This window comes from Monodelphis domestica, chromosome 6 (assembly GCF_027887165.1).
Source record: "Monodelphis domestica isolate mMonDom1 chromosome 6, mMonDom1.pri, whole genome shotgun sequence".
Taxonomy (NCBI): domain Eukaryota; kingdom Metazoa; phylum Chordata; class Mammalia; order Didelphimorphia; family Didelphidae; genus Monodelphis; species Monodelphis domestica.
In genome coordinates, this window is record NC_077232.1 from 24,741,315 (window position 1) to 24,813,403 (window position 72,089).

The 72,089-nt window shown below is 33.3% G+C and overlaps 4 protein-coding genes across 5 annotated transcripts; 3 read left to right on the forward strand and 1 right to left on the reverse strand.

Annotated features, from left to right (window-relative positions):
* The first annotated feature begins 841 nt into the window (after positions 1–841).
* Positions 842–2,311, forward strand: LOC100020689 (olfactory receptor 4P4-like). Its single transcript, XM_001373060.3, has one exon. It carries the CDS (start codon positions 859–861, stop codon positions 1,786–1,788), a length of 930 nt encoding a protein of 309 aa, XP_001373097.2. The 5' UTR covers positions 842–858; the 3' UTR covers positions 1,789–2,311.
* A 22,416-nt stretch (positions 2,312–24,727) lies between these two features.
* On the forward strand, positions 24,728–29,679 carry LOC100618735 (olfactory receptor 4P4-like). Of its 2 annotated transcripts, XM_016423629.1 has the most exons (3): positions 24,728–25,626; positions 29,165–29,196; positions 29,642–29,679. In XM_016423629.1, exons 1-3 carry the CDS (start codon positions 24,728–24,730, stop codon positions 29,677–29,679), a joined length of 969 nt encoding a protein of 322 aa, XP_016279115.1. The 2 variants fall into 2 exon arrangements, with proteins under 2 accessions (XP_016279115.1, XP_007497514.1); XM_007497452.1 differs by lacking the exons at positions 29,165–29,196; positions 29,642–29,679 and having other exon boundaries at positions 24,728–25,657.
* A 2,320-nt stretch (positions 29,680–31,999) lies between these two features.
* LOC100020653 (olfactory receptor 4P4-like) lies at positions 32,000–33,209 on the reverse strand. The gene has a single exon (XM_001373040.3). It carries the CDS (start codon positions 33,207–33,209, stop codon positions 32,271–32,273), a length of 939 nt encoding a protein of 312 aa, XP_001373077.3. The 3' UTR covers positions 32,000–32,270.
* A 34,540-nt stretch (positions 33,210–67,749) lies between these two features.
* Positions 67,750–68,679, forward strand: LOC100020628 (olfactory receptor 4P4-like). Its single transcript, XM_001373020.4, has one exon. It carries the CDS (start codon positions 67,750–67,752, stop codon positions 68,677–68,679), a length of 930 nt encoding a protein of 309 aa, XP_001373057.3.
* Positions 68,680–72,089: the final 3,410 nt, after the last annotated feature.

Genomic DNA, 72,089 nt, shown 5'->3' on the forward strand with positions numbered 1-72,089 from the left:
GGTGCTGTCATTTCTATTTTTACCAATATCTCCGAAATAGGTCCCTTTCTCTACTCACACTGCTGCTAACATTGGACAGTATCTGATCACAAAATATATGGATTACTGCAAAATTTCCTTTACTCAAGTCTATTCATTCTAAACCATCTTTGTCTCTGCAAAGTATGTTTTAAAAACAGGAATCTATCCCTTATTCATAGTATTCCATTGGTCTAATATCGCTTTCAGAATCAAATATAATATTCTCTGACCTTTAAAATTCTTCCCAAACAGCCTTTTTTCTACCTTTCTAATCTTCTTAAACTTAATCTTCTCCATGATATCTAAAGTATAGCTACACTGACGTGCAAGCTTTTCTTCACACCCAGCACATTATCTGTTGACTCCATTATTTCTACTTTTTGTCTCCTTGTCTTGGATGCACTCTCCCTTCATTGATACCTCTCAGTCTCCCTGACTTCACTTAAAATTTTGATCAATTCCCTGTTTTCCATTCCAAGGAACTTTTTCTGTAATTACTTTAAAAAATACTTTATGTTTTATATGTATATTGCCATCTGCAAGTTGTATTACTCATCACACTATGAATTCCTTGAATGTAGGGATCATATTATTTTCTTTTTATGTATTTCCATCACTTAGTATAGTACCTGGGACTAAGTAGTAACTCAATTATTATTGACTGATTAATACTCAATCTGATCCAAGAGCTTAATAAATATCATACTCTCTCACATTCAGTTGAAACTAATTTCAGATTATAACTAGTGGTATTAAATAAGTAACATGGAATTCTGTTTTTTTTCTGTTTTTAGGCATATTGTACTTTGCCTGCATATTCATCTCAGTGCTAAAGTCATGGAGCATAGAAACAATGTCACTGAATTTATCCTGCTGGGTCTGTTCAATAATCAAGAGGTAAAGGAAGCCTGTTTTGTTTTCTTTTTGCTTTGCTATCTTGTGATCTTGCTGGGAAATCTCTTCATCCTGACCACCATAAGATTTAGTCAACTCAGTGAACAGCCCATGTACTTTTTCCTAAGTTACTTATCTTTCATGGATGTCTGTTTCACCTCCACGGTTGCTCCAAAACTAATTGTGGATTTATTGGCTCAAAGAGCAACCATCTCCTATGACAACTGCATGACCCAGATGTTCTATACCCACTTCTTTGGAGCCACAGAGATCTTCATCCTGGTGGCAATGGCCTATGATCGCTATGTTGCCATCTGTAAGCCACTACATTACATGGTCATCATGAGAAGACGAGTATGCCATCTTTTTGTGCTGGTCTCCTGCATAGTGGCATTCATTCATTCAATCATGCAAATATTGATTGTTGTGCAGCTGCCCTTCTGTGGCCCTAATAAAGTAGACCATTATTTCTGTGATGTGTTTGCTCTGCTAAAACTGGCCTGTACAGACACTTTCTTGATTGTTATTGTAATAATTGGTACATCAGGAATGCTGGCTCTTTTGACCTTTGTGGTCTTGGTCATTTCTTATGTCATCATACTGACCACCTTGAGGACTCAGTCTTCAAAGGGTCGGCACAAGGCCTTCTCTACCTGTGCATCACACATTACTGTAGTCCTCATGTTCTTTGTGCCCCTCATCTTCACATATGTGCCTACTGGCAATTCTTTCAGTGATGATAAGGTATTTGCCCTCTTTTACACCATCATTGCCCCCATGTTTAACCCTCTCATCTATTCCCTGAGAAACACAGACATGAAGAATGCTATGAGGAAAGTGTGGCTTCAAAAACTGTTTTCCAAAGGGAAATGAACTCTGGATTGTATACTCATATGCTGATATAATCGTAAACATAGAGCTATCATTAAAGGAAACAGACTTTCTGGCCACTCAGTGGTCTGAAGCAGAGGTATTTATGAGGTATAATCAACATGAAAAATTGTCATAGGTATTAAACTCAAAGAGTTTTGCCCTTCTAGTGTTGAACACTCAGTTAGACACTGAGTCAGAAAGGCATTTATGTTGGAAGACGGATGTTCTGTGTGTTAATGTGAGACCAACAAATGATTGTTTTCAATGTTTGAATTACTTCTTTTTCCTGCTATCTTTTAGAGGCAATATATTTTCAGAATTAGAAGGATTATCACTGGCTAGTTCTTCCAACCTTCTAAATTAAAAAAGAAATTTCATGTTACTGTGTACTCCAAGCTAATTTATCAGTCATCTCTGAGGATTTCCGCGGGAGAAAGCAAATAGCTTTCAGAATTAGCCATTGTTACTTAATTCTAATAGTTGGAAAGTTTTTCTAGCATTAAAATGAAAATTGTCTCTTTTCAATTTCTATTCACTGCTCCAAATTCAAACATCTGGGCATAAGCAGAATAACGTATTACCTTACCTACAGGACATACTATTAGACCTTTGATGATAGCATTCTTACCACTTCCTCCATAGTCATAATAATTACATAGCATGAATTTAAACATCTAGCCTAGCTCAACAACCACTTTTGACTTTAACCACTACCTTTAACATGCCTTGATTCCACTTTTCCTCATTTTGAAAGTTATTTTGAATTTGATTTACATATATATATATATGTATATATATATATACACACACATATATTTACTTATATGTGCTCTCCCTCTTACCAATGATCACTAATCACTGCATTCCTCAGTATTTTCCCCTGAGTTATAATCCCTGTATTAACTACAACCTTTTCCCTTCTCAATCTTGAAATTTTCATGAAACATTTCAAATCTTTTTCTATACTCTATATTTTAATAACATTCCTTTTTGTCCTATAACAAATAATATAACAGGAAACTACAATTTTGTATCATTTCCAACATCTGCCCCCTTACATATTATTCTTTAGTAGGTATTTAAAATTCTAAATTATCCTGTGTCCACTAAAAAGATTTTTTCCAGATTACAAATTGATACAATTTTCAATGATAATTTCCTAACGTTTTCCAGTCTATGTTGTCTTCCTACCTCCCACTTTTCCCTCTTCTCCAAGATGGCAGGTAATATCATATAAGGTGTACATATATTAGAATACATATTTCTATGTTCATCATGTTGTAAAAGACACATATTGTTTACACTAGAGAGAAAAAATCATGGAAGAAATTGAATGAAGAATGGCAGGATTTAATCTCCATGACTTGGTCAACTTTTTCTATACCAGTGGATAGCTTTTTTCACCCTGAGTTCCTTGGAATTATCCTATATCCTTGCCCTGCTGAGAATAGTTGTCATTATAAGTGATTTTTGTACTTTGTTTCTGTTACTATTTTATGGAGTGTGAATCAATGAGAAATTAATGTATTATTCTAAATTATTTTTATTAATAGTAGTAGCAATATTAGTCACTTCAGGTCAATATTCCTAAAATTCTAAGTAAAGATCAAGTTTGAATAATTAGTTTATTATTAGATAGAGTTTCACTCTCCCTTCATCCTCTCCCCTCCCAATTTCACACCTAAAACTTTAATTAGTGCTCTTTGCACAGGTGGAGGGCATTGTATTAGTGTTCTATAAATTGGGACTTCATCTGTATATCTTTGGGGGCACTACCTTTGCATCTCTGACTTGTGTAATGTGTCCGTCTTTGCACAATACGCAATAAAGATGCATATGTCTGCATCTTATAATGAAATCTGTGATTATTTGTGTTATTAAAGGGGTTCATCTCACTACATGAGGAAACCCCAGAATCTCGTTCCAGATACTGTGAACAAAGTTCTGATTCTACTCACTTCACTTTGCATTACTTCATATAAGTCTTTACAGGATTTACTTTTGGTGATCATCTTGTTTGTCATTCATTATAACACAGCTTATTCCATTACAATCAGTCATAATTGCTACTCCTGCTTTTTTTTTAAATTTATCTGAGTTGTAGTGGACTCTGACCTAGTCCTTTACCTCAATTCTGTGTGCTTCTCCCCACTTTAAATATGATTTTTAATTGCCAGTATGTAGTGAGTTTCTGGCTTTTAATCCATTATGCTATAATCTTTTATTTTATGAGTGAGTTCAATCCATTCACATGTATAATTGTTATTACTATGTGTTCCCTTACAATTTATTTCCTCCTGTTAATCGTTCTCTCCCTTTCAGCCTTTCCCTGTTCACAAGTATTTTTGATGCTGCTTACCACAACCCCAAGTTCACCCTCCCTTTTGTCCATTTTCCCTTTTATTTTCCCCACTTCCCTTCTTACTTACTTATAGAATAAGATGTGTTTCTATAGCTAAAAGAATGAGGATGTTGCTCCTGCTTTGTGATAATTCTGATGAGAATAAGGTCAATCATTGTCCACCAACCCCTATTTCCCCCTCCACTTTAATGATTTTTATGTGCCTCCTCCTGTGAGATAATTTACTCCCAGTTTTCTCTCCATTCAATTTCCTCCAACATATTCCACTTTCTTATCCCTTGATTGCTTTCTTTCTTTTTTTGTATATGACCACAACATATTCAACTTACCTTCTTTTTTTATGTTATCTCCTACTCACATTCTAATAGTGACAAAGTTCTTAAGTATCTTCTATACATTCATGATTCCAAATAATTTAGGCACATTTAGTACTTCAATTTTCATAGATATCTTAATTATCACCTTTATATTACACATTCTGTAAAGATTAAAATTTAGGGGAGATGGGGAGACTGAGGCAGGTAGAAATTAGTTACTCTCTGCAAGGAGTACTATATTTTTTAGAGGTTTATTAAAGGTTAAAGATTAAGAATATACAAGTAAGAAACATGTGCCTAGGCCAGAGGCCTAGACAAAATAACCTCACATCATGGAAGAGACGCCTCTGCTCCAAAAACGGAAGTCCAAAAAGGCCGAGCCCTTCAAAAGCCTTTGCTTAAATATCTTCTCGATCTCGGCCCAGGTGAGATTACAAGGCATTCTGGGGAAGTGGAGCAAAGGCTCATGGGGATTGTAGTCCTGTATTCGAGTCTATTTTTTACAATTCTTATATATAGCCTCATTGCAACAAAGCAATCCTTATGAACTTGTTTAATACATAACCATCACAATCACTATAGCACTGACTTAAAAACATTTTATCAAGACTTCCAGTCAAGATGGCAACTTAGAAGCAGCAAAAGTTCAGACCTCTGAAAACCCTTCCTTACAGATCACAAACTGAATCTTCTAGGGCACTGATATTCAAACTTAACAACAGGACAGAGGCAGGGAACCCTCCTTCTAGACTCAAATCAAAAAGTACTCCACCCAATACCCAGAATCCTAGAACACTCAGGTCTAAGAGGAAGGCAGAAGGAAGGTCACATGAATTTTAATGACAGAATATGACTCATCCCTACAGACAACTACAATGAAAGTATGTTCATTTTCTCTAAATTTACTTGACACCAAATTAGTAATTCTAGTCAAATGCAGAAGATGTAAATATTAGAGATATTATTGATGAAGAGGTAAAAATATTAGCCATAAATGAAATAATCATGAAATTAGAATAAATAATTTTTCTAATCAAACATAATTAAAGTTAATATGAGCATACTTGGCAGAGATAAGACCACCTTATTTCCAAAGAAACTTACATTTCTTATTGAATGATAATAATAACATATATCATGAAATGAAATCATTATAAAAAGCAACCACATTTAGAACAAAATAGAAAATCAGATATTTGGTGGTTCATCCACTTATAAATCTTAAGTTATAAACAAATTGCACCTAAAATAATTCAATAATTGAAATAAAATGTAGTTTCCAAGGACAGAATCAATATCTTAAATAGTTTTAGAAAGAAAAAAAAATTAGGTTATCTGATAGAAGAGAGTAAGCCAGAAAGGCAATAGTTATCCAGACTGTATTATATAGCAGTTCTATATAGGAACCCCATCTACTCATGTACACTGTTATATCATTTTGCTGAGAGGGCAGTCTGAAGATTGAGGTAAATTGAGTCATATTCAGTTAGATAGAGATTGTTGTTGTTCAGTCATTTTTCAGTCACATCTGACTCTTCATGACACCATCTTGGGTTTCCTTGGGCAAGGTAATCAAATGCTTTTCCATATTCCTCTTCAGCTTATTTTATAGATGAGGAGATCGGGGCAAACTGTGTTACGTGTCATGGTTAGATGATTTAGGGTTGCAAAAATGTCGAAAGTGCGTAGGCCAGATTTGAACTAAGGAAGATGAGCCTGAGGCAAACAAGTTTAAGTGATACAGTTAAGTGACTGAGTCACAAAACTAGTAACTGTCTGAGGTAAAATTAGAACTCAAGAATATTAGTCTTCCTGACTCCATGGCACTACTACCTAGTACCAGAATGAGATGAAAATATGAGCTTGGTGTGGATTTATCATGAATTAATGTGTGTGGTAATTCAAAACATAATGCTTGGTGAATCTCAGGAGATAAGAAGTGCCTTGTTGCCATCTCTGCCACTCAAATAGAAAATTACTAGGACTAAGAAATATGGAAGGTGAACAACTTTTAATCATCAAGAATTGCTATAAGACAATGTAGTAAGTTTTACAGAACAGTATAATCATTTTTCCCCACAAAAGGAAGATTTAAAATGCTATACAGGTTTTCACAGTGCATGTAAGGATTAGATTACAGTAGAAACAATATATAAGCTTTTTGAATCAATACACATATTTAATTCAGTATCATCAATCTACCCCTGAATCTAAATTTTTTGATACTTAAAAACATATCATGATTCACAGAGTATATGGAGATTAAAGCATTACCCAAAGAGGACAACAATGAGTCTCTTTTCCTAGTACTTTTACCTTCAGAAAGTCAATTGTCATTTTGGGGACACAATAAAAAGGAAAAAAAATAGTAATAGAATACTAAGTTGCACAGTTTATGGGATTCTGGACAAGTGTAAGATTTAAAATTATTTTTGACTTAATATGAGAGTTATAAAAGTGAGATTGTGGTTGCCATTTATAAAAATATTAGCACGTAAATCAAAAATGACTGCTATCAGCTTTTATTTACAACAAGGTAGAGATATTGAAAGTAGGAAATTTAGGAAGGAGAAAGTCTTGTCTAGCCTATCAGCCTAAGTGCTGATCTGGTGAAGTCTGACTCAGTCCCCAGCAAGGGCTCCCTCAAGTCCTGATTTCCACTTGGAAGTCCTAGTAGCATCTTCAGCCAGAAATCCACCAATGCAATCCTTTTCCTTCAGTCTAAGTCACTCTCCAGCATAGAAAGCTACAAGGACAAGTCTAGGACAACATGACTGCTTCCAAGAGTCTTCCTTCAACCTCTCTCACCAGTACAGAATGAATCTGTTCACTTAAAAAAAATTGTACACAGGGGTCTTAATTTCCCAGCATTCTTTACTCTTTCTGAGGTTCTCTTGTCTTGCATCTGTGTGTTGTGTCCCAGTGTGGGTTTGTTTGTAATTTGCTGAAACCCAAGCTACAGAAGGGGGGCTTTGGGGCTTTGGCTTTGGTGCCAGTGTGTCAGGCTTCTAGGTCTCTGGTTCTTTGTTTTGCTCACTTGGCTGAAGGAACTCCTTTCTCTCTCACTTTGCTGTTATTAAATCCTATACATTTAAATATTTGGAGTATTCATTCATTTTTAGTCTTACATATTGAAAAAGAATCTCCCTTCAGCTCAGCTTACCAAAACAGAGTAAATGAATGAAGGCTTGGGCAGGCCTTTTTAAAACAGTTTTTTCAGTGTCACTAACTGTTGCTCCCCCACTTCACCGGAACCAATGACAGCCTCCTAATTTGTCTAGCACTTCACAGGAGAGGCCAATGGTCATGGAGGTGTGAGATTTCTCCAGTAAGTGGCTCATGAACTCTCTTACTTATTGGTTAGCTAGGTGCTAAACAGGACTACTTTAAGTTCTTGATTTGATTAAATTAAAGGTCACTGATGGATTTCATTAAAAATAAACTCAGAGAGTCTACTTCTCTCTTCACACAAGGTGTTTGGAATACCTAAGTTAAAATCTGGCCCCAAATATTTATTACTTGAATGACCCTCATGAATTCATTTTTCCTTATTCTGACATTCTTTATTTGTGAATTTGTGGTAGAAACAGCACCCAACTCTCATGGTTGTTGTAAAGATAAAAAGGAGATGATATTTGTAAAACACTGTTCAAACTTTAAAGTATTATATAAATACTTGCTATTGTTAGGAAATGACAAAAGTACCTAGTTACATCACGATGTCTACCCTATATCACAGCAAATAGATTTAAGGAAATAATTAATTTTCATTTTTGTCATTTGATGTAAAATTGAACAATTCGTTAGCCAGAATGACTTCAAATATATCACTGAAATTGCAAGTTTTTGAAAAAATATATATATATTATTAAGAAATTGTCATTTTGAAAATTAACAAAGCAAAACTAATGAACAAACTTTTCTTTGATTAAAGCTCCTCTCTTTATGAAGTCTTTTACATTTTAAATTATCTCCTCCTCATTGAGAGATACAAAAATCAAATTTCAGATATTGTATCATATTATTATTACTTTAGCAAAATTTAATTCACAAAATATTCTCAATTTAATAGTTAAATTTTACCCATGATTATATTGCTAATAATTTCATCATTGCATTGTGAGCTCTTTTTAAGTCTTTGAAGCTTATTATTCATAAAATTAATAAAATTATTATTAATAAATTAATAAGAAATAAATAAGAAAATCTGCATATTTTAAGAAATAAATTTTAATATGCATTAATATCTGTGGTTTATTATAGATTATATAAATATTTAACTATCAACTAATTTCCACCCCCAATGCAGGTGGGTAAACCTATACAAAGCATGGCAAACCAAAGAGTTCAGGACAAACCAAACCACAACCATTAGCACTTTAACCTCCTCCCTTCCAACTCTTATAGACCCGGGCCATGTAATGAGGAAAGGAAAAGAAGTGGATGCAAACAGGTAAGAGAAAGGACTTTGTACAAAGATCAGTTGCTGGATTTACTGCATGCTGCAGACCTATATAGGCTCTGTTGTAGAAGGCGGGGAACATAGAAAAGGGGACACAGAGATCAGCCAGGGGCTTTTTGGTTTCCTGTTTCTGGAAGAGTCTAAAGATACTACTTCCTGCTGCTTGCAATCTGTGTGAACCCAATGGGAGTTTGTTACCTATCCCTTGGAATCCCAAGCTAGCTATCTTGGTGTCCTGTTGAATACATCTTGTCTATTTTGTCATCTACTCATGTTCCTGTGTCCGGAGAGAGCATTCCTGACTGCTTGAAGATTTCTGCCAGCAAGCCAGTAAACTGACTGTGGGGGAAGGCCTGACTCCATTTTGGACCCAACTTGACTAGGATTGGACCCTCCCATAAAGGATTCAATTTATCTACTCTGACGAACTAAAAATATCTAACCAAATGTTATCTGGGAGGATTATTAAGTCATATAGTTAGATAGCTGGATAGTTCTAGTCAGATAGAGTAGTAAACTAGGCAGCTGGAAGAAATGAAGGCAAACCTTTTCAGGGGTCTTATAAAGGGGGAAGGTTTAGCTAGAATTTCTTAGATTAAGGATTCCTATTTCCTAAATCTCCAGTCCTGCTTCAGTGAACAAAAAATAAACCCTGTCTTTGGTTTTTTAAACCTGGTCTAAGAGTCAGATCAGTGTTCTGGGCCTGTGAAAGGCATGTAGGGTCTATCCTCACTGTGGGGTATCATGTAACCATCAACCATTGACATTTCACTTCTACAACCTACCATCAAAACTATCTACCATATTTTAGCGATGATCCTGCTCCCACTCCCATCATTGTTTTCACTAGTAGTTCTCAAACTAGGCCATATTATAATGACAACAAATAATATTTCTGCTTTACTCATAAGCTTTTTTAGAATAATCTATATTGTTTCCTCATTATACATAAAGAGAGCTCTTTGAAAATGGAATTATTATATTCAATTAAAGACAAAATAGCCAGTTTAGGGTGCCTAAGGAGTGGATTGTGTATTTTTCAGACTTGATTGTCTGATTTCAAATTCAGTCCTGTTGTTTCTGGGAACTTGGTAACAGATTACAAATCAATCCAGTCATTATCTATATTTTCATTTTATTACCACCCTGTGAAAATCAGTAAGTTGGCTATCTGAAAATATCTTCACTACTTTACAGCTCTGAATGTTTGTCATATCACAAATTCTTTCACCATCCATACATCTGACAGGTAAACTATTTTGTGCTACCCTATGTGAGATTAAAAATGAATAAATACTTCAAGTATTTGTTATATAGGATTTAATGAAAAATAATAAAGCTTTTAGTTTAGCCAAGTGAGCACAGCACAATTCTAAAGATCCACACCTGTAGCACTTTACCAAAGCACAAACTCAAAAGAGCCTCACAATGTGGGTCTCAGTCAAATTTATCTCCTAAGCCTCCCTAAGTAAAATGAGGACTTAACTTAAAAGGATGCTGGGTAAATGTAGTTCAAGGGTAGCAAATTTCTATTTGCACACCTATTTTTCTTATGATATTACCTTTTATTTTAAAACCATGCATGAGGGGGTGGGCAGAGTCAAGATAGTGGTTTAGAACCAGCAAAAGTTGATTACTATATGAATACCCTTCCACAACAATAAAAAACAGCACTTCAAGGGGAACAGAAAACCAAATCCAACAATACAGAGCTGCAGGATCTTCCAACTCAATTCAACTTACAAGGTATGCAGGGAAGATCTAATTCTCTGGTATGAGGAAAAGAAAGATGGAAGGTCCCAATGCCCCTCCCTCCTATACTGTGCTGAGACTTGGGCTGATGGTTGCAGCATGGGCTACAACCAGGCCAGAGTACCTCACTATCACAACCATGTGAAGCTCAGGACTCTTACCACAGCTGGCAAGGAAGCAACTGAATGAGAGGAGGAGAGGAGAGGGCAGGGAGATCACAGCCTTCAGCCTCCACACCTAAAATTTAGGCCTCTGGCACAGGAAGTTTTTGCCCCAGGGCACATTCAGCTCTGCAGATCTGCTCAACTGGCCTAAAACATAGAGTAACAGAGCAGAGCAGAAGCCTCTGGAATGCAGAAAAGTTCAAAATCACAGAGCCAGTGAACAAACAAAGAAGCAAGTATACAAGGGAAGAATATGAGTAAACAATAGAAGAAAAAAAAGAAACTACACTTGGAAACTACCATTTAGAAAAACAACAAAGAACAGAGGGAACAAAGGCTGACCATCGAATATTAAGCAAAACCTCAGAATCTCCAGTGAACTGGATTCAGGATTTGGAAGACCTCAAAAAGAATTTAAAAAATCAAAACCATGCATCCATTTTGATTTCATCTTGGTATATGGTGTGAGATTGGTCTATGCCTAATTTCTGCCATACTGTTTTTCATCTTTCTAAGCAGTCCAACGTGTCCAAAAGTGAGTTCTTCTAAAAATTTGGATCATATGGTTTTTCAAACACTGGTTTACTAGGGTCATTTACTATTGCTTCAGAACTAGATGGTTGTTATTATTGCTTCTTCAAAATGCAGTTTGAGATCCAGTATAGCTAAACCACCTTCCTTCATACCCTTTTTCAATATTTCCCTTGATATGTGTGGTCTTTTGTTCTTCCAGATGAATTTTATTATTATTTTTACTAGCTCTATGAAATATTTTTTAGTTTGATTCATATGGCACAGAGAAGGAAACTAATTCAAGTATATTTGTCATTTTATCATGCTTCAGTCATGAGAAACATTTATTTTTCCCTATTTTAGATTTGATTTAATTTATTTAAAAATGCTTTGTAATTATAGTCACTAGGTTTGACTTGGCAGTGATGACATCCTTTTTAGATAATCTCCTGGTGTACTTTTTCCTAGAGTGATGAATCTAAAAACATGAAAGATAATGATCGAATTAACAATGAATTAGTCACCTCTTTCCCAGGGCTTAAATTCTAGAGGGCAATCACATCTGAACAACTGAAGACCATTTCTACCACCTTAATATCTGCTATTGCACCTTTCTCAAGCCTCTGTGAAGCCTAATAACCTTCTTGTTATCTCTCCTATGTTCCTAAAATACTATGTAATCCCTCTTTTTTCTTTATTAAATTTGGTACCCAACTCCTGTTTGGTGCTGAAGTGGAATTCAGAATGCAATCTTTCTAACTGTGATTAAAGACCCTTTAATAGAAGTAATGTGGTAGCTGTCTTTTTTTAGATTGACAAATTCCAGTGGCAAAACAAAGGTCAGGGTGATGGATGAAAGTCTGGGATGTAGTTAGTGACCTTGTCACCTCCATATCTGACCATGTTCTATGCTATCAACTGTACCTGCTTCAACTGCCTTCATGTCTTTGGGAACAAAATATTCTCATTCACCTGTCACTGGGAGAAGCCACTCCTGGTGGTGATATAATCCTCCTAACCTATGGTAACTCTCAGTCTGTTCTAACCTATATTGCAAAAGGATTTTTTACTGTAGTATTGTTGCTGGCCATTATACATCTTCGTTGTGCCACATATGACAGTAGAGTGAGAGGATGACACAAAAATTGGATGTTTTTCTTCAGATTTTTTTAGGTTATTCATCACACATCTGGGATTTTCTTGGTAAAAAAAATCTGGAAGTTTGCCACTTCCTTTTCTAGCACATTTTACAAATTAGGAAATTGAGGCAAACAGGATTAATCAATTTGCCCAAAGTCATACAGCTTGAAAGTGTCTCCAGCCATATTTGGAAGGTGGATGAGCAACCTTGAAAAAAATTTAGCAAACTAACATCAGAGGTATTTATCCTCTTTGAATATCCCCAAGGACTGAGTCAGATTAGATGGAATTAGCGACCTAAACATTATGTGAGGAGACTTCTTCAAATGGAAATTCTAGGGAGGAACATGCCAGTCAGAGGAGGCTGCATGGGTGCTGTCTTTGCCAATTTGAGAAAGTACAAATGAAAAGGTGCCGTGTTTTGCAGGGATTTAATCAAATTATAGGCAGATGCTTTATTTAATCTGAATATACTATTTTAACTATTTTGCTAAAAATTTATTCAATAAAGTTTGCATCAATTATAGTTGAAGATGTGGTTTGTATGATGTTCAATGCCTAAGAAGAGGAATATTTGTTAGTAAATAAACATGCAGTCAATATGTTCCTGGCCCAGTGTAAAGACTCAGGTTACCCCATAGTCCCACCAAAGGTTGTGTTACTAGTCCAACTTCCAGGACAAATTCAAAAACCAACCTCTCTTCAAGCCCCTTAACAAATGGAGTATAAAAATTGCTGGAAGTGAGCTAGCCCACAATTTCACCGTAGGAAAAAAAAAAACAGTTATGCTGCCTGGGCTGTCAAGTTCTCCAAGCAGAAAAGAGAAGGAGCAGAGAATACTGAAAAGGAATGTATTCCAGCATTTATTAAGTTATATTTTTTAATTTTCAAAAATTATTCATTTAATATTAGAGTTAACCATTTACTCAGTTTGATAGAATTCAATTTTAAATCACTATGCAAGCATGAATTATATGCCACTGATCTTAAACAAGCCAGCCAGGAAATGCCTTGGGGATTAGTCCTACAAGTATTCTGGTGACTATAAATGCCTCTCTTTAATCTATTCAGTACAATTTTCCACGTGATCTCAAAGTTAGTGTATTTAGAGGAGTGAAATATGCTACTATATAACATAGAATTTGACTAATGAAAAGAACTATATTGCTTAATAACACTGGATGATAGAACTAGGAGTAGCATTAGGAAACAGGATGTCCAAGTTGGCAAGGACCAAAGAACAGTGGGTTTTCCTGAAAGACTACTAAATGCAGAATATCTGAGTTAGAAGCAGTCTGTTAAAAGATCTTAATTGTACACAGAATAAGGAATAAGAAATGGTATGACTTTGGACTTGGGGAAAAGTTAACGAGAATCAATTTGTTTCATAGAGTCATCCAAAATATATATTTTTGCAATTTTATCAATATACTATTTAGTGTTGAATATCTCAGAATATGAGGTTAGACACTAACTCTATATGAGATTTTCATTTCGAGTATTTCTTTTTCATGTCAATATCTGAAGATAAGCTGAGATTTTTAGTTATTTTTATTTTTCCTCTGTCCTTGTTAATATGGTTAATCTTTGATAATTTATTTATTAATTGTATTTAAATTCTATCTAAAAAAACTTTCTATCTCTTATCTCACTTGAGGTTCCTTCATAGCACTGATGGAAGATCTTACTTCAGGACCAACTTTCTCCATTTCACATGTGAAGAAACCAAATGTCAAAGAAGCTATTTAGTTTGCAGAAGAAGACAGAATTGAAAAGTGGCAGAGGAATGACATGATCCTATTTTTCTGTTCTATGCATTTTTGAAAACTTGCTTATGGTGTATGATGGAGAAACCAAGAAGTTATTTCTAGAAGTAGAGTGGAGAAGGGACACTGACAATATGTAAGTTTCTGGCATAAAATAATATTTTCTCTCTATCCCTTTCAATAAATGCTGAGTTCTTGATGTAATTGTTTTATAATATATTATTGAAATACAGATAAATAAAGCAATATGGACAAAGTTATATAGTTAGTCCAAGTAAGAAAAAGGCTGAGGAGGAAAAAAAAATCAGAGATTCAAAACCAGAGAACTTATGATATTGGTCACTCTTAACCAATTCATTCTTACACATAATGAGAGATGATAAAAATGAACTACAGAGCAACAAAATTTAGAGTTGGAAAGGATAATAGAGGCCATCTAATCTAATATATTTTCAGTAGAGAAAACTGACCCCCTGAAAGGTAAAATGCTAGAATTGATAACTAATTTTTATTAGCTCCAAGGCAGAAAAACAGCACAGACTAGGCAATTGGATTTAAGTGACTTGCTCAAGTTAACACAGGCATTTAATATCTGAGGTCAAATTTGAACCCATGACTTCCTGCCTCCAGTCCTGGCTCTCTACTTACTAAGCCACATAGCTACCCTAGTTAAATGACTTCTGAAAAATAACAGGAAAGGCTGAGGCAAAATTTAAATTCCTATTCTCTGAAACCTGAAAGAATATACTTTCTTTATTACCATATTGACTCTGTAAGTGGAAATTAGACAATGACATTTTTCAGACAATGTGATCACCATATTTTATAACATGGTGTAGAATTACAAATTCATATGAAACCTAAATAATTGAAGAGAAGAGTATAGCCAGTTGATGGTAGAATTTTTGATTCTCTCGAAAAATGGTATTTCTATAATATTTTTTAAAGTGAACTATCAACAGAGCTTCTGTAAGAATATTGCTTAGATATGAGGGGTGTTGGGGAATGCAGAGATTAATTCATCAAGATATTCAGTTCATTTCCCTGAGGGTCATTTGAGAGGATGGTCAAACTGATACAAATTCTTTTCTACCATTTTATGATGCCTTTATAGTCAATATTTCCCTTAGAAGCTTGTCTTGTGCTAAAAACTAGTTTTCCTTCCAAGGTCTGGGGGGTGGGTTGGGGAGGGTTGCTATTAGAATTATGACAGTGAAAGAGAGATGGCCTTATAGTAATGAATCCCTCTTCCACTAAATCAGTCACATTCATTTTGATGAATTAGAATTTAAATTCAAGACTCCATAAGGATGATTACATTGATATTATAGACATTATGGATTACAGTGTTTCACAGTGCCAAGTGTGCCATCACATTGGACATTATATCTTTGATGTCCAATATTGGGCCTCCAAATAATGAACCAATGCATTCCTATGTTTAAACTAAGGAGGGGGAATCTCATTTTAAGTTCCTTTATAAGTAATATGAAGTAGAGTACTTTGATGGACATAACATTTGATTTGAGGGAAAGAATTATTAATGGTTACTTGTTATTTTAGCTGTTAATTCTTATTTTCTATGTGCTAGTTTGTTCATCTATAAATGGGAATGATTTTTACATGTTCTTTCTCACAAGGTAGTAGAAAGGAAAAACACTTTTAATTTATAAGTATTATATAAATGAAATATATTATGATACTAAAGAAATAGAAGTATAAAGACATGAGAAGTTATCATGCAGGGTAACAACACTTTTATTCACTTGTGGAGAATGAAGTAATCTTAATCAGATTTAATAGATTATATTTTTTTTCAAGGTGCCCACTCTCTCATCAATGGAAGTACTCTATCCAGCAATGTATATTAAGTCCCATTCATACCTTCTTATTTTGTGCTGCAGGTTTCAATACTGTCCCATAACCTTCAGAAGTATATACTTAATGTACAGGAGAGCTTCCTCTAAAATTTTACCATTTTTATGTTAGTGTCCAAATTAAAGTGTTCCTCTGTTTTTCTCCTTTCTTCCTCTTTGAAACTCAAATCTCTAATTTTTCATTTCAGAAAGGATTATATATTTCCCTTTTAATCATCTATAATTGATTCTTCATTGATCATGGTATGCCATTATGTATAGATATTTATTATCCCTGAACAAATATTACTTCTAAAGATTTGAGATTTGCATTTAAGGGAGGAGCATAAAATCATTGAAAGCTCTGTGAAATTTCTCAAGCCCAAACCAGCCAATTTATATTCCCTAATTAATTTTTCTCTTAATGCATTCTCTGTCATTAGTTTTCATCAAAGGCATTCAGATTGATAGTATAATTAATTAGTTGACCCATCAAGCAATAATGTGGACAAATGAGCATCATTTTATATTTGAAAGAATCTTTTGTCCAAATGAAACATTTTTCCATCCGTTTTTAGTGTGGAAATGTTTTGTCAAGATACATGACTTAAGAAAGCACTAATGAATTTACCAGCAAATATGCAATATATAAATACATAAAGAAAATTTTTAAATCTGAACATAGGACCAAAACTTTAGGTCAAGAAAGGACCTAAGAAATAATTACAGATTAAAATCCAACAGCTCTGTTTTGCAGATGAAGAGACTGAGCAGATCAGAGGTGAAGTGGTTTGCCCTGGTTCCTTCCTACCCTTATTCAAGTGGAAGAATTCAAATGAAGGACTTTTGACTGTAAATGTAAAACATCATTAAACCAAGCTGGTGAGTTTATATTATTCACAATTTTTTACAACTATCTAAATCTTTCCACATTCTCATTACAGAACTATATATTTAAATTTGTTAAATTAAAATTTGTTCACATTTCCTTGATTTCTTTCTCCTTCTCTCATTCCCTCCCTGCTATTATTCCCAATTCCTGTCCAAGTGGTTATTATTTTCTTGTTTATACTCCTTTCAATGTAAAATATAGTGATGCATCTTCAGATCAAAGGATATGAACAATAACATCATTTTGTATTGTTAAACTGTTTTCCAGAATAGCTGTACCACAGTGCTGTCCTCCCACAAACTTTCCAAAACTGAATTTTTCTATCTTTCATCATCTTCAGCAATTTTATGGATGTGAGGTAATTTATCAAAATAATCTCCTTATGGATCACATTCCAATTCATACCACTGATTTGAGGGGTACCCTAAGAATGTTTTCTGTTCCACCACTCTGCTCTATATTTACCTACTCACAGTTCCCATAGATTTAATTATCACTTTCATGTTCATGTCTCAGATAAATATATTCATCTAGAGTAATGGGTAGTGTACTGACTAACAAATTGCCTTACTTAAATTTTGAACTAGATATCCTAAAGGCATCATAAACTCCATATGCCCAAAATTAGAACTAATTTTCTCCACAAGCACTCCATTACTTTAAACTTTTCTATTAATCTTAGTGGCTTATTATTTTTTTTACTTTTTAAACATTATTTTATTTGGTTATTTACAAACATTATTCATTGGAAACAATGATCATTATCTTTTCCTCCCCCCTACCCCCTTCCAACCAATTCTCCCATAGCCAGGGCACAATTCCACTGAGTTTCACATGTGTTCTTGGTTCAAACCCATTTCCATGTTGTTGGTATTTGCACTAGAGTGTTCATTTAGAGTCTCTCCTCAGTCATATCCCCTCCACCCCTGTATTCAACCAGTTGCTTTTCATCGGTGTTTTTACTCCTACAGATTATCCTCTGCTTGTGGATAGTGTTTTTTAGATACCTACAGATTGTTCAGGGACATTGCATTGCCACTAATAGAGGAGTCCATTACTTTCGATTGTCCCACAGTGTATCAGTCTCTGTGTACAATGTTTTCCTGGTTCTGCTACTTTCGCTCTGCATCACTTCCTGGAGGTTGTTCCAGTCTCCGTGGAATTCCTCCACTTTATTATTCCATTTAGCACAATAGTATTCCATCACCAACATATACCACAATTTGTTCAGCCATTCCCCAATTGAAGGGCATCCCCTCATTTTCCAATTTTTGGCCACCACAAAGAGTGCAGCTATGAATATTCTTGTACAAGTCTTTTTACTTATTGTCTCTTTGGGGTATAAACCCAGCAGAGCTATGGCTGAATCAAAGAGCAGACAGTCTTTTATTGCCCTTTGGGCATAGTTCAAAATTGTCCTCCAGAATGGTTGATCAGATCACAACTCCACCAGCAATGAATTAATGTCCCTACTTTGCCGCATCCCCTCCAGCATTCATTACTTTCCATAGCTGTCATGTTAGCCAATCTGCTAGGAGTGAGGTGATACCTCAGAGTTCTTTTGATTTGCATCTCTCTGATTATAAGAGATGTAGAGCACTTTTTCATGTGCTTATTAATAGTTTTGATTTCTTTGGCTGAAAACTGCCTGTTCATGTCCCTTGCCCATTTATCAATTGGAGAATGGCTTGATTTTTTGTACAATTGATTTAGCTCTTTGTTAATTTGAGTAATTAAACCTTTGTCAGAGGTTTTTATGAAGATAGCTTCCCAGTTTGTTGCTTTCTTTCTGATTTTAGTTATATTGGTTTTGTTTGTACAAAAGCTTTTTAATTTGATGTAGTCAAAATTATCTATTTTACATTTTGTGACTCTTTCTATGTCTTGCTTGGTTTTAAAGTCTTTCCCTTCCCAAAGGTCTGACATGTATACTATTCTGTGTTTGCCTGATTTTCTTATAGTTTCCTTCTTTATGTTCATGTCAGTCACCCATTTTGAATTTATCTTGGTGTAGTGTGTGTGGTATTGATCTAATCCTAATCTCTCCCACACTGTCTTCCAGTTTTCCCAGCAGTTTTTATCGAATAGTGGATTTTTGACCCAAAAGCTGGGATGTTTGTGTTTATCATATATTGTCTTGCTGAGGTCACTTGCCCCAAGTCTATTCCACTGATCCTCCTTTCTATCTCTTAGCCAGTACCAAATTGTTTTGATTACTACTGCTTTGTAATATAGTTTGAGATCTGGGACTGCAAGGCCCCCTTCCTTTGTATTTTTTTTTCATTATTTCCCTGTATATCCTTGATCCTTTGTTATTCCAAATGGACTTTGTTATGGTTTGTTCTAAATAAGTAAAAAATTTTTTGGAAGTTCTATGGGTATAGCACTAAATAGATGGAGAAGTTTGGGTAGGATGGTCATTTTTACTATATGGGATCATCCTACCAATGAGCAGTTTATGTTTTTCCAATTGCTCAAGTCTAGTTTTAGTTGTGTGGAGAGTGTTTTGTAGTTGTGTTCATATAGTTCCTGTGTTTGTCTCAGGAGATAGATTCCTAGGTATTTTATTTTGTCTAAGGTGATTTTGAATGGGATTTCTCTTTCTAGTTTTTGCTGCGGAACGATGTTGGAGATGTATAGAAATGCTGATGACTTATGCGGGTTTATTTTGTATCCTGCAACTTTGCTAAATTTGTTGATTATTTCAATTAGCTTTTTAGTTGAATCTCTAGGATTCTTTAAGTAGATCATCATGTCATCTGCAAAAAGCAATAGCTTAGTCTCCTCCTTGCCTATTTTGATGCCTTCAGTTTCTTTTTCTTCTCTAATTGCTACTGCAAGTGTTTCTAGTACAGTGTCAAATATTAGAGGTGATAATGGGCATCCTTGTTTCATTCCTGATCTTATTGGGAATGCATTTAGTTTAACCCCATTGCAGATGATATTGGCTGATGGTTTTAGATAGATACTATTTATAATTTTTAGGAACAGCCCTCCTATTCCTATGCTTTCTAGTGTTTTCAATAGGAAAGGATGTTGTATTTTATCAAAGGCTTTTTCTGTGTCTATTGAAATAATCATGTGATTTTTGTTGGTTTGCTTGTTGATATGGATGATTATGAGGATAGTTTTCCTAATATTGAACAAGACTTGAATCCCTGGTATAAATCCTACTTGATCATGGTGGATGGCCCTTCTTATCACTTGCTGTAGTCTTTTTGCTAGTATCCTATTTAAGATTTTTGCATCTATATTCATTAGGGAGATTGGTCTATAATTTTCTTTTTCTGTTTTTGATCTGCCTGGTTTTGGGATCAGTACCATGTTTGTGTCATAAAAGGACTTTGGTAGAACTCCCTCTTTGCTTATTATGTCAAATAGTTTGTATAGTATTGGGATTAACTGTTCTCTGAATGTTTGATAGAATTCACTTGTGAATCCATCGGGCTCTGGGGATTTTTTCTTAGGAAGTTCTTTGATGGCCTGTTGGATTTCATTTTCTGATATGGGATTATTTAAGAATTCTATTTCTTCTTCTGTTAGTCTAGGCAGTTTGTATTTTTCTATATATTCATCCATATCTCCTAGATTGCTGTATTTTTTGCCATATAATTGGGTAAAGTAATTTTTAATGATTGCCTTGATTTCTTCTTCATTGGAGGTGATGTCCCCCTTTTCATCTTTGATGCTGTTAATTTGCTTTTCTTCTTTCCTTTTTTAAATTAGATTGACCAGTACTTTGTCTATTTTGTTTGTTTTTATCAAGGTACCAGATTCTAGTCTTATTTATTAAATCAAAAGTTCTATCACTTTCTATTTTATTAATTTCTCCCTTAATTTTTAGGATTTCTAGTTTGGTTTTCTGCTGGGGGTTTTTAATTTGATTGCTTTTGAGTTTTTTATTTGCATTTCCAATTGATTGATTTCTGCTCTCCCTAGTTTGTTAATATATGCACTCAGGGATATGAATTTACCTCTGATTACTGCTGTGGCAGCATCCCAAAAGGTTTGAAAGGATGTCTCGCCATTTTCATTTTCCTTGATGTAATTATTAATTGTTTCTGTGATTTCTTCTCTAACTAAATGATTTTAGAGTATCATATTGTTTAATTTCCAATTAATTTTTAATTTGGTTTTCCAGGTACCATTACTGATAATTATTTTTATTGACTTGTGATCTGAAAAGGCTACATTTATTATTTCTGCTTTTCTGCATTTGTATGCCATGTTTCTGTGACCTAGTGTATGGTCAATCTTTGTGAATGTCCATGTGGTGCTGAGAAGAATGTTTATTCCTTTTTGTACCTATTTATTTTTCTCCATATGTCTATTAACTCTAATTTTTCTAAGATTTCATTCACTTCTTTTACCTCTTTCTTATTTATTTTTTGATTTGATATATCTAAATTTGATAATGGTTGGTTCAAGTCTCCCACTAATATTGTTTTAGTGTCTATTTCTTCCTTCAATTCTCCTAGTTTCTCTATTAGAAATTTCTGTGCTATATTATTTGGTGCATATATGTTGATTAGTGATATTTCCTCATTATCTAACGTCCCTTTTAACAAAATATAATTACCTTCCCTATCCCTTTTATTCAGGTCTATTTTTCCTTTGGCTTTATCAGATATCATGATTGCCACTCCTGCCTTCTTTCTCTCAGTTGAGGCCCAGAAGGTCTTACTCCATCCTTTAATTCTGACCTTGTGGGTGTCTACCCGCCTCATGTGTGTTTCTTGAAGACAACATATGGTAGGGTTTTGGATTCTAACCCATTCTGTGATTTGTCTACATTTTATGGGTGAGTTCATCCCATTCCCATTCAAAGTTATGATTGTGACTTATGAATTCTCTGGCATTTTCATATCCTTCCCTAATTCTAACCTTTCTTCTTTAGCTCTAACCTTTTAGTCCAGTGATTTACTTTAAATCAATCCCCCTTGTCCCCTCCCTTGATAGGTTTCCCTTTCTAGACCCTCCATTTTTGTTCCCTCCTCCTCCCCCTATCCTTTCCTCCCCTTTTGTTTTCCCTCACCCCTCCCCTCCTTGGTTTTCCCTTCTCCCTACCCTTGTTGAGTAAGATAGAATTCAAGATCCCCATGGATCTGGATGTTTTTCCCTCTCAGAGTTGATTTCCTGAGAATAAGGTTTAAATAAAAACTCTCTTCCTCCCCTTCTTATAGGAGTTTTTTTTTTCTCCTCCCCTTCCTGTGTGAATCTTTGTTTGAGAAAAATTATTCTATTTGATTTTACTTTTCCCCCTATTTACACATTATATTTTCCATATATTAATATATGTAGATTGATATAAATGTAGTCCTTATAGAAGAGAGTTTGAATAAATGAACAGATAAAAATTTTCTCCTTTTCCATTTCCATCATATTTACCTTTTCAGGTATTCCATGCTCTTTGTTTTTCAATATCGAACTTTCCACAGAGCTCTGGGCTTTTCTTTGCAAAAAGTTGCAAATCTTCTATTTTGTTGAATGCCCATACTTTCTCTTGGAAGTATATAGTCAGTTTTGCTGGATAGCTGATTCTTGGTTGAAGACCCAGCTCTCTTGCCTTTCTGAAAATCATGTTCCATGCCTTACAATCATTCAGAGTGGAACTTGCAAGGTCTTGTGTGACCTTGATTGGCATTCCTTTATATCTAAATTGTCTTTTTCTGGCTTCTTGTAGGATTTTTTCTTTTGCTTGAAAGCTTTGGAATTTGGCAATTACATTCCTGGGAGTTATCTTTTGGGGATATGGTGTAGAGGGTGTTCTGTGAGCTCTGTCAGTGGCTGTATTGCCCCCTTGTTCTAGAATCTCTGGGCAATTTTCTTTGATTATATCTTGTATTACGATGTCGAGTTTTCTGCTTATTTCTGGATTTTCTGGTAGTCGAATTATTCTTAAATCATCTCTTCTCCCTCTATTTTCCAAGTTTGTCACCTTGTCAGTGAGATATTTTATGTTCTCTTCTAATTTCTTGATCTTTTGGCTTTGCTTTATTGATTCTTGCTCTTTTACCTGCTTGTTGTCTTCCAGTTGCCTAATTCTGACCTTTAAAGCCTGGTTTTCCTTTTCAGTTTGGTCAAACCAGTTTTGTATTTGTGTGAAATTCTTTTGCATTAATTCCCACTTTTCCTGCCAGAAGGCTTCCATCTTTTTTTTTATCATTTTTGATTCAAATTCTTCAAAAGTTTGTGGAGAGTTTCCATTTCCTTTGGAAGGTTTTGGAGCATTTGCTTGTGTTTCCTCTTCTATCTCCTCTGTATTTTGTATTTTTGCTCCATAAAATGTGTCCAAAGTTACCCCCTTCTTTTTTTCTTGTTGTTTTCCGGCTTTTTTGATTCTGTGCTGTTTGCCATCTCTATCTGAGTGAGGGGGGCTGGCTCTTCTGTTATCTGTCTGGTGTTCAGTGGCTTTAGCCCCAGGCAAATTGTCTGTCTTCCCCAGGAAGCCCGGAATAATATTTTAAGCCATCAAGAATATTTTAAGACAATTAAGAAAACTAATGAGGAAAGTCAGATGTACTCAAATCAAGATTTGTTGGACCTACGATTTCATGATCAGTCCTTGCCAGGTCTAGGCAGATGTTACAAAATGTTTTTTTTTCTGGCTTGTGCCTCAATGGGCCTGAGATGTCTTTATGGATCTGTCAGCCTACTATCCTTTTAGTTACATAGGCTCACAACCTTCATATCATCCTTTACCCCACTCATCTACCAAAAATATCAAATATAATGTCAATTCTTGCTATTTCTACCTTTCCAGAATCTCCTACATATGTCCTCTCTCTCTACTTACACAGCTGCCACCCTGAGTCATATCTCATATTTGAAGTATGGTGAAAGTCTTTCTGACTCAATTCTTTATTCATTCTAATGCATTCTTTTCTCAGCTAACAAAATAATTTTCACAAAGCACAGATCAGCTGTGTCATTCTCTAATCTCAAAAATTGCAGTAGCCCAATATTGCCACCAGATCAAAACACTCTTTTTTGGCAATCTAAGTATTTCACAAACTGGTTCCCCCTACATTTATACTCATTTTATAATTTGCTCCCCTAGATAATCTCTGTGATCAAGCTACACTAGGCTATCATTGTTCCTCCTCCCTAAAACTCTTATCTATTACTTTAATTGCTGTGACCCATGCCCAGAATGCTTTCCCTCCTCACCTTTGCCTCTTTATCTCCTTGACTTCTGTTAAGATTTCTCAAATCCCAATTGCTGCAGAAGGCTTGTCTGATTTCCACCCCAACCCCTCACCTAATGCCTTCCCTCTGCAATTAATCTGTGCCTGAACAGAAAGATGATCACTAGAGAAATAAATAGTTATCTGATATAAATGGAGGTTCCTAGCTAAACATCTGTCCATCCTTAGTTAGATGGAAGAGATATGGTATGTACATGGCACTCTAGATATTTTCTGCCTTTTTATAAAACGAGTTTGTTTAAGGCAGGGCCCAAGTTTTTGTTTTTCTATTTAACTCTAGTACTTAGTACTTTCCCTAGACATGTATACACTAAAGCAATCTTGTTGACAGAATATTGAAATGAAATCAAGAACTTAATAAATATCATCTTCTTCTCTTCCTTGATCATAAGGTCAATTCCTAATTGTCAGTAGTAATGTTTAATAAATAACTAATATTATCTCTGAATGTTTCTAGTTTTAGGTATATTAACTTGTCTTTTATAGACTCATCTCAGTACTGAAGTCATGGGGGATAAAAACAACGTCACTGAATTTATCCTGTTGGGTCTGTTCAATAATCAAGAAATGAAGGAAGCTTGTTTTGTTTTCTTTTTGTTTTGCTATCTTGTGATCTTGCTGGGGAATTTCTTCATCCTGACCACCATCAGATTTAGTCAACTCAGTGAACAGCCCATGTACTTTTTCCTAAGTTACTTATCTTTCATGGATGTCTGTTTCACCTCCACGGTTGCTCCAAAACTAATTGTGGATTTGTTGTCTCAGAGAACAATAATCTCCTACAACAACTGCATGGTCCAGTTGTTCTATGGTCACTTCTTTGGTGGCACAGAGATCTTTATCCTGGTGGCAATGGCCTATGATCGCTATGTTGCCATCTGCAAGCCACTACATTACATGGTCATCATGAGTAGACGGGTATGCTATCTAATTGTGCTGGCCTCCTGCATAGGGGCATTCCTTCATTCAATCATGCAAGTACTGATTGCTGTGCAGCTGCCTTTCTGTGGCCCCAATAAAATAGACCATTATTTCTGTGATGTGTTTCCTTTGCTAAAGCTGGCCTGCACAGATACTTTCTTGTTTATTATTGCGATAATTTGCACAACTGGAATTCTGTGCATTTTGACCTTTGTGGCTTTGATCATTTCTTACATCATTATCCTAACCACCTTGAGGACTCACTCCTCAGAGGGTCGGCGCAAGGCCCTTTCCACCTGTGGATCACATATTACTGTAATCCTCATATTCTTTGTGCCCCTCATCTTCACTTATGTCCCTACAAGTGATTCTGTCAATGAAGATAAGGTATTTGCCCTCTTTTACACCATCATTGCCCCCATGTTCAACCCTCTCATCTATTCCCTGAGAAACACTGACATGAAGAATGCTATGAGGAAAGTGTGGTTACAAAAATTTCTTTCCAAAGGAAAATGAACTCTGTGTAGTGAGTGGTCTGGTTTCAAACAGAGCTATCACTAAGTAAAAGGGGGCAATTTTTCTCTACTTATTGGACTGAACTAGAGCTATTCTACAATCTAATGAAATTGAGCAATTATTCAAAAGGCTAGATTACTTCTTCCTTCCTGAGTTGAACTGGTTTGGGGTCCCTTCATCAGATGGCATCCCAAAGGGCAAGAGGACTTGTTTCTGTGTTTGTGTGTGAATGTATTTGTGTGTATGTGTATGTGTTATACATCTGTTGGTACTCAAAATTTTCAGCACCAACATACCAAGGACCAATTCACACTATTAACTATACTGTCATCATTTGCTAATTTCCTTTTCTTGCTTTTAATAGCACTGAATTTCTGTAATAGAAGGATATTATGAGGCTATCTAGTCTAATCCCTCAACGCAAAAGAGATTTCTGACTTTGTGTGCCCAAGATACATTTATCTAACTGCTACCTGAAGATCTCTATGAAGGATAATCAATAGCCTATAGAATCATGTACTATTTGCAAATTTAAATAGGAAGTTTTCTTGACATTAAATAGGAAATTCTTCTTTTCAAACACTATTCATTGTATCTAATTTTACTCTCAGCGGTCTATCAAAATAAGGCACATGTCTCATCCATAGGATGCCATTTCAAGTCTTTGGAGATCATATTCATGCCCCTTCTTTTTTCTGAAACTAAATCCTCTAATTCTCCAGGGTAAATCTCTTTAGTTCCTTAAATTAATATTTTAAAATTATAAAAATGTGTTCCTGCTCAACTCAAACCCTACTTGTATTTGAACCTTTTCTCAATTATTCTTGATGCTACCTTTTATCTAAACCCCCAATTATTTTGATTTGTATTATCTCCATATTCTATGTGCTTATATATTAATATGGCCCCATTCAACTGAATATAAGCAGTATAGCTTTATAGCCCCAGTTTGTAATATAATTTCTCTTATCTATTAGATGGATTTCAACACCATTTATTAGCTTTCTATTTCTACTACTTGGAATGCTTTCTCATCTCTAATATTATGCTCTAGGGATGGAGAGATGGAAGACAACTAAGAAATTATCTGGTTGACATTTTTCATTTTCTAGAGAAGAAAGTCTTAGAGAGCTAATGAAGCTTGCTGAGATTGCATATTTCTAATTAGAAGATTGAGGCTATGAAAACAAATCTTGAGAAACCAGATCTTGGCCTCTTGCTTTTAGACCATGTTTCCACTTCATATAAAAAAGATATGTTTGGCCCAAAGGACAAAACATTTTACTTCTCTTTCACTCAATTTTAATCCTCTATATTACTTTAAATGGGAAAATAGAGAGTTTGAATTACTCATACAATCAGTAGTGGCAGAAAGCCCTTACCCCATTCACACCTTTCTGTTTTCTTCCTCTTATATACCTTAATACTCCCACCAAAATGTTCCATTTTAAATTAATCTCTCTTTTACATGTATTCTCTGAAATATCTGTGCTATAACTAACAATTTGCCTTGAATGCATCTTTTTGTTCATATTCCCTCCTCATCTTGCTAATATCTGGAGTCTTCCTTTTGGTATTTCATCTCTGACAAAAGTTTTGACTACTGACTTTACTTTCATTTACATCTGTTAACTTGAATTTTCTGTAGGGGAAACAGAATCTTCTTTGTTCCACATCACCATTTCCATATTATCCCTCTTTGTAATTTCTCAGTAAACTGTACTCCTTTCAGATTCATTCAGTTAAAATTCATCACCCAATCATGTTTCTTATAGTTACTATCTATCCACACTTGGAAGACTCTACATACTTCAGTAATTCAGTGTCTTCTCCACAATATTTTTTTTTCTCTACTTCATGTCGTGTCTTCATATTAGTGTACTTCAACATGCACAATGATACTTCCTCAAGCACCCTGATATCTCAGTCACTCAATCTAGTCAGTTCTCTTGACCTAATATACCAATCAACATTTACTAAATATGAAAATGATATTATTCCTGATGTCACCCCCCACAAATGTTCCAGTATATTTCATGACTTTAAATTCCTTTATCTTATCAGAATCTTAATCATTTTAATTTTAGTTCTTCTTTATAATCCCTAATGCAATTATCTGTCCTAATTATGAACTTGAATCATTCTATCCTTCAGTTATTTCATAGGTCTCAGAACTACTATCACTATACTATCTAACTGTCCTCTTGCACTTTTGGTAAGAGTTCATTTATATGATATATTCTCATTCAAATATCTTACCTCTGTTGCAATCACCAATTATGTTCCATAAAACTACTTTCTTGAACTACTCACATCATCTAATACTTTATTTCCTATTCACCTACTGTTAAATGGATTTAGAGAAAATCCTAAAATTTTGACTTGGGTTGACTTTTATTATTGTATGAATTCAACTAGGAAGTCCTTTAGGAAGGTAATAATTTTACCCTTCCTTAATCCATGAACCATTTCATTCACCGTAGCAGCCATCTCCCCAACAATTCTTAAGCTTCTCCTTTCCTCTCAGCTAAGAACTTTACTTCATATTACTTCCCTATGCCACAGTCAGTCTATTTGCCAAGATCCCCATCTTCTTCTCATCTTGCATTACTTGAAAATCTTCCCCTAATATGCCCTTCTTCCAATCTCATATAGAGAAGAGGTAATTCCTTTTCCAAGGTAAACGCCTCTTCATGCATCCTTGATGCAAACCTTTCTAATCTTCTGTAGATGATTATCACTTCTCTTTAAACCACAATCCTTCAGTAATTGGAAATCCCACTTTTTCTTTGCTACTGGTAAATATGCCTGTCTTTACTATAGCAGCCCTCTCATTTAATATGACTTTGCTCAGAATTTATCATTACATAACTCCCATACCTTTCATTGAGAAATTTCTTGAGAACTCTCTATGTATGGGTTACTCCCACTTCTCCCCTCACTGAAATCTAAACCCTCTGCCATCATTTGACCTAATTATTTAATAAAATCTCATTTTCAAAATGGTCAATAACATTAACTATTGAAGAAATGTCCTTTTTCTTTTCTCATCACTTTTGACCTCTTAATCTTTGACACTATTGATCACCAACTTTCCTTCAATATTTCTTTCTTTCTTTGGTTTTATGACACTTTGATGGTTCTTCCCTCACCTACTTCCTTCTGAAGATTACACCCTTCAGAGCCTCTTTTTCTGAATCTTCAACCATGTTATATTCTAAATACATTGATTCCCTGAACCCTCATCTTTTCTCCTTTTCTATTATTCCCCTTTTTGACTTCGTCAACTTCCATCAATTCAAAAAAATAGCTTATCTTATATTAAGATATGGTTATCTTTACCAAAATTCTCAACTTAGTGTCAACTTGAATCATGAGCTCTATTCTCCCACCACCAGCTGTTTATTAAATATCTTGAACTGACTATATTAAAGTAATCTAAAATATGACTTGTCTGAAGCAGTTTATATTGCACCACAAAAAATCATCCTCATCCATACTTCATAGTTACCTCTCTAGGACCAAGACTAATGAGCTTAATCTCTCCCTCACACTCATCCCATATATACAATCTCTTGTTAGGTCTTTCTATTTCTATTCTTTCAAATAAAATAATATTCATAAAATGTTTAGCAATATAGTAGACCCTAAATACATATATTCTTCCCTTATCACATAACAACTTCCCCATTAGTGAATTTCTCTAAATACTGCTATCTTCCTGGTACAGACGCTCATTTCTGAACTCTTATTATATCCTTTTAGGGAGTCTCCCTGTCTGATGTCTCCCATTCTAGGGGATGCAAAACTGGTTTTCCTAAAGTATAGATCTTTCACATGCCATATATCTACACTAAAAATATTATTAGGAAATCAAATATAAAATATTTTGTTTTGAAGTTAAAACTTCATAATACAGTCTCTTCCAGCCCTTCCAATATTTTTATTTTAATTTATACCACTTATAGGTTGATCCAATTACACTAGGAATTTCTGTTTTTTATCACAACTCTCTCTCTTGAGTCTACATTTTTCATTGATTTTCTTGGGTGATTGGAATTTCCATCCTCTTCTTGGTTTCTTTAAAGATTGATATCTAATTCATAATCTATAGGAAACTTTTGATGACACACACACAGACATATATACACACAGTGTTAGTACCTTCACTGTGAAATAAACTTTCCTTATACTGTGTATATTAAAAATGCTTGGGGGCTGCTGGGTGGCTCAGTGGATTGAGAGCCAGGCCTAGAGACGGGAGGTCCTAGGTTTAAATCTGGCCTCAGACACTTCCAAGCTATGTGACCCTGGGTAAGTCACTTGTCCCCCATTGCCTAGCCCTTACCCCTCTTCTGCCTTGGAGTCAATATTGACTCCAAGACAGAAGGTAGGGGTTTTTAAAAAATGCATATGTGAATATATGTCTTGTCTCATCTCTAAGAATGTGAGCTTTCTGAAGGTGAGAATTATGTTTTTAACTTTCTTTGTATCCTCCAGTGCTTAACATAATATTCTACACATTGTAATATGCAAATCATCATAAAATGTATGTGCTTTAAACAGAGTTTACAAAATTTCCATTTGCAAAATATGTTATATCAATTTAAAACACAGAAGTACATTGCAAGAGTATTTTGTAATTATTTGACATAGAATTGATCATTATAGCAATATCAATGGCATTGAGTATATATTAGGAACATTAACTTTGAGAATAAAGAGTTTAAAAAATGTGATATGAAAATGATATGAAATGAGAGCTAAAAAGATCACTTTTTTCCATCAATAAGGATCTGAGACCATAAGATTTATTACATAAGAGTAAGAGATACAAGATTAACTAAATATATACCCACATCTATATTCATCCATCTAGATGTAGTTAATCCTTTGTGTACATATTCTTATTTGAAAAGGCATTTGATCTTTAAATGTGTTCTATCTTAAAAATACATATTAAATGAAAATGCATTTTGATATTTATGTATCCATACATTTGAATATATATGTATTTGTGCAAGTAAACAGACACATGCATACATAAGCCATTTGAAAAGAAGGATCAAGAATATAAAATAATTTTTAAAATAAACCTGTTTAGAATGAAACCAATAGTTATTAAATGTTTGGGTATTGATCCACACACATTTTCCCTGAAGGAAAGGAAAAGGACAATTTAAAATAATAATAAAGAAAGTATAATTAATAACTATAGTTAATTTCAAGGTTAATGAAAGGTATGAATTAATATGGACACAAGGACATTACTTCCCCAAATCTGCTTGTATTAAATTCCATTCTAATGAGTTACTCTTGACTCCACATCTTCCTAATAGTAAATAGATGTATTGTTATTGAAAGATAAATTTATATATGAATAGATAGTAAAATTATGTACATATATTTATAAGTATACTCATTTAATCTATTTCATATATTAATATAATCAGAGGATTCCACAACAGGGTCAACATCTTATTTTCAAATACTGTTCCTGGAGAATTGATCATTTATGTTGTGTAAAAAATCCAATAAGTCCAAATTAGGAATAGAAGGCTAGATTGCCCAGTGAATAGATTACTGAATCCAGTCAGGAAGATTTGAGTTAAACTTTTACCTGAGGGGTTTCATAGCTATGTGACCATGGCCAATTCATTTAATCACTTTGTGTCTCAGGTCTGCCATTGCCAAATTAGGATTATAACAACACCCATGTCACAGGGCTGTTATAAAGATAAAATGAGATTATATTTATAAAGTGCTTCGCAAATCTTAAATTACTTTATCTTTTTTCTCTCTTCCCCTTCCTCTCCCTCTGTGTTTCTCTCTGTCTCTCTATATATTTATATCTATATATTACACACAAGCTGTTATTAAATAGTATCATATAGATTCAGCCAGCTTGTAATATGTCTACCCCACTACTTAAGAAATAGTTCAAAGTGGGAGGACAGCTGGGTGACTCAATGGATTGAGAACCAGGCCTAGAGATGGGAGGTCCTAGGTTCAAATCTGGCCTCAGACCCTTACCAGCTGTGTGACCCTGGCCAAGTCACTTAACCCCCATTGAGTATCCCTTACCACTCTTCTGCCTTTGAACCAATATTCAGTATTGTTTCCAAGATGGAAAGAAAGGGTTTAAAAAAAAGAAGTAGTTAAAAGGGGAAAATTTCTGTTAATATTTTTCTTTTTTACTTGCCCTATGATTAAATAAACAGATAAAATAATAATAAATTAACAGAACATTACTAGCAAATGAAGTGGTTTGTATTCATCATTTATCAACCTTTAAAATGATATATTGCTATGGAAGTTAGAGAATTGCATTTGGAGTCTGAAAAAATGAATTCAAGTGTTGTGGCGAATATCAGTTGTGTTGCCTTAGGAAAGTCATTTTACCAATCCTGACTCTTGTTTTCTCATTGGTCCAATCAATGCAATGAATTTCATGAACTCTGAAGTTTCTTCTAGATCTACATTTCATTGCAAACTATTTGTGAGTAGCCTCTTAAATACCTGATTTGCCCATGAGGCCTCTGATACATCTATGCTGAATGAGTTGGTATTGTATCATACATCAAGGCCCAGAGTCAAAGTTCAGCAATGCCTTTTAGAGCAATTGTTTTCTGCCTCCAAATAGGTTTCTGCTCCATACCTTCTTCATGGTATTTTTCATTTCTGAATTCTTTAAAGTGTAGATCAAGGGATTGAACATGGGAGCAATGATGGTGTAAAACAGAGCCAAAACTTTATCCTCCTGGAATGTGGTGGCTGGTCTAATATAAATGAAAAGGGAAGGTCCAAAGAACAGGACGACAACAGTAATATGGGAACCACAAGTGGAAAGAGCTTTTTGGCGGCTCTCAGAAGAATGTGCCCGAAGAGTATATAAGATCACAGCATAAGAAGCCATAAGGACCATGAAAACCACTAATGCAATCATTCCTGAATTGGCTATTACTAAGAGACCCAAATTATAGGTGTCTGTACAGGCAAGTTTCAGCAATGGATACATGTCACAGAAATAGTGATCAATAGCATTGGGACCACAGAAAGGTAAGAGAAAAGCAAGAAGAAACTGTGCAAATGAATGTACAAAACCTCCACCACATGCAGCCACGATCAATGCATTACACCTGTGTCTGCTCATGATAGTCATGTAGTGGAGTGGTTTGCAAATGGCCACATATCGGTCATAGGCCATCCCTGTGAGTATAAAGACCTCCACCCCTCCAAAGAAGTGCACAGTGAAGAGCTGGATCAAACAGTTAGTATAAGAAATACTCTTCCTTTCAGCCAATGTGTCACTGATGAGTTTCGGGGTTACCGTAGAGGTATAGCAGACATCCATGAAGGACAAATAAGCCAAGAAGAAGTACATCGGTTGTTCAATAAGCTGGCTACATGTGATAGAGATGATGACAATGAAATTTCCCATCAAAATAGCTATGTAACAAAACAAGAAAATAACAAAGTACAGAATCTGAACCTGAATATTTGGGGAAAACCCCATAAAAATAAATTCAGTGACATTATTCCTATTGTTCATCTTCTTTTTAAGCTTTAGAAAGTGGCCATTTTTTTCTGAAAAAAAAAAAAAACAACATTAGACAACATCAGAAATGCTATGTCAGAAGTCCACCAATTACATTTCAGGGGAGAGTTTCATGAATATAACATTAGAGTCTATAATGATTAATTTAATGTATCACTTAGATATCCTGTGTTCAGGACACTCGGGGGCTTTATAAAAAAGCACTGATTTCTGATCATTGACTTCACATGATCACAGAATGCCAGAGTTGGACACAACACCTGCATGATTTTATCCAAACTGCAACAGAGCAAGAATCAGATATTTTCTCAAATGGCCTTTTTGTTGCTTCTTAAATACCTCCTATGATATGAAACTCAAAATCTTATGAGCCAGATCAAGTCAATTCTTGGCAGTATTTCTAGTATATTTTCTTTATAAAAATTAATTAGCAAAAGTATTCATATATGATAGCATCCTCCTCTTAGAAATGTGATGATCTAAGAGCAAAGACCGCATTGTTTATTGCTTTTTTAGAGAGGGCAAAAGTAAGAATTTGTTTTATGCAACTTTACATGTTTGTAATTCATTTTGTGGTTTTGCTTTTTCATGGGGATTGGGGAGTGGAAATAGGATGAAGAAAATGTAGAACTGAAAATGCAATAAAGTCAAGCTGAAAAAGTAGCATAAAACCAAACAAAAATCCATTAAGCTTTTATTTACTTAGCTTAGTCAAGCAAGGGGTTCTATATATACACACATAAACATATGTATGTATATATGTATATATGAATATGTATATATAAACATATATGAATGTTTATATGCATATATAATATTAATATAATATACTAATAGAAATATGTTTGTATGCATACATATATATTTCCTGACTTTTACCCTCATTGGCATTTTTTTAACTAAGGCCAATAAGCAAGGCATTTAAAGTGACAGCATCTCTGTTTCCATAACTGCAAACATAATGTCTGTTGTCTTTATTTACTTGGTCATTGTATGTTTCACATTAAATAATGTGTGAACCAATGATATCCATTGATTTTTTCAGCCCACAATATCTCATGGTTTGGAAAGATCTTGTCAAGTGTGTATTCTTGTTGAATAAAAATCACTCCTATAATATTTGTGATAAGTGGCCATCCAGCTCTTTCTTAAGAATCTCCACTGACAAGGAGCTCACTACCTTTGAAAGCATACTATATTAAACATTATCCAGACCAACATATTTAAGATAGTAACGTACAATAAAATAAACATATCAGTTAAATATATTTACTCTTTTGGATGTTTACTTTGTGTTTATGTATGTTTAATTTCATTTGTAACTATCCTCAAATTTGTAGGAAATAGCAAAAAAAGCAAAAGGCTGCTACCTATGAATCAGAGCTCTAGAATAATCCATTTCCCCCAATGCATTCCATTCCATTTTAATATAATTCTCATTTTTAGGAAGTGTTGTAATTCCTTTTCTTCTGAAAATCAAGCTTAGTTTACTTCTTTATAATTTCCTCATTACTTTTAGTTTTCTTTACTAATATCTAAACAAAGTGAGTTCATCTCTTCCAGTCTTTCAAAAGTTAAAAATAGTTATTATTATCACTTTTAAGTTTCCTCTTCTCCCATCTAGCAATCTCCAAAGTAAAACTTCCATTTTTTAAATTCTTTCTGTGCCCTTAAATTTACCTTTATTAGTCAATAGAACAGTAATAATCAAAAAGAACTAGAGTACTTTCAATTTATGGATTATTAGTTGGGGTCTATAGGCTTGAAGGTAGTCCATGAATACATTTTATTGGTCTGTAAATTAAGTGGGAAAATGCAACTTTATTTTCACTAATATTAATAGCATTCACCATTTTCTTCAGTTATGAATTCATGCAACATATATTATAATGAGTAAGGATTTAAAGGTTTCCTGACTTCAAAAACTAGTCCATACCCCTCATCTTATAGAAAGGATAATAGAACATCAGGTAGGTGATGTTTCCAAAGCTGCACAGTGATTGAATGATTCTCTATGTCTGAACTTGTTGATTAGTGCCCTCTTTTTCTGTTTTTTTTTTTAAGCTAAATTTTCAAACTCTGGGCAATCAGCTTCCTACAAACCTCAAAATGTGCCTAGTTCAGTCATTAGGGCATCATAAAATATGCATAACATGTAGAGATTGAGGACGGCAATTAAAACTCTTATTTGGTTACTTACTATCTGTATGGATTTGGACAAATTATTTAACTTACTTGAGGCTCCATTTCCAAAAATAAAAATGAGAATATGGAACCAATTTCTAGGGTATATTTCAGTTCTAAAATCTAATGATTTTTAAGACTGACTACTCTAGCCCCCCCTCCCACAAATATTATATCACATTCCATTAATGAAAATTATTTTACTAATTTACAATCAAACAGTAAGGTTCACCATTATGGGAAGAAAAAAGATAAATTATTAAGTAAAATAGAAAAAAGACTATATTTGAAAACTTACATATTTCATGAGAATCCAACATATCTTTAAGGTGTGATTTCCTCAGTAATTATGCAGTACTAAAATGAACCATCAAGCTAGTCCATCGGTTCTACACAAACACACAATAAAGGGTAGGAAAAACCTCTGCTTATTTCTATCCATTCACCAGTCTAATAAGGAAGATGATGTTTGATCAAGATTCTATCAGAGTTGTAATTTCCAAGCTTAGAACTGGTTTCATCTTTGTATTGGTGCCATTGTCTTCAAATCTCGTTGCTTCTTGTCCATAAATATATTATCTGGGACAATAACAAAGAGCAGTTTTCAATTTGTCCTCCAACCTGCACTCTCAGCAAGATTTATATAGAGAGAGGCTCTATGGAGCAATCCTTCCTGAAATGAGCAAAACTCTAGATTCAAAGCATTTGGAGAATTGGGGAATTGTTCTCCCAAAAGTACTAGTTCAGTTTTGGTAGAGGGACAACTAACTACTTCAAATTTCAATATTGTAAAACCATATTTAAATTGACCTTCAGAAATAACATAAAATAGAAATGTAAAGGACATTAGAACTTATCAAAACCAAAGTTCTCTAATTTATAATTGAAGCACTTCAGGCTTAAAGAGATAAAGAAACATGCCAGAAGTTATCCAGCTGAAAACTGATGAATCATGATTATAGCTTGTATGTTCTAAGTCACCAAGTATGTTGTTTTGATTATCCCAAAAGGACTTTGAGATATCTTTAAATTAATATTTATACTTTTACAAGTACAAATGATTAAATCAATTTGGAAATTTTCTTTTAGAATAAAAAGCAGATAGATATTGTAGAACCTCCTCTTGCTCTATTCAAATCTAGTCTCTGTCATTAGTTGTGTAACTAGGCAAATAATTTAGTCCTGTTTGCCTCAGTTTCCTCATCTGAAATATGCATAGGGGAAGAAAATGGCAAACCACTCAAGTATCTTTGTCAAGAAAATGTCAAATGGGGTCATGAAGTGGTACATAACTAATTGACTGATGAATAACCACAACAAACTTTTAGAATAAAAAGAAAATAAATTGCATATCTTATATTATAAGATTGTTGGACATATGTATATTGACTCCACAAAGAAAGAGGTCAGTAAAGGCTTATTATCAATCTGTTTATAAGAATGTCCATGAAGTATTGTTTTTTTTTTTTTCTTGTATACTATAAATACTGAGAGTTTAAGGACTCAGGTTTATCAGTTTCTGTCCCATAAATGAGAGAAATCATGTTTTTTGGAAAGTAACTTTCAATAATTTCTGTTGAATGTTAGGATGATTTTTCCCCCAATCACCCACAAAAGAGTTGTTAGTGTTGTCTTTTCTGCCTTAAGTTTCTTCCTGTGCCACACAATTCTTCACTCACTTGTCAGAGACTATATTTCATGATGTCATCTCTCATTTTCTGACATGGAATTAACTCTAATTTTTCCTTATTGCCCACCAACCAAACTTTATTTCATTTTCAGAAGCTGACACGAGAGATTTTGAAGAGGGAGAAATATAGAAGAAAATGTCTTCTGGTTTTAAGTATTCTTTTTAATGAAAGGTAAATAAAAACAAACAAACAAAAAGGGGAACCAGAATAAATTGAAACATTTCATCAAAACTGTTAAGAAATATTTCAAAAAGTGAAGCTTTTGATTTTATTAAAATTTTATCATCTTGAACATTAAAGTAACTAATCAATTAATTTCCCTTTTATGGATTCACACCCCTATGTATTAAGTCTTTCAGAAATTTAACAAACTTTCCTGCAGAGGAAGATATAAAGATAAAATTCCAGATATTATATGCTATCATTATATCAGGAAATTTAAAATAATCATTTGATTGTAGTACACATTACATCAATATTTTCCAGTTCCTTTAAAATATTTAAGTCTTAATTATATGTATGTATTTATATATATACATGTATCCATGCAAGTATACATATACATTTAGATACAAATAAACATGTATATTAACTATAAATTAATTAGCCTTTGAGAAAAACACAAGTTCAAATTATGAATAGACTTAATGAAATTGTCACAAATTTCCCTTTTTGTACTTTATTTAAAATATTTAAATAGTTACATTAATTCAGAGAATGTAACAACTTCCACAGTTCGCTTTCATGTTCCCATTTAAATTTTATTTTAAATTGTATTTTCCTTTGGTATATTCTCCTTAATTACCTAATTATAGTCAATGTGTACATTCTTTTATTTGGTATCTCAGTGATCCTTTTTCCATATTTTCCAGATTTGAGTTTAAGATTCAAATACATTTCTTGATTTTATAAATTACAATTTCTTCAGGCATTTCTGAGAATTCTACATAATTTTCTCTTTATTATACTACTTATAATATTGCTAGTTTTTTATTATAATGCTCCCCATTGTCAACATTTCTTTTGTGTTTTCATCAGATTCACACAATTTGAATGACAGAAGGGAGCTTCATAGCAATGTACTACAACCCAAAGAAAATAACATCCCTGGAAAAACTACACATTGTCCTTTTTTATACTTGTTTGCTAAGATATTTTTTGTTTCTTTATTATTGGTTGCAATTTCGTTCAAGATAATTCCAAAGAACCCATAATTAAAATGCCATCCACCTCTAAAGCGAGCAGTGATACTTTCTGAGGACAGCTGGAAACATATTTTTCTTTACTTTTTTCTTCTTGTTCAGCACAGCAAATGTAGAAATGTTTTATTTATTTAGCATGTATAACATTTTACTTATTTTCTTAATGGGTGAAAGGAGGACTGAAGAATGGGAACGTATTTATGACTCAAAAATTTTCACCATTGTAGCAAACGTATAGAAGCTAACATAATCCACAATGCCAAATACTACTGAGAATAAAGAGGTTGAAAACTGAGGGAAATAGATTGGACTTGGTGATCACATTTGAAAGTTCTCTCCATTTTCTCCCTTTATTATTTCTTTTTTTAATATGCAAAACAGTCTGAAAAAGATTAGTTGAATAGTGATAAATACATTACCTGGTACATAATAATTATTTAATAATTGTTAATTTTTTTTAATTGAATAACCAAAACTTCTCCCAAAGAACAAATATTCCTGTTTCCCCATGTGTCTAAAGTATTCTTGAAATAGAAAAAAATCATATTTGTCTCACTTATTTCTGTCTTCTTGAATAACACTTGTGAGGAAATATCTTGCAAAAATGTAGAATAGGGAGGCAGCTTGGTGGCTCAGAGGATTGAGAGCCAAGCCTACAGATGGGAGGTCCTAATTTCAAATCTGGCCTCTCACACTTTCCACCAATGTGACCCTGGGCAAGTCACTTAACCGCCTTTGCTTAGCCCTTACCATTCTCCTGCCCTGTACACTACAAATACACAGTATTAACTCCAAGACAGAAGGTAAGATCTTTAAAAAAAAGGTAGAATAGATATATATCCTTCTTAAATTCTCCTGTTAGAAAGTATATTAAATAACTTATATTGATATAGGATCTAATGCTTGGATCAAGAAAAAATGAATAACTAAAACTTAAAAGAATAGGAGATTTTATTCTATACTAATATTGATTTTGACAGCTTCTTTATTTTAATGCAGACATTTCATTATGAACTTTGTTTCTAAAGATATTTCATTTTCCTAATTACATGTAATATCATTTTCCACTTAAATGTTTGGAAGTTATAACATTCAAATCATCTTCCCTCCAATCGCATGAAGATGATGTAAGATTTAAATTAATTTGCAATTCTTGAAGTATTATTTTTTATAAAGTTTCTTATCTGACAAAACAAAACCGTGTGACTAAGTTTTTCTATGAGCTCAAAATTCCTTCTCCACCAAAGGTATAACAGGAAGGAAAGAAAGCTAGAGAAGAAACTACACCCAATTTATATCCTGCCTACGTCAGCACCTAATGAGAAGACGTGAGTAGGGGTTTGGAATCAGAGTTTTGCTGAGGATTGTAGTTTTGCTGGGGTTCATAGTTTTTAGGGTAACAGATTCAAATTAAACAATGGTAAGCAATTTGATCTGGATTATACATGTATTATCATGAAAAAAACATTTCCATATTTTTCATTGTAGTAAAAGATTACTCATAAAATCAATACTTCAAAACAAGAACACAAACAACAGAAAAACAATATTGTTTGATCTGCATTCTGACTACAAAAGTTTCCTCTGGTTGTGGGTAGTATTCATCAAAAGTCTTTCAGATCTGTCCTGGATCATTGTCTTGCTGAGAATAGGTCATTTTTTAAAAGTTGATCATCATACAATATTCCTGTAATTGTGTACATCTTGTTCTGTATATTTCAGTATCCATCTATTTCATGTAGCTCTTTCCAGCTCCTTATGATATAATCCTGTTCATCATTTCCTACAGCAAAATGATATTATGTTACCATCACATACCACAGTTTGTTCAGCCATTCCCTAATTGATGGACATCCTTTTAATTTCAAATTCTTTGTCACCTCAAAAAGAAATACTAATAAAAACTTTGTATAAATATGCCCTCTTTTCAGCTTTTTAAGATCTCCTTGGGATACAGAACTGATAATGTTATTACTGTTTCAAAAAGTATGTACAATTTTATAATTTTAATTCATAATTTATTTTATAATTTAATAATATAACAGTTCTTCGGGCATAATTCCAAATAGACTTCCAGAATGTTTTGGCATTAGTTGGCAACACCAGCAACAGTACAATAGTGTCCCAATTTTGCCATATCCCCTCAAATATTTAGCATTTTACCATCATATTGAACAATATGGTAGGTGTGAGGTGATAGCTCAGAGTTGTTTGAATCTGCATTTTTACAATCAAGAGTGATTTAGAACATTTTTATATGATTACTGGTAGCTTTGATTTTTTCATTTAAAAACAGATTCTTCATATCCTTTGATCATCTCTCAACGAAGGAATGAATGGCTTTTATTCTTACACATTTTATATGGTTCTCTATAAAGTTGAGAAATTAGACTGCTATCAGAGAAATTTAATATGATTTTTTTCTAAGTTTATTTCCCCTCTAATCTTCATTACATTGATTATGTTTGTACAAAATATTTTTTTTTAATTTAATATACTCAAAATTATTCATCCTACATCTTTTAATGTTCTCTACTTCTTGTTTGGATACAAATTCTTCTCTTCCAAATAGATCACAAAGATGAGTGTGCACAAAGATACTGGTGTGTGAAAGAGATTTAAGTGGAAAAGCCGATGCACAGTGATAGTCCCACTCTCTCGGTGTTGGAAGCCTGGGTCCATTGGCACAAAAAATTGTTATGTCTGGAGACTTCCTCAGCTGCATTGGATGGCCATGTTGTCTTTTGTGCTCCAACATGCCCTAAGCACTCCACAGTGCTTTGCTGCATCGCCCTTTCAGCCATTGAACCTTCTTATTGGTTTCTTCCATCTGTTCAGCTGAAGCAGTCTTCACATGCTGGGTGAGCAAAGCCCTGGTTCACCAGGGGTCGAAGACCCGATGGCTACCCTCACAAGGTTTGGCCGGCCTGTCGAAGCCGTTGCCCAGGGTGTGGCCGCAAACACATGCTAGCAGCTACTGGGAGCCACAGGTGAAAGCTGGGTGTCAGGTGGGGATCAGAGGCTGGAGAGCTGCCCTAGGAGGGCACGACAAGCCCTCCATACCAGAGATACTATCCCTCCCTGATCACCCATCAGAAAAGCAAATTACTCTATGTTCCCATAACTTACATATGATATGATTTTTTATGTCTAGTCATATACCCATCATGACTTGACATTGGTATAAAGAAGCATTGGTGAACCTTTTAGAGATCATAAGGTCAAACTGCAATTTCAAGCTACCTGTGAGTCCCCCTCATATTATCCCAAAGAGCAGATGGAGGAAGTGCTCACATACATCTGCAGAACAGATGGGCAGGGTGTTCAAGAAAATATCCCCAGGCATGGTGAACGGGGTAACAGAGCAGCTCCCTCCAGCATGCTAGTGCATACATGCCAGGACTTCACCCGCAGGGGAATATAGTGTGAGGTATTGGTCAATAGGTAGTTTCTGCCATACTGTTTTTGACTATTCCCAGCAGTTTTTTTTCTTATCTAGATCTTTTAGCTAGTTCTTTTCTCCAAAACTGGATTCAATTGGTTTATCAAATTCTAGATTTCTAAAGTTATTAACCTTTCATATTTTATATTTAATATGTTTCATTGATCCACTATTCTATTTCTTAGTCAGTAGCATATTGTTGGATGATTATGGCTTTATAGTACAGTTTGTGATCTAGTACTGCTAGTCCACCTTCCTTCCCTTTTTTTTTTCATAAATTCTCTTGATATTCTTTATCTTTTGTTCTTTCACATTAATTTTGTTATTATTTTTCTAGTTTTATGAAATAATTTTGGTAGTTTGGTATAACACTAAATAAGTAAATTAATTGAGATTGCATTATCGTTTTTATTACATTAGTTCAGTATACCCATGATTCTGAATCATACGTGGGAGTCTGGTGATTAGTGATTACCTCTTAGGGCCATTGTAGCCATGGAGAGTGAGAGCTAGCCTATGAGGGATACTAATTGCTAAAAAGAATGAGTGAGATAAGGAGGACAGAAAAGGCATTATGACATTCTTAGGGCTCTTGCTTTCCCACAGAATAATATTTATGAAAATAACTTCATACATGAACATTGGCAGTATCACTATTACAGATATAAGCAAATTGAGAAACAGTGATTGCTAATCTTTTCTTGGGGAAAGGCAAGTTTGTTATTTTCAGTCATGACAAGGTATGTGTGTGTGGGGTGGTCCATGGTGACCATTGGCTGAGAGCAGCATTTCCTTTGTATAAGAGACTGGGACCTTGCAAGAAATCTCAGGCAAGCATGAGTGCTTTCCTTAGTGGATTTATACTATCTCAAGCTCCTCCAAAACCCATGAACAATTAATATTTTTTCAATTGTCTAGATCTGGTTTTATTTGTGTGAAAATGTTTTTTGTAATTATGTTTATATAATTACTGAGTTTTTCTAACAAGTAAATTCCCTGGCATTTTATATTGTCTGTAGGTATTTTAAATGGAATTTCTCTATCTCTCGCTGTTGGATTTTATTGGTAATATACAGAAATGCTGATAATTTATGTGGATTTAATTTGCATTTGGACACTTTGATGAAGTTATTAATTATTACAACAAATTTTTAGTTGATTTTCTAGGATCCTCAAACTATACCATCATATATTCTGCAAAGAGCGATAATTTAGTTTTATTTTTCCTTAGCTATTTTAATTCCTTCAAATTATTTTTTTTCTTTTCCTAAAGCTAGCATATCTAGTACAACATTTAATGAGAGCAGTGATAATGGGCATATTTCCTTCAACCTTGATCTTACTGGGAAGCCTTTTAACTTATTCCCCTTTCATAAGATACTTCATAAAGGTTTTAGATAAATATAGTTGATCATTTTAAGGACTGGTCCCTTTATTCCTTTGGTTTATAGTGTGCTTCAATAGGAATGGGTGTGGTACTTTGTAAATGGTATCAGTACCATTTTATTGAAAATTTAATTTTTAATTTTATTTGGTCAATTTCAAACATTATTCCTTGGTTACAAAAATCATATCTACAACATTTTTACATTAAAAAATTAACTTGGTCAGACTCCTGCTTTGACTATTTTCCCAAGTAGTTTAGTTTTGTGATTCATTGTTCTTTAAATGTTTGATGAAATTTACTTATGAATCCATATTGACCTGGAGATTTTTTCTTGTGGAGATCTTGGATGGCTTTTCTAATCTTCTTCCTAATCTTCCTTCTGAGATGGGATTTTTTTTTATTTCATATTTTGTAAATCTGGGTACTTTGTATATTTTTTAAATATTAAACTATTTCACCTCTATTGGAAGATCTATTGTCATATTGAACAAAATAGGATCTAATGATTGGTTTAATTTCCTCTTTGTTAATAATGAATTTGTCCTTTTCATTTTTCATATTGGTAATTTTATTTTCTTCATTCCTTTTTTTATCAAATGAACCAAATGCTCTATCTATTTTACTTGCTTTCCCTTCAAACCAACTTCCACTCTTATTTATTAGCTTGCTAGTTCTCTTTTTAATTTTTTTATAAATTTTTCCTTTCATTTTTAGTCTTTTTAATTTAATCTTTAATTGGAGATTTTTAATTTGTTACTTTTCTAGGTTTTTTTCATAATTGCACACCCAATTTCATTTTTTTCTATTATACTGAAGACATGCATGTTCAGAGATATAGATTTTCTACTAAGTAATGCTTTGATTGTATCCCACAATTTATATACATAGTCTCCTCATTTTATTTCCTTTAGTAAAATTTTTTATTGTTTCTATATTTGTTCTTTGACACAACATTTTTTAAATAAGATTATTTGGCTTCAAATTAATTTAATTTGTCTTTCCATGGACCCTTTTTTATTATAATTTTATAGCATTATTCTGTGAAGATTAATCATTTATTATTTTTGCTTTTATTCATTTTGTTTTAAAGTTCTAATATCCTAGTATATGATCAATTTTTATAGGTATGTACTGCTGAAACAAAACAAAACCAAATGCCTCTTTTAGACTCCTTGGTTTTTTTCCCAGAGATATATAATTTCTAATGTTACTAAAATTTCATTCACTTCCTTCACTTCTTTCTTGTTTATTTTTTGTTCATTTTAGCTAGCTCTGAAAGGAGGATGTTGTCCCAGGGTAATACCTAAGTTATCATTTCAAGTATGTATATTGTTATTGTAACCTTGTGTGTTACAATATTAATAAGAAGTAAATTATTATCTTAATCCTAAATGTGTAAATCCACTTTATAATGTACTATATATCAAATTAATTAATTAAAGAGGCTACAGGGACCAGAAAGTTATCCAAAAGACATGAAGTACAGTAGACCTTTGAGCACTGGAGCCTTGGAATTCAGGGGCCTTCAGAGAGTTCATGGGAGTAATAATATACTATTCAGTCAAAAGTGTTCTGATCTATTCATGATCTACAAGTCAATATTACAAGTCAAGTATGGTCAATACAAATCCTGACCCTCGTTTTGTAAGTTCTTCTTTTTGTCTTTAAATATGTGTAAATGTCAATGACCTGGGACTCAGGTTTTGAACTGAGGGAAAACTGACATACTTCTGTGATGTCCCTGTCACAATAAAGTCAGATATTTTCCCAGAAGAATCTTCCAGCATTTTATTTTTCCATCATGTTGGAATATAAACATTTTGACCTCATTGAATCCCTTAAATATTCTCTGTTTTTTACCTTTTCATGCTTGTCTTGAATCTGGCACTTGAAAATAAAATTTTCAATTCAGGTCTGGTCTTTTCCTTAGGAATTCTTAGAAATTTTCAAATAAATTGAATGAAATTTTCTCTCCTAAAATAATAGATACAGTTTAGCTGAGTAGGTGATTCTTAATTATAAATCAAGTTCTTTTGATTGTACTAATATACTTTCCCTAGCCTTCTAATCCTTTAATTAGAAGCTACTAAGTCCTTTGTAATCCTTATTGTAGATCCATGATATTTGAATGGTTTCTGGCTACTTACAATATTTTTCCCTGACCTAGGAGTTATTGAAATTGACTATAGTATTCCTTGAAGTTATTATTTGGAGATTCATTTCATGAAATGATTGGTGAATTGTTTTAATTTCTATTTTATTCTATTCAAAAATATCAGGACAGTTTTCTTTAAAAATTTATTCCAATATAATGTGTAAGTTTTATTTAATTTATTTTTTAATAATGACTTTTGGGTAGTGCATTAATTCTTAGTGCTATTTCCCAGGACAGTATTTTCAATGAAATATTTTATATTTTCTTATGTTTTTCCACTAATTTCAATGTTTCATTATTCCTTTGTGTCTCATGAAACTTTAGCTTCTATTTGTCCAGTTCTAATTTTTAAGGAAATACATTTTTCTATGAGCTTTTGAATATCCTCAATTTGGCCAATTCTACTTTTTTTTATAAAACTTTTCTTCTTTGGATCTTTGTCCTTTTTCCATTGGGGTTGTTATTTTCTTCTTTCTTTGCTTTCATCTTTCTTATCCTTTTTTTCCCTGCCTCTCTTATTTTATTTTTAATTACATTTTTATTTCTTTCCGAGTCTGAGACCAATATTCAATTTTATTTACAGTTTTGCATGTAGTTTCTTTTATTTCATTTCCTCTTCTGAACCTTTGCCTTGTTCTGCTTTATCACCATAATAATTTTCAGAGACAGAGAGAGACAGAGAGAGAAAGAGAGTGAGAGAGAGAGAGAGAGAGAAAGAAAGAGAGAGAGAATCCAAGCCCAGGTGACTCACTGTTCTTCAGTCTTTTTTCCCTCTATTTAAAGATCCTTTTCTCTTGTGTTACCTTCTTTAAATTTTCACATCTACTAATTACAGCAGATGCTTTTCTCCAGGACTGCTCATTTTTTAGTTCTTACCTTCTCTGGTTAGATTATATCTTTTTGTGTTACTTAACACCTCTTTTATTAAGTTCACCTTTTGTAGTTACTTAACACCTTTTTTGTGGTTAAAATCTAAAAATAGATTGTCGTTTACAATTTTAGCTAAGTATTTCCATTGTTACAATCAGGAGATGTCATGAAATAATTTTAAATGACTCTATAAAGTTTTGAATTTGTTTTATACATGTCAACTGTATATTGAATTTAATACAATTTAAATGAAATTGGCATGATCTTTCACACTCCATTATAGTAGTATATGGGAAATATCAGATATCTAAGCACCACCAAGGACACAGTTTTCCTGGAACAACCAATCAGGAAAAATATATTCCAATGAAGTTGTAAAAATTAATAGAATTCAATCAGAAGAGTGTGTATGTCTTTCCTGGAGGCAACAGGCTGTTCTAAAAACTTCTTAAGCAATGGTGTAATAAAGTCATATTTTTTTTTAAATGACAGTTTTTCAAAATGTTAGAAGATTCTTGGTTGGGGAAAATTCTTTTGCAAGAGCAGTAATTAGGCAACGACTTCAAGAAATCAGGTAAGGTGTTATAAGGGCTTTGAATACTGTGATTTTTCACATGAACTAGAAAGATGTTAGGGAAGAGAACAAAAGAAAGCAATAAAAGAAATAATATAAAGTTAAAATTCATAGGACATTGAAAGTAGGGATAATATGAATTTCATCACTGAAATGTTCAATTTAATATGCAAATGGTAAAAAAAACATTGGGGAGATGTATAGATGATGTAGAATTTTAATTCAGAAGAAAGAAGAGGGCTACATATGTAGATCTGAGGTTTTTTCTTGAAATAATAATCAAAGTCAAAGTTGTTGAGGATATCAAACAAGATTGAGGATATAGAGAAAAGTGGTCCCTTTACAGAAGCCAGTGATACACTAACATAGATGTATAATACTATTAAAGAGACCAAGGAAGACTCAATTTTGTAGAAGAAGAAAAACAAATAAATATCATTAAATAAAAGAAAATAGACTGTGTACAGAAGGAGCTAGCTATCAACATTAACTAAAAATAGAAACTGAGACAGAGAGAGAGTTGGAGAAAGGGACAGAGGGAAGGAGAAGGAGGGGGAGAGGGAGAACAAGATGAAGAAGCAAAAGAAGAAGAGGAGGAAAGGGAAGGAAGAAAGGGAGAGGAAGGAGGAATGAGAAGGGAAGAAGAAGGAGAAGGAAACAGAGAGAAAAAGTAGAGAAAATTTACTAAGCACTCATGATATGAAATGAAAAATTTTCCTTTTAACCTTTAAAGTCTTCTGGATTTTTCTCTTTCCTACTTTTGCAATCTTCTTACTCACTTCACATGCTTTTTGAGATAATGATTTTGGCTTCCTTAATATTCCTTGGATGTGATATGCTGAAAATGTTCCCCTTTCTCATTTCATCCTTCTCAAATCTTAGGCAAAATCTCACCTTCTGTAAAAGAACTTTTTTTTTTAAATTCCTCTTTTATCTTAGAGCCTTCCCTCTGAAAGTATATCTCAATTGCATTCATATATTCATTATTTATATTGTGGTTTACTTATTGTCCTGATCCTTTTAGATTGTAAACACTATGAATGCAAGATCCACTTTTTTTCTCTATATCCCTACTGATTTGCACAATACTTTACATAAAGTAAGTGTGTAATAAATGATTGTTGATTTGACTTGTGAACTACGTGCCAGGAAAAGTGATAAGAGCTGATTCACATTCAAGCAAACATGGTGACCTTATAGCTCTAGGAGTTAACATTTCTTTTTTTTTTTAAACCCTTTCCTTCAGTCTTGGAGTCAATACTGTGTATTGGCTCCAAGGCAGAAGAGTGGTAAGGGCTAGGCAATGGGGGTCAAGTGACTTGCCCAGGGTCACACAGCTGGGAAGTGTCTGAGGCCAGATTTGAACCTAGGACCTCCCATCTCTAGGGCTAGCTCTCAATCCACTGAGCTACCCCGCTGCCCCCAGGAATTAACATTTCTAAAAGGGTAGAAAAAATATTTAATGAAGAGAAGTGTACTCATGGTGCTGAGATGGCCAGGAAAGGATGTGAAGAATCCTTCCATAGAAGATAAGGAGAAAAGTTACCTATAAGAATCTCTCTTCTCAAACACGGACTGCAAAATACTATTGCAGGCAGGGGCAGAATGAGTTGAGATAGGAACAAGTAAGGATAAGAATAAGGATTTAAAAAAGGACATTAATTTTAGCATGAAATATTTTAAATGATCTTTGAGAGTACATAATGAGTTAAGATATGAAGATAAAAGCTATATCCATTACATACCATGGAATTAAGATATGAAAGATGTGAATTTGGAAGGATGAAGAGAGTCATCACCACCAATATCACTCTAACATAACTTACTGAAATTTACTTTTTCTTACTTAATTTTTTTCTTTTATTTAAAAGTTAATTCACAAAACATCATATTCATGAATTTACTCTTTTATCAAAATGCAGAATCAATTAATTTATTGGAATTCTATTTTCTCATTTTAAATGCATTGGAATAAATTGGAATTGGGTAATTCACAAAACATCATATTCATGAATTTACTCTTTTGTCAAAATGCAGAATCAATTAATTTATTGGAATTCTATTTTCTCATTTTAAATGCATTGGAATAAATTGGAATTTTTTCTCTTCAAATTCCTCATTATATATATATATGTGTGTGTGTGTGTGTGTGTGTGTGTGTGTGTGTGTGTGTGTGTGTAATATTGAGAAAAGAATTCTAAACATCAGTCTGTTACACTTGAATAACCCACATTATCAACTTAAAAAAATCTGTTTAAAAATTATGAATACATACTAATTCCTCTTCCAAATGTATATTTTTATGATTTTCTACAAATCCTGTCATTTCCTGCCCCCCCCAAAATGTTACATTCTTGTTTTCTGTAATCTTAGGTAGAGAGAAAACACTCAGACTTTTCAGGTACAGAGGATTGAAGTAAATGAGATTACCTTTTCCCTTTCAGAAATAGCAACAAGGGATTTGGGACTTCCGGGTAAACATGGCTTCAATCTAGATGGGAATAGCTTCCTCTCCCCAGCACCCAATGAAATAGAGTACCTACAAAGAACATAAAAATCATTTTTGGAAGAATGGAGGGACTCTAAAGTAGGGAGCAGTATTGAAGGTACGTGGAGTATGAGCATTTCCACACTATAAGGAGGAGAAAAAATTTGCATCCAAATGTGATCTGAACTACTCTCCCCCACCTCACCTACGGAACCAGAGCCAGGACCAGCGCACCCACCAGAGACACTAAGTGAGCTAGTATCACTAAGTGATACTAAAACTATACTATACCTAAACCAACCGCTATCAAATTTAGATAAATAAAATCAAAAATAAATAAAAAAGAGGTAAAAGATGTGAATGAAATCTTAGGAAAATTAGAGTTGATAGATATATGGAGAAAAATGAATAGGGACAAAAAGGAATACACCTTCTTTTCAGCAGCATGTGGCACATTCAAAAAGACTGAACATACACTAGGTCATAAAAACATGGCATACAAATTCAGAAAAGCAGAAATAAAAAATGCAACCTTTTCAGATCATAAGGCAATAAAAATAATGATCAGTAAGGGTACATGGAGAGCCAAATCATAAATTAATTGGAAATTAAATAATATGATACTCCAAAATCGGTTAGTTATAGAACAAGTCATAGAAAAAATAATAATTTCATTGAAGAAAATGACAATGGTGAGACATCCTTTCCAACCTCATGGGATGCAGCCAAAGCAGTACTCAGAGGAAAATTCATATCACTGAGTGCATATATTAACACATTAAGGAGGGCAGAGATCAATGAATTGGTCATGCAAATCAAAAATTTGAAAGTGAACAAATTAAAAACCCCTAGAAGAAAACGAAATTAGAGATGCTAAAAATTAAGGGAGAAATTAATAAAATTGAAAGTGATAGAAGTATTGAACAAATTAATGAGACTAGAAGGTGATACTATGAAAAAACAAAAAAAATAGACAAAGTACTGGTGAATTGAATTTAAAAAAGGAAAGAAGAACAGCAAATTAGCAGTATCATAAATGAAAATTGAAACCTTACTTCCCATGAAGAGATAATTAAGGCAATCATTAAAAACATCTTTGCCCAATTATATGTCAATAAATATGCCAATCTAGGTGATATGGATGAATATATACAAAAATATAAATTACCTAGACTAACAGAAGAATAGAACTCTTAAACAATCCCATATCAGAAAAAGAATTTCAACAGGCCATCAAAGAACTCCCAAAGAAAAAATTCACAGGGCCTGAGGAATTCATAAGTGAATTCTATCAAACATTCAAAGAACAGCTAATCTCTATACTATACAAATTATTTGACATAATAAGCAAATAGGGAGTGCTACCAAATTCCTTTTATGTCACATATATGGTACTGATTCCAAATCCAGGCAGGTCAGAAACAGAGAAAGAAAACTACAGACCAATCTTCCTAATGAACATAGAAGCAAAAATCTTAAACAGGGTACAAGCAAAAAGACTCCAGTAACTGATCAGGAGGGTCATTCACTATGATCAAGTAGGATTTATACCAGGAATGCAAGGATGGTTCAATATTAGGAAAAGCATCCACATAATTGACCATATCAACAAGCAAATCAACAAAAATCACATGATCATCTCAGTAGATGCAGAAAAAGCTTTTAATAAAATACAACACACATTCCTATTAAAAACAATAGAAAGCATAGGAATAGAAGGGGCTTTCCTAAAAATAATAAACTGTATATATACATATATATATCCATCAGGAAACATCATCATCTTCCATGGGAATAAACTATATGCATTCCCACTAAGATCAGGGGTTAAACAAGGATGCACATAATTGCCTCTATTATTTAACATTGTACTAGAAACACTAGCAGTAGCAATTAGAGAAGAAAATGAAATTGAGTGTATTAAAATTGGCAATGAACTGACTAAGCTGTCACTCTTTGCAGATGATATGATGGTCTACTTAAAGAATCCTCGGGAATCAACATAAAAAGCTAGTGGAAATAATCAACAATTTTAGCAAAGTAATGGGATACAAAATAAACCCACATAAGTCATCAGCATTCTCTAACACATTTCAGTAGCAAGAATTAGAAAGAGGAATTCCATTCAAAATCACCTTAGACAAAATAAAATACTTAGGAATCCATCTCCCAAGACAAATACAGGAACTATATGAACACAACTACAAAACACTCTCCGAACAATTAAAACTAGACTTGAGGGATTGGAAAAACATTAACTGCTCTTGGATAGGATGAGCTAATATAATAAAAATGACAATCCTACCCAAATTAATTTACTCATTTAGTGCCATACCATTAAACTTCCAAAAAACATTTTTTACTGAACTAGGAAAAAAAAAAAAAACATTGCAAGGTTCATTTGGAAGATCAAAGGATTAAGGATATCCAGGGAACTAATGAAAAAAAAAATGCAAAGGAAGGAGGACTTGCAGTCCCAGATCTCAAACTATACTATAAAGCAGTGGTTATCAAAAGAATTTGGTACTGGCTAAGAGACAGAAAGGAGGACAGTGGAATAGACTTGGGGTAAGTGACCTCAGCAAGACAGTATATGAGAAACCCAAAGATCCCAGCATTTGGGACAAAAATCCACTATTTGATGCAAACTGCTGGGAAAATTGGAAGATAGTGTGGGAGAAATTAGGTTTGGATCAACACCTCACACCCTACACCAAGATAAATTCAGAATGGGTGAATGACTTGAACATAAAGAAGGAAACTATAAGTAAATTAGGTGAACACAGAATAGTATACATGTCAGACCTTTGGGACGGGAAAGATTTTAAAATGAAGCAAGACTTAGAGTCACAAAATGTAAAATAAATAATTTTGAATACATTAAATTAAAAAGTTTTTGTACAAACAAAACCAATGTAACCAAAATGAGAAGGGAAGCGATAAATTGTGAAACAATCTTCAAAACGAAAACCTCTGACAAAGGTCTAATTACTCAAATTTGCAAAGAGTTAAACCAGTTGAACAAAAAATCAAGCCATTCCCCAATTGATAAATGGTTAAGGGACATGAATAGGCAATTTTCTGTTAAAGAAATCAAAAGTATTAATAAGCACATGAAAAATGTTATGAATCGCTTATAATCAGAGAGATTCAAATCAAAACATCTCTGAAGTATCACCTCACACCTAGCAAATTGGCTAACATGACAGCAAAGGAACATAATGAATGCTGGAGGGGATGTGGCAAAGTTGGGACATTAATGCATTGCTGGTGGAGTTGTGAATTCATCCAATCATTCTGGATGGCAATTTGGAACTATGCCCAAAGGGAACTAAAATATTATCTGCCCTTTGATCCAGCCATAGCACTGCTGGATTTGTAACCCAAAGAGATAATAAGGAAAAAGACTTGTACAAGAATATTCATAGACGTTCTCTTTGTGGTGGCAAAAAACTGGAAAATGAGGGGATGCCCATCAATTGGGGAATGGCTGAACGAATTGTGGTATATGTTGGTGATGGAATACTATTGTGCTCAAAGGAATAATAAAGTGGAGGAATTCCATCGAGACTGGAACAACCTCCAGGAAGTGATGCAGAACGAAAGGAGCAGAACCAGGAAAACACTGTACACAGAGACTGATACACTGTGGTACAATCGAACATAATCGACTTCTCCATTAGCATCAATGCAAAGTCCCTGAACAACCTGCAGGGATCTAGGAGAAAAAGCACTACCCACAAGCAGAGGACAAACTGTGGGAGTAAAAACACTGAGGAAAAGCAACTGCTTTAATACAGGGGTTGAGGGGATATGACTGAGGAGAAACTAAATGAACACCCTAATGCAAATACCAACCACATGGAAATGGGTTCAGATCAAGGGCACATGTGATATCCAGAGGAATCACACGTCATCTATGGGAGGTGTGGAGGGAGGGTTGGAGGAGGAAAATATTATGATCTTTGTTTCCAATGAATATTGTTTGAAAATGAAAAATAAATTTAAAAAATGAATAAAAAAGAAGCAGGGAAAAAAAGAAATAGCAACAAGTCTCATTTTAAACTGAGTACAGAATTGTTCTTATTCAATGAATACCAAGAAATTCCTTGGGAGACAGCTGATAAAAAATACATCCTTTTTATTGTTAAATCATAAAGTGGTATCAAAATTAAAATAGAAAAATTATAGGATGTTTAATGCAATTACTAGTAAAATTGAAAGAAGTGGGAAAACAACAAGGTATAGGACAGAATTAAGGAACATGGGAAAAATTAAGTCAAGTACAACAGTGAACATGTGCTCAAAGGAACAAAATGGAGGAGAAATGTTCAATTGTGACTTTGTGAGTTGTCAGGATCTACTTTTCAGATTTTTGTCTTTTAAATGATTTTTATTGAAAATATTATATTTTTCTTCACCTAGATTCCACCCCTCATCTTTTTCCTTCTTTTCTCCTTCAAAGACATCATTTTATTTTTAAAAAATGACATAAAATAAATAAAAGAGAAAGAATATCATAACCAAAGAGAAAAAAAAAAGTATGCTCTTTAGAACATTTATCACCCATTTATTCTTAATGTCCCAATGGAAGGAGAAAGTGTTTTCTTATATATTTTCTTTGGAACCAAGCTTTTACTTTATAATATTATAACATTCAATTTCCAATTCTTTGTGGTTGAGTGTTTTTTACAATTTAATTTTCATAATTATCATATACACTTTTCTTTTTTTACTATTTTTTTTGTGATGAGGCAGAGGGGGAGATAGAAGATAAGAAGAAAGGAGGAGAGGGAGAAGATATATGTAGGAATTTTCCAAAAAATAGTCCAGTGGATGAAGAAGCATTTGGAATTAAATAAAAATGGAAAAGAAAACAGAACCGAAAGAGATGAATATTGATACAAAAAATAGAGGATCCTATTATAAAAGATAACGAGGCTACTCTTAAACTAGTTAAAAGTAAAGGATGATGGTTTTTAAGAGGGAGTCTTAGCTTTAAAAGCTGCTATTTTTACAGTAGTTGACTGAAAATGCAAATCTGCATTATTTTCACAATAATATCTCCAATTTATTATCTTTTTTCCACAATATAAAGTTTCACAAGCCAAACAGCCTTCGTAGTAATTTAAAGTCTGTAACAAGTGTCCATATTTCTCACACACACACTTTGAATTTGTGAATGTTTTAAGTCCTTCAATCAAGTTCCATGTTTGTCATATGCAAAAAGAATCAAGAACCTCAGCTCATTAAATTATTCCTATCTTTTATCATATAACATGCAACACAGTCAATTCACAGTGAAAACCCTTGGGGAAAAACAACAGAAAGAAAAGCCATACAGCAGGACTTGAAACTTTAAAATAATAAATGTATCTAAAGCTTCCCATAATAAAAATATTTGGGTTTCCATTTCCAGAAATCAAGTCAATTAGATATCCTAGTACTTAAAAACCCCATTTAGATTTGAAAGTGAATATAGCCTCCCTTCCTTAGTCATTTTATAATTCCTAGATATTTTCACTTACAGATTTTTTTCCAGGCTGGAAAAAGTACAATTAGTTTTATTTCTTATAAGTTAGTTCAGTATTGTAAATAGCTCTGTGAAAAGATAAGGAGATGCTCTGGTAAACAAGAAATTTCTGCAAATTTATGCTGGCTTACTAGTCTGTAAAAGCCCAGATGTCCAAAGTAGCTTTCAAAAAATAAATTATACATGTAACTAATAAGAGAGCAGAAAAAGCAGCAGGAATAACTGTAAACTGTCTCAATATTTTAATGATTTTTTTTTCTGTGACAGCTGTTACGATGTATAAATGGTATAGTCACTTTAATAAGCAACTAGTTGTCTTTAATGTCATTCCACAGTGGCATTCTTTCTAGTTTTGGGGTAACACCTGGTAGTGGATTTTCATTTACAAGGAAAGATAATAAAACATTTTGGCATAATGTGGACTGAAGATATTGGCAATTCTCCAGAAAAGAATAATTAGCTTCCTTGGGAAATATTGGCTATTAGGACATTTTAACCAAAGAACAAGTATGACCATTTATAAAATGAGGGAAAACTGTACCGTGGGGAAATGTGTTCAGTCATGATAGTGAGCATTTCTGCATCTTTTGTCCATCTGGAATCCATAGAAATCACTTAAGAAAAACAAAGTGATATAATTCCTTTCTGAATGAAATTTTAGGTGGATAATTTTTTTTCTTTCCAGAAAATTCGACATTACTAATTTTCCTTATGAGTTATTTAATTTTCTTAGATAATTTGTGGATCTCAATATATTCTATTTGTCATTTTTAAGATTTAACCCAATGTTATCATAACATTGACAACATCAAATTCTACATTTTTAAGGATTCTGCTTCAATAAGTTAGCAGCTATGGAATTAAAAAAATTAGTGTGATTATTGTAACCAATTTTTAGTCCATTTGCAGTTGTCGCTTTTAGAAAATCATGTAATCTCTTCATGCAAATTTGGACCACCAATTGCCTTTTAAAACTTAAACACTTTAATGAAAAGTGAAGATAACACATCAACAGGGTTCCAACCTGAGAAAGATCTGCAGTTTTTATATATTTGACTGAATATAATTTTCATCACATATATGTATTATATATAAAGAGATGATTAACAAAAATATAACTTTAAATTTGAGAATAAAGTATTTTGAATTTTTATAATTATAGCAAATAGCAATATAATTCTTTTCTGGAAACTCTCACAAACTTGGATAATAAAGTTGGGCAATAGACATTTTAAAAGTGTATATAAGATATCATAAGTTACTGTTATATCTCCATAAAAGCCCTTAGCCATCAGTGAAATTAATAATTTAATATAATCAATAAGATTCTATGATTTAGAGGAAGAGGTACCTTAGAGACCAAGTTTCTCTGTACTTCTCTTGCGTTTAATAAAATGGAATCAAATTGCCTGAGAATAAATGGAAAGATTTCTTGCCTTTACATACCAAGTTGGAATATTAAATGTAAATTTGTTACGTGGTGATTCTATAATTACAATATGTATTCCAGAAGCAATTATCAAATTTCATTGTTAAAAAACTTTAGTTGTAGGTTCCTCCTAGTTGTTCAGGATCACTGCATTGCCGCTAATGGAGGAGTCCATTACCTTCGATTGTACCACAGTGTATCAGTCTCTGTATAGAATGTTTTCCTGGTTCTGCTCCTCTCACTCTGCATCACTTCTTGGAGGTTGTTCCAGTTCCCATGGAATTCCTCCACTTTATTATTCCTTTGAGCACAATAGTATTCCATCACCAACATATACCACAATTTGTTCAGCCATTCCCCAATTGAAGGGCATCCCCTCATTTTCCAATTTTTTGCCACCACAAAGAGCTCAGCTATGAATATTCTTGTACATGTCTTTTTCCTTATTACATCTTTGGGGTACAAACCCAGCAATGCTATGGCTGGATCAAAGGGCAGACAGTGTTTAAGTGCCCTTTGGAGATAGTTCCAAATTGCCCTTCAGAATGTTTGGATCAATTCACAACTCCACCAGCAATGAATTAATGTCCCTACTTTGCCACACCCCCTCCAGCATTCATTACTTTCCTTTGCTGTCATGTTAGCCAATCTGCTAGGTGTGAGGTGATACTTCAGAGTTGTTTTGATTTGCATCTCTCTTATTATAAGAGATGTAGAACATTTTTTCATGTGCTGATTAATACTTTTGATTTCTTTAACAGAAAATTACCTATTCATGTCCCTTGTCCATTTATCAATTGGAGAATGGCTTGATTTTTTGTACAATTGGTTTAGCTTTTTATAAATTCAAGTAATTAGACCTTTGTCAGAGGTTTTTATAATGAAGATTTTTTACCAATTTATTGCTTCCCTTCTAATTTTCAATGCATTAGTTTTGTTTGTACAAAACCTTTTTAATTTGATGTAATCAAAATTATTGATTTTACATTTTGTTTTTTTTTCTAGCTATTTCTTGGTTTTAAAGTCTTTCCTTTCTCAAAGATCTGACAAGTATACTATTCTGTTTTATTAAGTACCAATTTTAAATGATTGTATATTGGTATTTTTTCAAACATTTGCTACTAAGAAAATAAATATAGAGTCTGTAATGTATAAATCATATTTATATGTAATAAGGTAGTAAGGTAGTAAAGTAATAAAATAATAAAGTAGTGGAAGGTAGTATGAAAAAAAATCATTTTTTTATGAAATACCTGTTTTCTTCCTTGTTAAAAGTTCTTCTAAGATGGATATCTTCAGTTAGAATTCAGATCTTCCACCTGCCATTACATGATTCTCCTAGGTTTCTAATTTAGATAAAATATCTTAGCCAATATCATAATTACAATAATACAACTTTGAAATATTTAAGAAGTTACATATGTTGACTTAATTTGACCCTCAGTATATAATAAGAGTTAATATAAATCTTTATGGAAAATATTGAATGTTAATTTCTATCAAATGAGAATAAAGGAAAGCAGTAATGGTGGAGTTTAGGGTCTGGAAGGGAGAAACTATATCCACAATACATGATGACTGTACCAATTCTGAGGCTTGAGCTAGAGCTTAGAATTGTAATTATAATGAAACTGAAACATGAAGGTATATTGTTAGCCACATATACATTATAAAAACAGGAATTGAGGACAGACAATTGAAGTGAAGCAACTCAGATATTTTACTCAAGGTTTCATTTTCATATCTTTCCTCCCTCCCTTTTATTTATTAAATTTTAATTAATAACTGCCACCACCAAACAGAACAAAACATTAAAATAAACAATTACATTAAAAATGTGGTAAACCACCAATTCCATGTTCTTTACAATTTGTTTAAAATATGTAAATATTATATGGATGGTAATAGAAATATTCTGTTTTTAATCCCCTTTGTATTTGTTTTACTTTAATACTTTTTTCTCTTGATGTTGTGACTGCTATTAAAAAAAGGTAATCATAGTATGTATTATTCTTAACCTTATTTCTTCACTTTTCATCTCTCTACTTTATTTCTTTATATTTCAAATATTCACTACTTGCCATTTCTAATAATATTATATATTCCATTACATACAAATATTACAGTCTTTTCAGTCATTTCTCCCAATCATTGCACCTGTGTTACTTCTAGATTTGTTTTCATTACAAAACTTCCATAAATATTTTTCATATATACAACTTTTTATCCTGTCAATAATACCCCTATGGTCTAATCCTAGTAATGGAATCCTTAGGTTAATGATGACAAACCTATGGAATGGGTGTCAGAGGACATGTAGAGCACTCTCTGTGGGCATGTGCACCTCCCTTCCCAAATCCCTTCCCCCCAAGTTTGTTACTAGAAAGGCAGAGGCACCCTGGCAGAGCTGCTCCTGAGAACACTTTTTGATATCAGCCACCCTTCTATTCAGCAGCACAATGTAAACACACAGTAAGTAAGGTGGTCAACACACAGGAGGCAGAGTAGGAAGGGATCAGAGACCTTGGGTCAACCCCTCCCCTTCTCCATACTGGACTGAGGACATTTCTTCACATTTCCTACTCCTCTGCCCAGCAGCCAATGGGAGCACTTCCACTTTCCCCTGTCTGGGATAAGGGGTGTTTGGGTTGGGTGGGCCATTTGGTCTCTGAGGGGGAAGGCACAGCACTCAGCATGGATGATGGGTTGGGGATGGAGCCTGGAACTCCCTCTCCAAAAGGTTCACCATCACTACCCTAGAACAATGAACATGAACTGCTTAACAGTTCAAATAATTTCACACCTACATTAGCAAATGGAGAAAGTCCTCTTTCTCCATGTGCTAATTAGCATTTAATTTGGTCATCATAGTCTGTTTGGCCCTTAGTTAATATGTATTACTGGGACTATATTAGGTAGATTAGTCCTGACACAGGAGACACAATCTGTTGCCATGGTTATATATTTTTTTTAAACTATCTTTCTAGTTTGGACATACTCAATGTTCCAGGATCATAACTTTTCAGAAATTTAGAACTACCTCCATAGTATAATGAGTATTAAGTAAGACTTGTGCAGAATGTTTATTTTCTCCAAATCATTGCTGTCCCACCAGAAACTGCTTGGATTATGTGTATCCTCAGGCTTATATCTACTAATGACCTTGTGAAGGTGGGTGAGGACTTTCCAGACATCTATCATATTTAACTTATCTAACTTTTTATTTACCTCTTTTATGTCTTTCTCATTCATTTTTGTTAGATTTTTTTTTCTGGGACTGAAAGGGGAAAATTAAATTCCCCTATAGTTCTTTTTAATCTTTCAAAATCAATAATATGAGAGCTATCTGTTCCAGACAAGTTTACACTAAAATATTATTTCTCAAGACTCTGTTTGATACTCATTCTTCTATTTCCTGAATAAGCATATCAGTGAAGTTGTATTAAGTATCTATCTTATTACGCAAAACCTAGCAAAGATATATGAGTCAGGAATAAACCTATTTACTTTATATTTTCTTAAGAGATCTAACCATTTTAGTGAATGTTACAGTTGTTCTCAGCCATATTGGACAAAAAATGACATGAAGACCAGTATTAGGGTTAATATGTGTGAATGCTGTTCTATGGCCAGACCTAAAGGAGATTTTGAAAAAACAAAAGAAATCAGAATTTCATACTGTGATGTAAAAGCAGATGGGTCTTTCCACATCAGATTACTATATTGCACTGATCTTGTATAGAAGAAAATTGACACTGAAGTTAGAGCTCTAAGACAGGAAATGAGTGAGGAATTAGGTTGGAAATATTATATTGCAAGAGTTGCTTAGGGCAAGAATTTCATTAGACTTCAATCTGGATATTGATTGGTTTATTGACAAAGGGTTTGGTAGGCTGGTTGTACTTCATACTGAAAGAAAACCAAAATAACAACATTTGTGATATCATTTGATTCAAGCATTAGACTACAATGAGACAAAGTTACACAAAGTCTAGAATTGGTAATGGCTCAGGACACAGTGACACCCCTTGACTTCTTTAATCTCAAATCAAGTTCTATGTTCTCCAAAGAACCTGCTTCTACTGCCTTCATGGTCACTGAAACAATTATTCTCATCCACCCCTTCCACCAGGGAAAGTCTTCATATGCTTCAAGTAGACACCCCCAGGCAACAGATAGGTTTTAGGCCTTTTAGTTACAATCAATATGGTTTAGCTTGTATGTGGAGATATTTTACCAAGGGGTGGCTGCAACATATGCTAGAGCTTCTTGGAGGCTCAGGTGAGAACTTGGAAACAAGCAGACAACAAAAGAGGAAATCACCACTGAAGAAATCCCAGAAAGTTCTCCATCAGAGCTACTAGTCTTCCCTGAATATTTCTAGTATTAAAACAATTATAAATATTTGTATTATTCAGTGAGTTCAGGTGAATGGAATCACAGAATTATAGAAAAATAATAGATTGCAAAGGACAATGTAGTTCAATTCATGCCTAAATTATCATCACCTCAACAATATCCATGATAAAATGTCATTCTGTCTATTTAAATACCTCCTTGATAGTAGAGTGTTTCCTACATGCAGAAGAAATTTATTCATCTTCTGGATTGCTTTTTTAAAAATAAAGATTTATTCCTTTCATGAAAACCTAATTTTCTATCTTTGCAACTTTTGCTTATTTTCCTAGTTCTACATCTCTTCATTAAAGTCTAGAAATTTTATTAAGAAATATGTGCATATTCTTGAAGACAGGCAACATTAACTTTCAAGTTTTCTTTTCTACAATGAAGAGAAAAAGAATATACCATATTTTCAATAGTCCTGATAAGGCATGATCTTACAGTCCTTCAACATCCTGATATCCATCTTTTAATTATTAAATAAATTCTCAATATAATCTGTAAAATTTTAAACCCAGAATGAACATAGTAGTCTAGATATACATTGATCATGTATGAATTCAGTTGAAATACTATCTCACTAATAATAGGTAAATTTCTTGTCGATATTTATAATTATATGAGTATTGTTTTCATACTTTATTGAATTTTTATTTCACAATATGTTTATAGCCTACTATTATGCTTATAGTCTATTATGCTTGTCAACTAAAACTGGAATCTTCACATGAAATATTCTCTATTGATGCCTTCTCAATCTTAAACTTTTTATTTTTAAAAACATGTAACTTATATATGGAAAAATTCATGCCACAGTGGATACAATGTCAGGCTTGGAGTCAGGAAGACTTCTTCCTGAGTTCTAATCTAACCTCATAAACTTATTAACTATGTACCTCTTGGCAAGTCACTTATCTTTGTTTGTTTCACTTTCTTCATCTGTAAAATGAGCTAGAGAAGGAATTGGCAAGCTGATCCAATAGCTGAACAAAAACATTAGATCATGAAAAGTTGGACACAATTTAACCTATTGGAAAGAAAACAAAGATAAAGTGATATATCACATTAAAAATAGAAATCAAAAGATGATAATGGAGGAGGCAAGTCAATCATATGAAAAGCCATAGAAAACATGAAGGAAATGATTTAGTGCAAAGTATATTATAAAAAGTATTCAAGAGAGCAATTACTTTAAAATATTGGGAAAAAACAAGATGATAAGGAGTATTGTAATGAACTATTGTTTTAAAATGATTATTCCTTTCTTTTTATTATTGTAATTGACTCAAAAGTTGGCAAAAGAAAAAGAAAACCAAAATCTCATTTTTTTTTACATCTCTTAAATTACGACCTTCCTCTGGTGACATGGAATGTCCCAATGTTCCCCTGAAATTTTCTTGAGATGATATGTATTACTATAATATATGTAAAATCTAAATCAGATTTATTGCAATCTCAAGAAACAGGGGAAAAGGAGGATAAGATTTTGGTTCAAACTTTTTAAAAAGGATAAATACATTTTTCACATAGTTGAAGAAAAATAATATTTTAAAAAGTATTTGTTAATATATCTTTTAGTGGAGGCAGCTGAATGGCAAAAGTATATGTGACTTTTATATTACTGGTATTGAGGATACATAAAAGGAGCCAAAAAGCAAAAGGGAAAAAAACCCATCATTTCCCTCTGCACCAAAGTTTGCCACCAGTGTACTTTAATAGTCTAAAATTTTGGTTGCCTAAAAATGCCTCTGGGATTCCATCTCCAGTTTCCGTGTGTACCTTTAAAATCAGAGAATGATAGATAAGGCTCCCTTAGAATTTTTCATTCAGTCTAAAAATTTGATGAGGAGTCAGAGATTTAGGACATCTGTTTGTTTTTCTCTGGGATCTTGTCTACAAGAGAATGTCTACAAGATGATAAGTTCTCTTAGAACTCAAAAGAATTAACATCACTGAAGAAAACTGTCATGTTTAAAGTGATGCAAGAGACAGACTTGGAATGACTTGTGACAAAAGAGACAGACATGAGACCCTTTTTTGAGACACTCCAAGAATCCACAACTGACTGTTGTGACTGCCCAGGGAGAGGTAAAGGTTTCAGATTCTACATTTGGTTTTCATGAAGGAATATCAAACAGGGATGAGTCTACCTTGTCATATGTGATAATGTAAGTTATTTTTTAATATCACACATCCTAACACATTTCATATTTTTGTTCATTCCATTCTTCCTTAGACTATTCCCTATATAAGGCAACTGTTAATGCCAGAAAAAAGTCAAACATAATTTCTCGATTTATACTCACTCTTGATATTAGCAAATATGGGGTAAAACTGAGAACTGACTGAATGACATTTTATTTGTCAAGATATTTAGTAGAGTGATTAATCCTTACTTTATCATAACACATGACACTTTCCAAGCCCTTTCCCTTTCTATTGTTTCTCCTGATCTTCAAGTTTCTCTCATGTAGGTGATTTTTATCTTCCATTTTTGAATATGTTGAAATTGAGAGATTTACAACTACATTAGAACACAAAAGAAATTTTACACTTGTCAAAACTATATTGATGGTCTGCTGACTCCAGGATGTTTTCTATTATGTCATCTTCTCTTTTTTTCAGATAAAAGTTGGAATATATTTCTGCCCATATTCCATTTGATCTAGAAATTAGTGAATAACTAAGTTTACATTCTATAGAGGCTTGCGAGTATGTGAAGAAATATTTTATATGCCTAAATAAGTAGAATACAAGACAGAGAGTCACCCAGCTGCCCCTCATTTAGTAAGTTTTATTTATTCATTCATCAGCATTTTATTTCCTTCATTGTATTTCTCTTTCTCTTTCCATCTCTCTTGTTTTTTTATATTTATCTCCATTTTTGTCTCTCTATATTTGTCACTGTTTTTGTCTCTTTGTCTTTGACTTTCCATATTTTTTACCATCTCTTTCTTTCTATCTATTTCTCAATTATATCTGATTTTTGCCCAGTCAGAAATCCATTTTATCTACATATTGTTCTGCACAGATTCATTTGTAGGAATCTAAACATTCTCTCTTTACCCACTCACCCATCCTCTAACCTGTGGTCCTAATCACATTGACTTATGTCTTATTATTAAACTGAAATGTCCAATGAAGTGTTTCTTTTACTTTTTTAAACCCCTTACCTTTTGTATTAGAATCAATACTGTGTATTGGTTCCAAGTTAGAAGAACAGTAAGGGCTAGGTGCTGGAAGTTAAGAGACTTGCCCAGGGTCACACAGCTGGGAAGCATTTGAGGTCAGATTTGAGTGTAGGACCTCCTGTGTCTAGGCCTGGCTCACAATACAATGAGCAATCCAGCTACCTCCACAATGCAGTGTTTCTAAATGATCAAACCAAGGTTTGAAATCTGATTGTTCATTTTTTAGTTATAGGATATTAAGTCATTTTTAAAAACTATCCATTTCTATCTATAAAACAAAAGGATTAGACTACATGACAGATAACATTCTTTCTGCTGTTTTCAATGATCCTTCTTAATCAAATATAGTGATCTATACTATAATCCTTAACCCCCCTGCCCTTGAATCACAGAGATGAAGCTTTGTTCTAAAATCGTAGCAAAGACAATCTAAATTAGAATTTAAAAAAAAATAACTGATTTAAGGTGGTTCCAGTTAACTTTTTTTTGAGTAATTGATAGAAACTATTCAGTACACACATAGCTCTGGGAACAAGAATTGTACAACACTGGTAACACAAACAATTTCTTTGTAATAAATGGTACACCCCCCTCAGGAGTGATGAATTATTAGAATTTAGTTATTTAAACTTAAATATATGAGTAGCTTCTCCAGTGATACTTGATGATATTAATGAATGGCATATTCAGGTAAAATGAAAATTCAATGAGTGAAAGAGACATAGAGCCAGAGGAATACAGAGATGACCATTCAATTTATAGTATTTTACTATTGACAAATTAACACTATAGTGGATCTCTGATTTATACCACATTTGTGGTAGTTGTCTTAAATAATACATAGTACAAGTTAACTAACCCAGCCCATTCTGGGTGACTGCTGTCCATTTTGTGCAATAATTTCATCATATGGAGTCCATTCCCAGCATCCTAACACTTTCTTCATTCTCTTGTTATTTGTTATCCACTATCTGAACACATAAACTACCTATTGATTTTCCTACATATTTATCAAACCATTATTTAGGTCAATTTTGATCCATTTATTCTATTTAATTCCTAATTTCTTTATGCTGTATAGCCTGCTCATCATATCCATATACTTTTCCACTGCTCTTGGAGTTGCCATCATATTTTTAAAAGTCTATGTAGACAATGTCACAATATAACTTTTTATACATACCATTTTGATATTAATAAATAGGGCCTTGTGTGCAAAAATTTAAAGACATTAAATTTTTAAAATGTAACCAAGTCTTAACAGTGCATATGCATATATTTGTTTTCATAATAAAAATATATCTAAATACAGTTAAAGAAGAAAATAGATGTTTCTATTATGAAGAGAATCTTCCTCAATGCATCTCATAATCTAAATGAAAAGGACTCATAATTAACCAATTTTTATTGCATTTTCTATTTGGTTATATCAGTTTTTAAATGCAGTTATATACTTTGCCCAGAAAGTTCTTCAATTTTCAAGGGCTTAATGCAAGGAATAAAATGGTACTCAGCAATGAGAACATGAGTAGTGCTTAACCACCTATAAGAAATCTTGCTTTTCAACTTGGCTTCTTCTCTGCTTCTATTTAAAGACAATGGTGACAAGAATTGGTGAGTACATCTCCCTACTTTATGCCTTATTTGATACTAATTATCAGAAGTACCTCAGATATTTTATGTATCAAGGGATTTTACATGATTTGGATGCATGTATGATGGCACTAATGAAAGTGCATTTGAGTTAATAGCTTATGGTATTCAAATCAAAAGGTACATCAATTTTCAGGTGGTATGCAACAAAATCTTATAGATTGCTTGATTCATTTAATTTTGTTTAGATACCAATTGTTACATAGTGGGAGATTGTATATTACATACATTTTTCAGTCAACTATATGATGGTAAAAGAATAAATCACCATAGTATTGCACATGTGAAAACTTGAGTATTCCTTGTTAATGGAAGCATGAAGGATGTTCTCATTAGACTTATAAATTCTTAACAGAAACATTTCATCTTGATGGGAAAATAATTATTTAGATATATGGTTGTTCATATTTTACATGTGCTAAGGTAATATTTATGAAAAACATTGTCTTTCTAAATCTTGACAAATCACTTCTTAGTGTTCTAGGGAGGACTCTAAGATCATAACTTGAAGAAAACGTGCTAACCTTAAATGAAAGAGAGAGTATTTTACTATGTGGAAGTTCCTTATAGCAATCAAATCATTCTTACTTTCCTTAAACTTCGTATGGATGGTTTTGTTTTGTCTTCTTTCTCTGGTATCTTACTTCTGGAGAAGTAAATGGGAAACTTCTCCCAAATCTTGATGAAGAAAACTCCAAATAGGGTTGTGAAGTGTTGGACACATCTCACATGACTGAACAACAATATTCCTTTGCTTCAGATACATTATGAATTAATGCCTTATTTCCCTTATAATTTATAAATTTGATCATGAATCTAATTGTACTTTTCTTTCCATCGTTGTTTCCACCTGTCCTAAATCTACATTTCTTTTATAATATCTAGGAATTTGGGTTTTAGAATTAAAGTCTGATGGTCAAAATTGCTTCCTAGTGGAAAGAATGCTGTAAACATTGTTGCTCATATTTACTCTCCTGCCAAAAATATTCAAATTTATTAAAAACAGTAATGATAATGGATCCATGTTCTATACATCTATGCCAGGAGTGGAATAAGTTAACTAAAATTCTGGTGTGTCCTTCCAAATTTGAAAGATTTGAATATAGGATTGGTGGTAATCTTTAACTTCTTCCAAGGACTCTTACAAGTTGAGAAAAAAATAAGGAAGATGATGTGATAGACAAGAAGAGGAGAAGGGAGTAAAGGAGATAAGAGGGTAGATTAGGAAGAGAGTTTCATTTAAGAAAATCAGAAGAAAATATGATAAAATGAGGAAACAAAATAGGATGGTGATTTTGACCTTTTCCCTCAATGTCCAAGAAATCATAATACTTATATTGCATCCTCAATTGCTACACAAGTTGTAAAAATATACCACTACCTAGTTCTCATAAAGTTCACAGTAAAAGTCCTTATTCCTCTTAATCTCATTTCTTTCTCTTTCACCATGTACTAATTTTTTTTGTCCCTGATTTATTTTTAATTTCATCCCTGAATTTATGGTAATAGGGAACCTATTTGCTGATTTATTAATCCCCACTTCTTTTCCAAGAATGGAAATGAATTCCTAACTGTTTTTTTGTTTTATTTTTAGCACATTGTCAAATGTTCCTTATTATATTTTAAATCATCAAGTATGGGAACTGAGCCTGTGATGCTCTAAATATTTTCATATTTCCTAATTTATGAATTAATTTCATCTTTAGAAAGTATATAATATCTCACTGAATACTAATTGACTATGTAGGATGCATCAGGAGTTGAAGAAGTTTTGTTTTCTATTTTTTCTCCTAGTTTTCCAAAAAGTAGTTTTAAGAGTCTTTTGACAATCTTATACATACTTAACATTTATTCCACTTTCCTTAAAAATATCACTCGTATTCATACACATTGAATAAAAATAAATTTAGGAATTTTTTAATGAACTCATTTAATTTTAAGATATACATTATATATGGTGAGTCCTCAAAATTTTTTTTTTATGATTTGGTAATCCATTAAGTGGACTTTCATGATTTAATCAAGCCTTTAAAGTTTGTTGCATTTCTAATTTACAGGTAAAAATGGATTTTAATAGCATGAGAAGGGATACTAGGTTCATAAATTTTTAAGAATATATCCTATTTGAATGAAATAAAGATAAGCTTTTGTCTTTTCATTTAAAAATATAGAAAATAAAGTCAAATTTTAAAATTAAGATTGTATCCATGATCTCCTAATGAGATTTCCATTCAAAAGTCTCTACAAACCTAGCACTTTAACTGATTTATTATGTTTGTTTGAATTTCAGATGAAATAGATTCCTCCTGGAAAGCCATCACCTACTTTAAATACATGGAAAATCAGAACAATGTCACAGAATTTGTTCTCTTGGGACTTTTCATGAATGAGGAGGTTAAGGTGATATGTTTTGTAATCTTCTTGTTATGTTATTTTGCCATCTTCTTTGGTAATATTATTATCTTTATCACTATCACATGCAGTCATTTGATCCAACAGCCTATGTACTATTTTCTTTGTCATCTGTCCTACATGGATCTCGCCTATACTTCCACTGTGGTTCCCCGGTTGATCAGAGACTTAATTGCCAAACAAAAATATATCTCCTATAATTACTGCATGACACAGCTCTTTACTGCTCATTTTCTTTCAGGTATAGAAGTGTTCATTCTGGTGTCTATGGCCTTTGATCGTTATGTTGCCATTTGTAAACCATTGCATTACATGATAATTGTGAACCGACAAAGATGTAACATAATGATCTTGATGGCTTGGGTGGTTGCCTTTTGGCATGCTATTTCCCAGATGCTTATGGTCATTAGATTGCCTTTCTGTGGTCCTAATCAAGTGGATCATTATATATGTGATGTGAAAGCCCTGTTAAAACTCGTCTGCACTGACACACGCATCCCTAATATCTTAGTCATTGCAAATACTGGGATGCTTGTGTTGGCTACTTTTCTGGTCTTGGTAGCATCTTACATAGTCATATTATATAACCTTAGGAACCATTCATCAGAAGCTCGACGTAAAGCCCTCTCAACCTGTGCTTCCCATGTCATGGTTGTTGTCCTGTTCTTTGTACCCTGTATAGCCACCTATATTCCACCTCCCAGTGCCAGCCAAAATGATAAGGAGTTTTCAATGTTTTACACAGTTATTGCACCTATGATGAACCCTCTCATCTACACACTGAAAAATACAGAGATGAAGAATGCTATGAAGAAGGTGTGGTCCAAAAAAATGTTTTTGAAATTCAAATAAAATTGAATTTTTACTTGATTTTTCAATTTAATCTCTGAATAAATGATTACTTATGCTACCACTTTCATCTTTTTTTAAGGGCTGAAGTTTATTTTTCTTCTTTTTTTCCTTTTTATTTACTTATAATAATAATTTAAAACCATTTAGATTCTTACATTCAATCCACCCGCCTTGCTGTTAAATACCCGCTTGAAGTAGAAAAGCAATATGATATCATTTGTACATGTGAGGTCATGTAAAACATTTGTCCATATTAACCATTTGCAAAAACAACAACAACAAAAAAGAAAAGGCAATAATTATAAAGAATTTAAATATATTATGAACATTTAAAAAGACTTAAAAGTATGATTAAAAAAGCAACAATCTTGGTTTCTGAAACTTCAATTTTCATGTGGAAATTTCTAATATTTCTTGCTCTCCACTCACTACACTGACTTACTTGTTTATCCTCATTAATTATACTCCTTTTTCCAAAGTCTGTTTATTTCTATTGACTATACCCAATGCTAAGACCCAATCTTCCCCATCGAGGTTCCCTGGCTCCCTTCTGGACTAAGCTCAAAGTCCATCTCCTCAAAAAGGTCTTTCCTGATTTCCAATTCACCACCACTAGTATCTACTCAGTTAGATTAATTTATTTTGTTAATATATTATATAGGATGTACATCATTTATCTGTACAAATAAAAAAAATATTCCCACATAGAATGTGTGTTCCCTTGAGAGTATGAGCAATGCCCCCCCCCCTTACTTGGTATTCTGTGTTTATCACAGTATTTGAATCTAAATATTTAATACTTATTGTTTGATTAACTGCTTGAGGATACTTTAAGAGAACTTGAATTCAAGGGATTTGGGAAGTGACAGAAAGACAGAGAAGAGAGACAAAAATATATTGAGAGGCAAAGGCAAAACCAGAGAGACAGGGAGAGAGTCAGAGAGAGAGAGAAATAAAGAGAATGTGGGAGAGAAAATAAAAGAAAGAGAACATGAGAGAAAGAAGACAATGAGAAATAGTAATCTATTGAGCACTTAGGTAAGGAGAACTGTATGAAGCTTTAGGATTATAAATACAAGAAAATAAGGTGAGCTATACTCTAAATGAATTTGCATTCTTACAATTAATATGATCTATTGGTAAGGTAGAGAGCAAAAGAGTGATTGTTGCTGAAGGGTAAGCATGTTGAGGAAGTATAGTAGACACAAAAGGAAAAGTTTCACATTGTTCTACATTTCATACTTGAATAAGTTTTTGCCAAATTGACTAATCTCCCTAGGTCTTGGATTCTTTATCTAGAAAATGAGAGAATTAGTCAATGACCTATAACAGCATTGCCAAAGATTTTGAGATCATGTACCCAAATTACATCAAGATTCCCATGAGCCCCCTGCATTACTTTAGACAATGGAGTGAGGAATGTGCTCCCATTGAGAGCTGGACAGAGGGGTGGGGCATTCAAAAATATCTTCAGGAACTGTGGAGAAGGGGAATAGAGTAGCCGCTTCCATGCTGTTGGGACAAGTGTGCCATGCCTTTACCTACATGGACCTATAAGAATGGCTGACACTCCAAATCCTATGATATAGACTGACACTTGTCTGTCAATCTTTACTTCTATCATTCCACCCATAATCACGGCCAATTTTCCACATTAAAACATCACTTTCTTAAATGCATTCCTAGCTCCCTTAAGACTATATAATTCCTAGAGTTGGGGCATGATTTGACTTTATTAGCATTACCAATCTTTAGCACAGGACTGGACACAATGTAAAAACTTGATACTTTAAAAAATTTAAATAATTCATTCATTTTAAAATAATAAAAAGCATTTCCCCTTCTTAATGTTCAGAACAAATTTTGAAAAAAATAATTTTCATAATACATCATATTATGTTCATAATCTTTTACATGTCAATAAATCAAGACATCATAATAAAATGTCAATTATTAAGTGCTTACTCTATAAATGTACAGTGTAAGCTTTCAAGGGTTGACATAAAAGTGTACCTAAGGTATGGTCATTGTCCCTGTTTAGATTTCAGATAAATAGAACTAATAGGTCAGTTATCTATGGAAGCTAAAATCATGTACAAAATTGATTCACTTTTTTTGTTTGATATCAGAAGACAGAAAGAGAAACAATGAGTGACTGACACAGAGATGAAAATTTAGGTTTTATGTGGAGAAGAACAACTTCCAAATATCTGATCCTTCCCAAAGTGGAGTGTATTTTGTCATGGATTTAAGCATCTCCAATCCCTTGCAGTTATTCACCAAACACACCCTGTAGGTCTTCAATAAATATCTGGATAAAGACTTGGTAGATATTTTATAATGAAGCTTCTGAGACTTTGTGAAATATATACTAACAATGTTTATCAAAGGATAGGCTTAGGACCCTTGAGGATCTTTGAGACCATTTTAAGGCATTGTCAATGTCAAAATCACTTTCATAATAATACTGATATTTTTCTACTAAAATATTCCTCCTTTTTCAACAATATATCTGTGTGACCTAAATTTTCTTTACATATTAAAGTAATCTCATCAATCTTAACACATAAAATGCAAGAGATATAATAATAGATGCTTATTCTGCAAAGTTAAAAATTAAAGAGATATGTAAAAAACTGATAATATAGCATTATCTTTTTTTAATTTGGAAAATATACTTTCAGAAAAATATGTTGATGTATAATGAGCTTAGTATTATTTCAAGTGGATTAATAAATATTTTGAACTTTATTAGTTTAAATTTCAATGGCTTACATATTGAGAGACACACTACTCATAATGAAATTCATTTTGGAGTCCTCAATATTTTTTTAGAGCAGAAAGGAGTCTGTTGAACTGCTATATTAACCTAATCATAACTTTGCAGAATATGATAATCTATCTACATGGAAATAGACCATGTTTTGATAGTGCCAGAGAAATTAACATAATTTCAGATTTGGGATTCAAGAATAACTTGAAGGAAAAAAGAGTTATTTTACCTGTACTTTGAAGGAGAGTTATAACTTAAATAGAAATGACTGAATACATTTCAATAGCCAAGATTTATGTCAATAAATGATAGAGAGGACTTCCGGGTAAACATGGCTGCAATCTAGATGTGACTCGCTTCCCTTCCCTGGCCCAAAACGAAATAGACTACCTCAAAAGAGTATAAAAATCATCTTTGGAAAAACGAAGGGACTCCTCAGTACCCCCACAGAAACGAAGGCACATGGGGTTTGAACATTTCCACACTATAAGGAGGAGGAAAAGCTCACACAAAAACCTGAACTGAGCCACGTCTCCCCCCCACAAACACACACGCCCACCAAACCAGAGTAAGCTGTCAGTGCACTCACTGGGAAAGCAAGTGAGTGAGGAGCGTTTCTGTCTGGGGGGGCACACCA

Bases quoted from the DNA above. Each gene is read 5' to 3' on its own strand.
- LOC100020689 (XM_001373060.3), top strand. From the start codon at position 859: ATGGAGCATAGAAACAATGTCACTGAATTTATCCTGCTGGGTCTGTTC.
- LOC100618735 (XM_016423629.1), top strand. From the start codon at position 24,728: ATGGGGGATAAAAACAACGTCACTGAATTTATCCTGTTGGGTCTGTTC. The intron at 25,627-29,164 runs GTTACAAAAATT...CATACTTCATAG, and splicing joins AATGCTATGAGGAAAGTGTG to TTACCTCTCTAGGACCAAGA. The intron at 29,197-29,641 runs ATCTCTCCCTCA...ATCCAATTACAC, and splicing joins GACCAAGACTAATGAGCTTA to TAGGAATTTCTGTTTTTTAT.
- LOC100020653 (XM_001373040.3), bottom strand. From the start codon at position 33,209: ATGAACAATAGGAATAATGTCACTGAATTTATTTTTATGGGGTTTTCC.
- LOC100020628 (XM_001373020.4), top strand. From the start codon at position 67,750: ATGGAAAATCAGAACAATGTCACAGAATTTGTTCTCTTGGGACTTTTC.